The sequence below is a fragment of the Bactrocera tryoni genome, chromosome 3 (assembly GCF_016617805.1).
Source record: "Bactrocera tryoni isolate S06 chromosome 3, CSIRO_BtryS06_freeze2, whole genome shotgun sequence".
Lineage (NCBI taxonomy): Eukaryota > Metazoa > Arthropoda > Insecta > Diptera > Tephritidae > Bactrocera > Bactrocera tryoni.
Genome location: NC_052501.1, coordinates 31,566,034 through 31,638,122, shown reverse-complemented (window position 1 = coordinate 31,638,122; position 72,089 = coordinate 31,566,034). Strand labels below are relative to the sequence as shown.

General features: G+C 38.0%; 2 protein-coding genes and 1 pseudogene across 3 annotated transcripts in view; 2 read left to right on the top strand and 1 right to left on the bottom strand.

Moving 5' to 3' along the window:
• Window positions 1-7,136, top strand: part of LOC120772627 — a 9,571-nt gene extending 2,435 nt beyond the window's left edge. The window contains exon 2 of the mRNA XM_040101343.1: window positions 6,994-7,136. Coding sequence (XP_039957277.1) covers window positions 6,994-7,136 — 143 coding nt within the window. The remainder of the gene's footprint in view (window positions 1-6,993) is intronic.
• Window positions 7,137-17,094: 9,958 nt separating this feature from the next.
• On the top strand, window positions 17,095-54,572 carry LOC120772246 (CCR4-NOT transcription complex subunit 11). 2 transcript variants are annotated; one of them, XM_040100742.1, is made up of 5 exons: window positions 17,095-17,244; window positions 42,985-43,408; window positions 44,530-44,669; window positions 52,892-53,057; window positions 54,245-54,572. In XM_040100742.1, exons 2-5 carry the CDS (start codon window positions 42,998-43,000, stop codon window positions 54,413-54,415), a joined length of 888 nt encoding a protein of 295 aa, XP_039956676.1. In that variant the 5' UTR covers window positions 17,095-17,244; window positions 42,985-42,997; the 3' UTR covers window positions 54,416-54,572. The 2 variants fall into 2 exon arrangements, with proteins under 2 accessions (XP_039956676.1, XP_039956677.1); XM_040100743.1 differs by lacking the exon at window positions 42,985-43,408 and having other exon boundaries at window positions 17,098-17,244.
• An 11,430-nt stretch (window positions 54,573-66,002) lies between these two features.
• LOC120770579 overlaps window positions 66,003-72,089 on the bottom strand; it is a 129,797-nt pseudogene continuing 123,710 nt past the window's right edge.

The following is a 72,089-nucleotide window of genomic DNA, read 5'->3' as shown; positions in this document are numbered from 1 at the left end:
GAGAAAAGGAATAAAATAAGTTAACTAATAGCAAGATTACAAGAGCGTACAAAATATAATATACTAGCTGTTACCCAGTGCGTTTCGCTACACCTAAATCGATTAAAACTCTTAAGGGATTTTACTTTGTGTTTTATTTATTGTTGTAAAACTGTTACTTATTTATAGAACATTTATAAAACATATTGGTATACAACATTTTTGGTTTTTCCACCTGGCGCGTAAATGAATAAGCGCCTTGGTGTTGCCACTCTCGAGCATGCGACGAACAATTGGGCGTGGGAGAAGCACGGTTCTTCCAAGTTGACGCCGCACACTTGAAACGTTTGCCCTTGCGATTTATTGATGGTCATCGCAAAGGCAAGACGTACTGGGAACTGCAAGCGCTTAAATTCAAACGGCATGTCCGTTGGAATCATGGGAATGCGTGGTAAGAGTACAACTTCACCTGCTGGCTTGCCATTTAGTATTGTTGCTTCAATCAAATTTGGCCACAATTTTTTGACTGAAAGTCTTGTGCCATTACACAAAGTCGGTGGCTTCAGATTTCGTAGAAGTATAATGGGTGAACCGACTTTCAGGACCAAACGATGCGTTTACCCAGACCAGAGGGGGATCAAAGAATTCAAGAATTCAGTTGGATAATTGACTACTTCATCTTGATTTAAAACGCTATCAATCGATGTACATATATGTTTTAGCTTCTCCTGGCAGTTTTTCTTGAATGGCAAAATTGATTTCGTTGACGTGTACATTTTTCGGTGCCAATATTGCGCGTTCACTTAAATAATCGTGGCGTTGATAGTGTTGAACAATATTCGGAAATACACTTTCAATCAATTCTTCTTTCGATTGTAAGAGTGTACAAAAGTTGTTCGGCAATGTGATCAAACCGGTATCATCGATTGGCATTTTGCCTTCGCCAATGTCTAACAAGTGTTTCGAAAACGCCGCTGCGGATCGATCATTTTGCAATTGGACTCGCATGTTGATGGTAAGAGTCAGCCTTTGAACATGTCTCCACAAAACTGACGATTTTAAACATTCCCTTATTTCGTTGTCAGAAGTTGATCGAGGAATGACTGACAAAGTTTGCCGAAAATCGCCGGATAATAAGACTAATGCTCCGCCAAAAATTTGTTGCTTTTGGCGTAAATCTTGCATTGTTCTATTGAATGCTTTTAATGACTTTTTGTTAGCCATTGGTCACTCATCCCATAGAACTATTCCAGCTCCTCGCAAAACTTTTGCCATTGTTGAATTCCTCGATATGTTGCACGTTGGTGTTTCAACGACTTGGATGTTCAACGGTAGTTTCAACACAGAATGTGCTGTTCGGCCGCCATCAAGTAGAGTAGCAGCGATGCCTGACGAAGCAATTGCCAGCGCAATTTTCTGCTGTGACCGTATAGTAGCAAGAATCAAAGAGACCAGAAACGTTTTCCCTGTACCACCGAGCGCATCAAGAAAGTAGAATCCACCGGCGTTATTGTCAACCGCTCGTATAATCTTATCATAAGCAATTTTCTGCTGAATATTCAATTTGGTAATGTTAGCTTGTATGAAAGCACGCAATTCATTGCAATCGTATTGTTGTTCACGTTGAAGCTCATGGTCAATGACTGGTTGCGCTAATGCCTTATTCGCAATTGTAAGGCACAGATTTTCAACCAATATCAAAGCAGAATTATACATTTGTAACGTATATAGCAAGTCTGCGCCCGATGCTCGATTACGCGCCAAAATTAATAAGTCTTCGGTCATGCAGTCTTTGTACTTATTCTACAGTTATTGCGGATTTGACGGAAGGCATGTAGATATTATTATGGCGAATAGTACGCGTATTTGTTTTGGATGAGATGTGAGTGATACGTCATGAAGTGCGGTGTCCCAATGCATATCATCTTCTAACAAATGCAATCGCTGACATGCATCACGATACGTCGCACACAACTGACCGTCAAACGTTTTTAAATCATCAAATGATCTTGGTCCGCCCACGTTGACTAATAGCAGACGCAAATAAAAACATTCGGCGTTGTTCGGATGGATGGTGTAAATGCGTCTTATGGCATCGGTTTTACGGACATTTGGATAACCGTCAACACTCCCCGTTGTTTTCGTCGTTGAAATGTTTTCGATGATGGATTCCAAGTGAAATATTGTGGTATTTCGGAATATAGCAATGTTCTTGCAAATTCATCGTTTTCACACAACTCGAAAAAGGTAGTTAGTGTTGTCCCCGGTGGTCGTGCTAGAGTATGTATATTTGAAGTAAAAAATAAAAATGGAAAAATTAACCTAAAACTACATCTTAAACTATGTATTTTACCCACACACGCGTATGCAATAAGACCCACCAACAGTGTATTTGCGAACCGCATGGAAGCACTTACGAAACAATAACACTACTAACTTGCTTTGTGTGTGTTGCACGGTCAGCAGAAAAACACAAAATCGGTTCGAATAAATGTAGCAAATCGATGGAATTAAATCTGGAAAAAACACACAATGTTGAAACACTTTTTTTTACACACACCGCGCATTTTCAAGCGACAATCGAACCGCATAGCATCACATATGAAACAACAACAATACTCACTTGCTTTGTGTTGTACGCAGAATATTAATCACGTTGAAATCTGAGAAAAATACACACAATGCTGAAAAATTTTTTTGATACACTCAGTGCATTCGGAACTCTTACGTTCTGTATGTCTTCTTAGCTTGACAGTCATCCATAGAAAGAACGAATGACAGGCAAAAACGATCAACATGCGATGTCAATGTTTTTTATTAATTGTAAACATCCGCCAGTTGTTTTTTTTTTTTTTTTTTTTTGCAAAACGTGCAATGATACACACATTAACCCCAATCACCCCTGAAAATTTCATTGAAATCGGGCAAACCGTCTAGGAGGAGTATGCGAACAGGAAGTTTTGCCTCTTAATTTTATATATATAGATAAATAATATAAAATTGTACGCATTTCTACAATGCTCATATTGTTTTTAACCATTATCGTGCATATAGTATGCACCTTGTTTTGTATCGAACAGTTCGGAGAGATCTATCCTATATGTGATGTTGAGGAGGCTTATCCCACTGTAGTTGGCGTAGATTGTCTCCCTTTTTATGAATTGGGAAGAGAATACTCAAATTCCAATCGTCGGGCATACTTTCGTCCATAAATGCATGCTCCTTATCAGTTCTTAACCGCCGTTTTTGAATAGCTCGGTCGGCAATCCATCTGCCCCCACTGCTTTGTTCTTCTTCAGACACGTAATTGCTATTCCAACTTCTTCATGGTCGGGCAATGGAATGTCTGCTCTATCGTCATCGATTGGGGAATCGGGTTCGCTTTCTCCTGGCGTTGTACTTTCAGTGCCATTCAGCAGGCTGGAGAAGTGTTCCCTCCATAATTTTAGTATGTTCTGAGCATTGGTTACCAATTCACCTGCTGTTGGTTTTTCGAGCATAACCCTTGTGGGCCAGCTTCGAACTCTTCATACTCGCGCTTTTCGGTCTTTCTCTTTTTTCGTCTAAAAATGCGTCTCGCTATCCTCTTCAACTTTTGATATCTATCCCATCCCGCACGTGTTGTGGTCGATCGTAACGTTGCGAAGTGGACAGTCTGTTTTCTCTCCTCTGCAACACGGCATTCCTCGTCGCACCAGCTGTTCTTTTGCATTTTACAGTTGCAGCTATACGTAAGGAGCTTAAAATGCCGTCCCACAGTTCCCTTATATCGAGTTGTTGACGAGTGCTCTCTGAGAGCGGGAGTGCAAGTCGAATAGAAAATCGTTCGGCTGTCTGTTTTGATTGGAGCTGCTCCACGTCGAATCTTCCTTTTGTTTATTGGGGGCGGGTGCGAATCTTAGTTGCAATAAGATAGTGATCCGAGTCGATGTTAGGACCTCGGAGCGTAAGCACATTTAAAACACAGGAGACGTGTCTTCCGTCTATCACAACATGATCGATCTGGTTGGTGATTTTTCGATCCGGGGACGGCCAGGTAGCTTGATGAATGATGAATCTTATGCTGGAATCTAGTACCACAGATAACCATATTTCGGGCTCCGGCGAAGTCGATCAGCCTTAACCCATTTGGCGTTAAAGTCGCCAAGCACGATTTCGATATCGTGGCGGGGGCAGCTTTCATAGGTGCGCTCCAAGCGCTCTTAGAAGGCATCTTTCGTCCCATCGTCTTTCTCTCCCATCGGGGCATGGGCGAAAATCAGCGATATGTTGAAGAACCTCGCTTTGATGCAGATTGCGGGTAGACGTTCATTCACTGAGGTGAATAACAGTAATCGGCGACGGAGTCTCTCTCTCACCACGAATTCCACACTAAATATGCGCTCCTTTATATGGCCACTATAGTAAATGCCAGAAGGGCCTACTCGCCCCAGTCCTTGTCCCGTTCACTCTAACGAGGAAATCAACCACCTGGCCAGCGGCCCCTTCCCAATTAAGGGACCGGATGCATGCCCTGAAATCGTAGTCCTTATTTCGTTTGCCAGGGTCGTCATCAAAAGGGGGGTTTCTAATCCGAGGCTGGCTGTTATTTTTCATGGAGGGTGTTATTTACGTGGCGTATCTCGATCCCAGCGCACAACCCTATGTACGGAATGTTTCGCCTTCTCACTTTAGGTCGACTTCAAACGGATGTTCTTAGGCTACCCAGAGAATATTTGGCCAAAGACCGGAAGTCGTGAGCTTCTATATGTAATAGAATCGTTTCTGGCCACTCTCAAGTGAATGGCGATCAGAGGACTTTATTCACTTGCATGAACTTCTACGCAAGCAATTGCTTTGATGGGCTGTTTCAATTTTGTTAAGGTATAGTTAAATGGCGATATCAACATTTTTGTGTAGTTATACAATTTGTGTAGATATTGTGACAGTTCTAGTTGTTAGATTCACTTTTTATATTCCTATGATGGTTAATTGAATGTATTCCTTTTTTTAACAAAAATGTTAAACCTTTCAAAATGTAGAACTTTGCGTAGGTATCCATCGTTTACACTGAAATCTCCTCGTTTCAACTATTATCGCTTCAGTTTTGTTTCGCCTCTCGCTTTCACTCAATTGATGAATTAGTAGACATCCGTGTCATTTTCACGTTTTATTTGTAATCTTTTTGCTACTCACAGAAATTAAAAAAAATCAAAATTGTACCATGACTGATTGGAGCAAAGTCGTATAGAGAATGACGAAAAGGGCAAACAAGCAAACTTATGATTTAAAGTCGCATGAGCCTGGAAGGTGTTGGTAAATATTTGGTAGTCGAATTAAAAGGTAACTTAAATTTATAAGGAAAGAACTTTCGGACGTTATATGTATTTCCACACCGAAAAAAATCTCTGATTACACGTCAAAAATTGCAACGACGAAATGTGGAATCGCATACGTATATGTAGTTCTAGAGGACGGAATCTTGTAGAGGGAATCTTGTAGAGGGTATGTTCAGTTCTCTCTGTTGTTTTAGATAAAACACTAAGTATTAAAATCAGTTTGAATTAAAGTAAAGTTTGCTAAAAAAATAGTATGCATAAATTGTACATATGTATAGTATGTACATGAGTATAAAATAGTAGCAAATCTCAAAATAACATGTATTTTTCATATTTATCAATGAAAATATTCAGTAAAGGAGTCTTTGTGTTGAGATATTATTTATTTTAAAATTTTTCTTTATGACTGATATGTTTAAATCAACGCCATAAATTAATTTTAATATAATAAATTCCAACATTTAAAACCAAAATACATAGAGGGTTGTTTTCGATTTTGTTATTTGACTTAAACAAATTCGATATTATACAAGGTGAATTCCAAAGTAAACAGGACTTAAAAAAAACCAGAACAAATGGTTTTTTCGGCAAAATCAACTTATTTTATTCAAAATAGTCTCCTTCTGCTTCAATACAACTTTTTGCATGGTCCAAAAGCATGCCCAACGAGCGTTTTAGCTCGCGGGCCGAAAGGCCTCTACGTCTGCATAACGCTTCCTTTCATGGGCAAATGCATTTTTCCGAAAAGGAAGAAGTCGCACTGTGCCATACCAGTTGAATACGGGGAGTGGTTAATGGTTAAAATGTGATCTTTGTTCAAATAATCGTCCTTCGAATGTTCGATTCTGAGCAATTTTTGGTCGTCAGTCAATTTGTGCGGAACAAACCGTGCACACACCTTTCGTAAGCCCAAATGTTGGGTCAAAATGCGATAAATCGATGTTTTGGAGATACTCAATTCCATTTCTATGAATTTCAATGATGATTTGGCTGAGTTTGATGAATTCACGTACAGTTTCGATGGAATTTCCCGTGATCACGGATTTTGATTGGCCCACATGTTAATCGTCATTTATGTCCTCAAAACCACTTTGCAAACGTTGAAACTAATCGTGCACTCTGCTACTGGATAGGCAATCATCGTCATAAACTTGTTTCATCAATTGAAACGTTTCGGTAAAAGTTTTAGCAATTTTAAAACAAAATTTAATGTTGGCTCTTTGTTCGAAGCTCATTTTCGCACCGATCACACAAACATACTGACACTTAAAACGTAATAACTTCACTTCCAATCAATCAAATGTCATGAAAATCTCACTGAACAGTCGATAAAGATAGCAGATTCTAACGCACCAGTCGACATATAGATGGCGCCACCAGGGAGCGCTAAATTCAAAAAGTCCTGTCTACTTTGGAACGCACCTTGTAAGAGTGATACACAAATTTTTGATATGGTAGTAAACTTGAGCTCTTGGTTAGGGCACGTATAATGAAAATTTGCATTGTCATTATGGACCAGTTTATATACACATAATATATATATATAAAATATATGTATAAAATATCTGTTATACTTATTCTAAATTTACCGAAAGTATAAAAACGTTTGGAGTTTTTCGTATATAAAAGAGTAGCTATATATATTCCAATTTTGTTTAAAAAAATCTATAAAATAAATACATATTTTTCTTTTCAGCTGCTCTCCCGGAAGTTATTTTACGAAACTGTCGTAATTGTTCGCCACAACAAGCTCAAAATGCTCAAAAATTAACAAATTTTTTACAAGCTAGATATCCAGATGTTTGGGCAATGCTTCTAAAGAAATATCAAAATATATAAGGCATAATTGTTATAATCAAATATTACATTTATGGTATAACAAAATCTTTTTTGATGTAGCTGTATTTTTGCCGTTATAGCTATTTAAAACCCACATAAAATAAATTATCATGCTAAATAAGAATACATTCTTTGTTTAATTTTCACCTGAAAACATATTTTAAAAACATGTGTGAATTCGTAAAAAAAATAAACGTAAGGTACGTACATACAAATAATATCATCATCACTTCTGCTAAAACTCAAAGAACGCGCAATAAAGGTCTGAAAAGATATGGCACAAGTCAAAGTCCTAGCGCAAGCAGTTACGCTTGAATTTAGAGACCTAGCCAAGGAAACGACAGCCGAAGAAGTATGCACTACCACACTATAGAACGTAGTGCTATCAATTCCATGCGACGATTGAATGACGAAACACAAATTGCCCTTATTAGTTTCCTTTTGGCAATCTCAACCAAATTCCTCGGCGCAAATAAGATAATAAGAGGATGGGTTAATTGTAGGATCCGGGAACTTACAAGATCTGTGCGATGTATCAAATGCGTTGAGTTTGGCCATATAACGCGGAACTGTAAAAACAGCAGAGATCTCACCGGCCATTGCTATCGATGTGGAGAAAAGGGGCATGCCGCAAAAGAATGCAGTAAGAAACATAAAGCCATAGACAACAACAAAAACCTGCTATTGACCACCTTGTTTCAGAGTTAGAAAAAGACTCTTGGGGAAAAGCTTACTGTATTTTAATGAAAAAAATAGATAGATCAAGAAGCCCACCTATTATATAATATTAAACATGAATTTGCTCTGAATAAGCATTTTACTTTCGGGGTAGGGGTTTTTAATATCAATTAAACTTCTGCGAATGGTAGGCACCTTGCCGCGGTGCAGGGGCTTAGGCGCAAGGCATACTCGGCATCCTCCAACCGGTGTGGGTGGTGCTGACAGGCACTGCCCAGGCAGGATGTCGGGTGTCGCATGCGTGCGCCAACCAAGAGCTACCACCTCTTAATCCAGGGTGTTATGCCACTCCCGTGCCTATTGGATGATTTGCGTCCAGGAGGTAAATTCGGCTGTATTATAACGGAGCCTCCCCAACACCGGACCAAATTGGGGAGTAACTGTGGCCTTACCGCGTCAAGAGACTCTGGCGTGGCGGACCCTCTAGTTCCCCATTGAAATAATAGACCCAACAGCTCACCTTGTTGAGCCAAGGGTCGTAAGGATAAGATGAGCACACAAAATTTAAAGCAAAACAACCCGGAAACAAGGCAACAACCACGAAAACGGACTCGGACAAGGAAAAGGAAACCGATGCAGCAGCGAGCAAGGGAGGTCAAGGGGCTAGGCGGAAGTTTAGCTTCCTTGACGGTCTCTCGCCAGAGGAGCGGGCGCTGTTTGAGGAGCATGCCAGGCAGGATGATGACGACATGCCCTCATGCAGCGGCGCTCGCGTGGCGAAAGAACCTGATGCCGCGGAAGCAGCAACAAGCGCCGCCAAGACCCCCGGCAGAAGGCTTAGCGGGTCGGACTCGGTGGAGTCACATCAGGAAGAGCTCGTAGTGGACGAAGGAGGAGACGCAGAAGAGGTGGGTAACGCCCTTTCCCAGAAGCTGGTAAACCCGGCATATATAATGACCCGCACAGGAAAAGCATGAGTGGTGCCAGTATGAAGTGGTACCTGCGTTACCTCCGAGAAGGAAAGACTCCCGAGATAGCGCAGGCTATGGCCAGAAGCAGGAGCAAAGGGAGCAACATATCCCCAGATAAGGTGCGTGGCAAGACCGTGTCAGCTCAAGCGAAAAGCGGCGGAACCAGCAACTGTGGCCCGGTCAGTGCTACATTGTCCGCAAAGCGTGGCGCCCTCGGACACGTATGCTCAAGCTGCGAACCGGAAGAGCGGCCAAATCACGCCGCAGGAGCGCCCCAGCTCCAAACGGTTGAGGGGTAGCAACACAAGGGCAGCCGGAAGCCAACCTTCCGAACTGGCACCGCACAGGGTGGAGGAGGGGCGGCGCAGATATGCGAATGATGTTAAAGGCATCCGAGCTTCCGCCTGTTCTACAGGTTCAGCACGGTGGTCATGCGGCCCCACAAGCCTGCAGCCACTGGAAGCAGGGGGGCAGGAAGCGACAGAACAAAGCGGGGGTGTCGAAAAACAGGGAGAGACTGTGGCAGCCCTAGAGGCAGTAGCAATGCAGGTGGACGAGGTGGCGAATCAGCCCAGCGAAAGCAGGACTGGATAGGCAATGCCAGCGGCGACCATCGACGTCCCGGATGTTAGTTCCTGCGATCAGGGAGCAGAGCTACCCTCCATGCAGGAACTCCTCGAGGGGCTAGGAGACCCACTGGACGGCAGCGTGATTGACGGCGGAGAAGAGGATCTACCCTTCCTCAAACCATTATTATAGTGGCCGTCAATACGGAAATTGCCCAGGTGAACTGCATCACGCGGCGGCAGCTTCGGCTGTCATAGCGAACAGGTTCACAGCGGAGAAACTGGGCATACTGCTGATCCAAGAGCCTTGGGTCCATAGAGGAGAGGTTAAAGGTCTCAAAACAGAGCCAAATAAGGTAATCTGGGATCTCTCTAGCGGAGGTGGTGGAAAGGCTGGTGGAGCACATTGCAGAAGGCATATGCTTCCGCTTATTATTGGGTGCGACGCAAACGCCCACCATATGGAATGGGGCAGTACCAACTGCAACTTAAGAGATGAGTCTCTTTTAGAATACATAGTAGGAAGTAACTTAGTGATAGAGAATGCGGGGTGTGAACCCACATTGAGAGTCTCGTCGGAGCCCTCCTTGTCAGACCACAGGATTTTAAGGCTCATGCTAAAGGTAGTGGTCAGGAAACTCCCCCCCAGACGCAACCCTCGGAAGGCGAACTGGGATGCCTTCAGGGATATACTGAGTGAGGAATTAAGCAGGGGGGCAGACTGATAATAGCGTTTCAGGCCCAGGCTTTGAGATTAGGCTATCTAAGCTAAACGAGTCTGTTATTAACGCTTATCATGGCAGTTGCCCCTACAAGTGACCACTGACAGACGAAGCTGTCCCTGGTGGTCTAGGAAACTAGCAGACCTCCGGAAAAAGTACGCAGCCTATTCAACAAAGCGAAACGTACGGGGGTCTGGGAAGAGTATGGGAGCTATCTCACTTTATACAATACGGAGATTAGGTCTGCAAAGCAGGCTAGCTTCAGGAGATTCACCTCAACACCAGAGGCGGCCCGGCTGCATAAAGCTCAGGCTAGAGGTACAAATGACGCAGCAGTAGCAATCAAAAGAGGAGATGGGACATTTACGACCAGCGCAGAGGATAGAGCGATGGAGCTTCTGCGGGCGCACTTCCTGGAGACGGTTCGGGAAGACCAATGTTTACCCGTGATCGAACACAGGCCATCCCGCGAGGATTTGAGTATCGCCAAACAGCTATTTACGGCGGACTCGATCCGGTGGGCACTGGCCTCGTTTGAGAGATTCAAGTCTCCGGGAGTGGATGGCATCTTTCCAGCGCTGTTACAACAGAGGGAGCAGTATTTACTGCCTCACTTGGTTCGTCTGCTGAGGGAAAGCCTCGCAATGGCGTACATCCCCGGGCAGATCCACCAGTACTGCTCTGTACCAGATAACCTCTGAGATAGAGAGTTCACTGGAGCAAGGAGAGGTGATGCTTTCTTGGACATCGAAGGTGCCTTTGATAACACGTCTCATAAGAGTCCAGCTAAGGCACTGGGGAAAGGGAATGTGGCAGCACCGGTGCGTAGATGGACTGAAGCCGCACTGCGCACCAGATTTGCCGAGACCACAGTAGGTGATAAGAGGATTCGTCTCGGCACAACAAGAGGCTGCCCATAGGGAGATGTGTTATCACCCCTGCTATGGAGTCTGTTAGTACTACTAACGAACAATGGGATCCGCTGCCAAGGGTATGCGGACGAAATTGTAATTATAGCAAAAGGTAAAGACGAAGACACTCTCTGTGAGCTTATACAAAGAGGTCTAAACCTGGCGAAGAGGTGATGTATGGAGGTTGAATTGAATATCAACCCCTCCAAGACGACCTTAGTCCCGTTTACGAGACGCAGGTCCCTACCCGGTCTCATTAATCTCTCACTTGGGGGCAGAGGGATAGGGCTTTCAGGAAAGCCCTCAACCTCCCCTCTATCCCCGCCAGGGGCTTGCAGCATGTAAACCTGACCTTGGTCAAAGCAACAAAAGCTTTAATGGTGTGCAATCGGCTGGTAGGAAAGTCCTGGGGCTGTAAGCTGAGGCTCGTTAGGTGGTTGTATACCATGATAGTTCGACAAATAATCACATACGTGGCGGTGGCCTGGGCCTCAATAGCATCGCAGACTTCGGTAAAGACCAAACTATCGAAGCTGCAGCAGCTAGCCTGTGTCTGCATGACGGGCGCAATGCGCACTTATCCAACGGCGGCACTGAGGTTCTGCTGGAACTTACTCCGCTTCATTTGGTTATTGGTCAGGTAGCCAAGCACACAATTCTGCAAATAATGCCAGAGGGGGTTGGGGCAATGGCAGGGTAATCTCGTCCCAGAGGATGAAAAAGATAAGTGGCGATATACCAACAGCCCTCATCCCGAGGGACAGCTTGATAGTGCTGTTAACTTCAAGAAAAAGTTTAAGGTCACCCTCGGCAGCAAAGGGGAGTGAAATGACTCCAATCTCGAGCTGATGTTGAGGAATAGCATGCTGAGGTGGTACACCAATGGCTCGAAAATGTCGGGATCGCGGGCCCACGCACTAAGCTCTCCATACCCATGGGAGAGTTCTCAAGCATTTTCCAGGCAGAAGTTTTTGCCATAAGTCGGTGTATAGAAATAAACCTCCATCGCAACTATTGCAATGAGCAAATAGCCATTCTCAGCGATAGTCAAGCGGCGCCAGAAACGATCTCCTTTTACGAAATCAAATCGCAATTAGTACAGAAGTGCAGGGGAAGGCTGAACAGCCTTGCAGAACGTAACCAGGTACACCTAAATTGGGTGCCTGGTCATAGAGGTATAGCCGGTAATGAACCGGCGGACGAGCTAGCCCGCTCCACAGCCTCCACCAGAATGATGGGACCCGAACCCTTTATCGGGGTAGGTCCTCATACCATAAAGGAGCTACTCCGCAAGGAAGAAGGAGTGGGCAGGGAAGAGCATTGGCAGCAAACACGTGGTATGAGACATGCCAACTTGCTAATTGGAGGATACAACTTGAGTAGGTTCAAGGTTGTAATAAACCTCCTTAGGAACAAACTCAGGCTACTGGTCGTATGGTATACTGACCACTGCAAGTTGAATAGGCATTTGTACAACATGGGCCTATCATCTTGCGAAAACTGCCGGTTCTGCGACTTGGAGCCTGAAACCCCGGAACACCTGCCGATCGACTGCACAGCAGTCAGTAGACGCATGCTTAAGGCCCTTGGATCAATGTTTCCGGATAGGGATCGCATAGCCTCATTAGCGCCCGGAAGTCTATTGAACTTCATCAATGCGCTGGGGTTAGGTGAGTCTATGTGAGTTACGAGAGGGCACAATAGACCAAAGGTCGCGGTGCACTCCTCATATTCAATCAATCAATCAATCAGTATCAATTAGTATAAAAGAATTGAACCATTTCAACCGAACCGAACCGCGGTTAAGGAGTACTCACAAACTGGTTCTTGAACAGGCACATTTTTTTTCTCAGTGGCTTGAATCACCAAACCGAACTGCGTCGATTTTTGCAGCGGTTTGCAGCTCAGCACACTGGTCGATAAATAAACAAATAAAAGTTTGAAATATATCACTGTTTTTATCAAAGCTATTTCTTAAAAAAACAATAAAACTAACGGTAAATACATTTTCAAGCTCCTTGCGTACAGCTGCAACCGAAACCATTGGTTTTCGGAAAATGCAAAAGAACAGCTGATACGACGAGAAGTGCCGTGTTGCAGCGAAGAGAAAACAGACTGCCTACCTCGCAACGTTACGATTGAACACAACATGTGCGGGATGGGATAGACACCGTGAGTAGAGGAGAGAAACGAGACGCATTTGCAGAAAAGCAAAGAGCTTGGTAAGCTAGCCGACAAAGTAATGCTCGAAACTTCTACGAAAAACTGCGGCGGAGGGAACACTTCTTCAGCCTGCTGAATGGCAGTGAAAGTATAATGCCAGGAGAAGGCAAACCCTATTCCCTAATCTATGACGTTGGAGCAGACGTTCCATTGCGGGGGCCGATTGATTGCCGGCCGAGCTATTCAAACACGGCGGCGAAGAACTGATAAGCAGCATGCTTCAGCTTCTTTTGTATAATATGGTCGGACGAAAGCATGCCCAACGATTGAAATTTAAATGTGCTCTGCGTAATCTACAAAAATTGAGATCCCACAATCTGCGCCAATTACTGTGGGATAAGTCTCCTCAACATCGCGTACAAGGTTCTAGCGATCATATTTTGTGAAAGATTAAAGCCCACCGTCAACAAACTGATTGGACTTTATCAGTGTGGCTTTAGACCTGGCAAATCAACAACCGACCAGATATTCACCATTCGCCAAATCTTTTAAAAGACCGGTGAAAGAAGAATCGACACACACCACCTCTTGGTCGATTTCAAAGCTGCCTTTGACAGCACGATAAGAAGCTGCCTTTATGCCACGATGTCTGAGTTTGGTATCCTCGCAAAACTAATACAGCTGTGCAAACTGACGTTGAGCAACACCAAAAGCTCCGTCGGGATCGGGAAAGACCTCTCCGAGCCTTTCGATACCAAGGCGACTCTTTATCGTGCGACTTCTGCAATCTGCTGCAGGAGAAAATAATTCGAGCTCCTGAACTTAATCGATTAGGTACAATCTTTTAAAAGAGTGTACAACTGCTGGCGTATGCCGATGATATTGATATCTAATCTAATGATATTGATATCATCGGCATCAACACCCGCCCTGTTAGTTCTGCTCTCAAGGCTGAACAAGGAAGCAAAGCAAATGGGTCTGGCAGTGAACGAGGGCAAAACGAAATATCTCCTCTCATGAAACAATCAGGCGTCGCACTCGCGACTTAGCTCTCAAATCACTGTTGACAGTCATAACTTTGAAGTTGTAGATAGTTTATTTTCTTTCCGAAAATCTTTAAAAAGTGGTGCGCTATATCGTATATTCAGACGTTTCCGTTTAGGAGTTTAATATTGAAAGTAGGTGACTTGTTCGCCATTTTAGATTACAAAGCCTAGGGCCCATTAGCAGCATAAGTACCTAAAATAAATTTTAGTTATTTTCAATTTCGTATTTATGATTATATAGGGCACATTCTTTGAGCGCCACATTGAACATTTTGGTTGCTTTCATTCGTACTTACTTGTATATCCATTAAAGAGTCACAGCGGCAAACTTTTATCTTCTCAAATATTTCTTCAACTGAATCTATTTCATAATGGAAAGACTTACGCCTCAACAACGTTTACAAATCCTGAAAAGAAAGTGTATCGCGAGCTTCGCTCAAATTAATCGGCATAACGATATTGGATTAATATTCGACCAAATAGACCACGTCCAGCACGCAGTGAAGAAAACATAGCATCCGTAGATTAAAGTGTACAGAAGACAGTGCAGAGTCGATTCGGCGATGTTCGCTGCAACTTGGACTGACGTATGGAACGACTTGGCGCATTTTAAGTAGAGATCTTAAATCAAAAGCGTACAAAATACAACTTATGCCAGAACTGAAACCGCTCGACCTTTACCAGCTACATCGCTTATCTTTGTGGGCTCTTGAAAATTCCAGGAAGATTCAACGTTTTCGAGTCAAATTTTATTCAGTATTGGTAGTATCATCGGTACATATTTCTTTAAAAATGGTGCCGAAGTGAACATAACCGTCAATGGCCGCTATAACGCCGTGATAACCGACTATTTTATGCCTGAAATCTCGCAATTTCGGCGACAAGACGGCGGCACTTCCCACACATCGCATCAATCAAAGGATTTATTGATAAAACACTATGGTGAACAGATGATGTAACGTTTTGAGCCGGCTGATTGGCCACCAAGATCGTGTGATATCACACTGTTAGACTTTTTCCTGTGGAGATATGTAAAACCTAAAGTCTAGGCGGACAATCCCGTTTCGATTCTGGCCATGGATCAAATCGTCACGCATGTCATTCGCCAGTTACTAGTCGAAATGCTTGAACGGGTCATCGAAACTTGGGCTCAACGGATGGACCATCTGAGATGTAGCCGCGGTCAACATTTGAAGGACATAATCTTCAAAAAATAAATACCGAAGAATGTTCCTTAAAATTACAATAAAAAGTTCCCAATAAAATTTAAGTTTCTGTGTTTTTTCTTTAAAAAGTAGGAAACATTAGAATGGATCCCCATTTATAATAAAAATATGTTCATTAAGAAAATAAGTACTGGGCATATAATATTATTTTATTTTGTTTTATAAGATCAAAAGGCGTTTCTACGATTGACGAATGTAAGTACTTAAAATTTCCGTTGTCTTTAAGATTAATTAAATATAATACAGAGGGTGAGGGAGGGAGAGAGGGTGGGATTACAATGTATTACCACACGGTTGTATTATTTTGCATGCGTATTCTCACAGATCTGTTTGCGTGTAATTAACGGCGTACGCTATTCCTTGCAGCGTCTTAAGCCTCAGAAAAAAAGGCCAAAGTCTTAGGAATATCACTAAAACATTAGGCCGCTCATTGTATTTCGTACAGAATGCCCTAATTATTAAAAAGAATGTTGAAACTCGTGGTCGTTCAAAAAAGACATCAACAACAACGGACAACCGTATCGTTACTCTTGGTAAAAAGGACCCATTTATATCTTCAAGGATAATATCAGCCGATATTGGTCGCATAATATCTTCCCGAATGGCCCGACGAAGGCTACATTGAGCTAATTTACCTGGCAGGATAGCCAGAAGAATACCATAATTGCAAAAAAAAAATTTAAGATAAGATTACATTTCGCGAAAAATCATGCAAATTAGTCCGGCCCAAGTGTTGGGATATGTGGGCGCAAGATCTTGTGGAGTGACGAAACAAACATTAATTTGTTTCGACATGATGTTTGACGGAATGTTCGTCGTCCGAAAGGTAAAGAATTGCATTCACAGTCCACAAAAATGACCGTTAACCACGGTGGCGGCAACATAATGATATAGGGCTGCTTTTCGTGGTATGGTATAGGAACAATACTTCGTATTTAAGCTACCATGAATAGGTTCTAATATAAAGATATGTTGAAAAACACGATGCTGCCATATGCTGAGGAAAGTATGCAACTAATATGGAAATTTCAGCAGGATAATGATCCTGAGCATACTCCGAGGTTGATAAAAGATTGGTTTCAGGACAATAGTGTGAGGTCTCTTAAATGCCCATATCAATCTTCCGACGTGAACCAAATTGAAAACCGTTGGAGGGGGCTAAAGTAACGGATTGAGAAGCAATCGTTCCAAAATAAGGATCAGTTATGACACTTTTGTTGAAAAAACCTGGTATGAGATTCCAATTGATACGTGCCACAAACTTTTCTCCAGTATGTCAAAACGAATCTCAAAAGGAATTGAAAATAATGGCGGATATACTAAATACTGATGAAAGAAGTAAATAAAAATCAAACAGAAAACTCAAACTGATACATTTTTTCGTTCACTGATACCTGATGTACTTATTTTTTTGTCTTTTTTTAGACTTTTTTTTTTTATTTGCTAGAAATTTAAGCACCTACATATTACAAATATCTTTATTTTTGTTATTTAAGTTACATGAATAAAAAAGAATTTATTAGTCATTGAATGATACAGGGGCGTATGTATGTACTTATTACATTAGCCTTGTGTTGACTTGCCGCCATTACGTCAATTTATTGCCAGCAATAGTTGTAATGATAATTATTTAGTCAACACGGTGCCTGACAATCTTTTCAGCAATTCTTTTTTGTGGACAATTATAATTGCCTGTCCAGATGCTACGTTATTTTAACAATTTTTTGCGGAACTATTTCTAAGTAAACATTTTGCAGTCGGCTTTGTTAATATTAACAAATATAAAGTATTTTTAGTCAACATCTATTGCCAACCGAGTTACTACGTAAGTTTAGTTTAGTTTTATATTTGTATTTATATAAATTTTCAGTACCAAGTTATTATACTCTAAACGGAGTGCATTAGTTTACTTCGAAATTTGTATCACGGAGATCATACCAAGTATAGATATGTACATATATTGTATATAATTGATCATCGTGACAATCTGAGTCTGCCCGGCTGAATATAAGTATGTATACGAACCAGTCCCTCAATTTTTAATATAGTGCATCACAGAAATAAGTATGCGCTGTGTTTATCCGTTTTGTTTTGAGAAAAAAATGCCGCAGAACTAATAATATATCCTTTTTTCAGTTATTTCATATTTTAGTTAAAAGCAATAGTAAAAACGGCACAATTCCGATTTCTTTGGCGCCGCGATTTGAAAGTACTGTTGGAAAGAGGAAATCTTCCTGATTAAAAAATATATAGGGGTGTAGGTACCGCAAACGCTTAGTTTACGAGATATTCGACTTTAAAGTTCAAAAATTCCCAAAATTCGTACATTTCAACAAGCTATTTTACCACATTAAACACACTTTACTCACATTTTTCACTTCAAATTAATTAAATTAATCTATAAACTTTTAAATAAGTCCACATTTTAGCACTTTTATCAGTTTTTTACCGAAGAAATCTTTATTTTAAAAATTACATTTTACACTCGTAGTGAACATCATGTGTGTGCTAAAAATTTCGACGAAATGGAGCGGTGCCATGTGATAATAAGGGAATTCGCTGAAATTCTTTTTTTCCCAAAAATTCCTCTATCGGATGGATATGTTCTTTATTTAATTTAATAAACAAATAAGTAATATTAAATAGTAATATTATATAATAATATTATATATATTGTCACCTAATATACGAAACAACGTATTATCAAAAAGAAATGGAAAGCGCTGACCGATATAATAACCAAAATTTAACCATTTTATAACGAAAACTCAAATGTTGTTTCAATATCCGTGCAAGATAACCAAAAAATATAACCACTTTTTAACGAGACTCAATATATATTTTTTATTTTAACGCAGAAAGGAGTACAACGCAAAAGTACTTTAGTCACCCCGGGTATTCGCTCGACCAGGGTTATTTTTTAAAGCGCGGCCGAAGGCCGCTAACGCAGAGAGTAGTACTACGCGAAAATACTTCAGTTACATAAATCATATGTAGAAAATATTTTTTTTATAGTTAATATAGAAAAAAGAATCACGCAAAAAAGCAAATCAAGAAAAATTGTTAAAAATCCTACATATTTGGTGTTTAAGATGTGGCAAGGCTCGTTTTCTTCATAATTGTAAACAATCTAACCTTTTCAACGATGAGTGTGCTAAGTGATTTTTAAATTAATCAATTTAGGTAAAATATAACAAAATAAAAGTGAGATGTGAACTTATTTTAATGTTTAGAGTGTATATTTAAATATACAGAGTGAAAAACATGAAAAAAATTTAGTGAAACATAGAGAAATACCATATGTTATTAGTGCAAATTTTTGAACTTTTAATCGTGAATATTTTAAAAAATAAAAGTTATTTGTATATTATTTTTTGGATATTTCTTCTCTGGAGAAGCTCCTCTATCCGCACATACCCCATTTATACGGAAATTCGGTCTTTTTCTCCGCCAAAGTAATCGGAATCGTGCCAAAAACAGAAACTTAAATTAACAATTTTTCAAATTAGATAAAAAAAGGTTTAAATAGCTAAAAATTACATCACCAAAGTATGTATGCAGTAGTTATACGGAGGCTGCCATATATATTTCTGGCCTAGGCAACACTAAGTGTTGCTAGGTGCAATCTGACATTTCCATTGGAAAGTTTGACATTTTTTAGCATAACATCACTCAGAACGTTTTGTCATTCAATCGTGAATTGTTTTATTTACAGGGAATTAAAAAATTCATCTCGGCCATAAAATGGACTTAACTCGTGAAAAATTTCGTGCGATCATTTTTCACAACTGTCGACGTGGATTATCACGACTAGAGTGCATCGATGAACTAAAATCTTTGTATGACTATGAAGCACCATCCTATAGCACTGTGAAAAACTGGTACAACGAATTCAATCGTGGCCGACGCTCGCTCAAAGACGAATTCCGTGTAGGTAGTCCAAAAACAGCCGTTGTGCCCGAAAACATCGATGCCGTACGTGAACTGATAATACAAGACCGTCATGTAACATACCTTCAGATAGAGGCATGCCTATGCATTTCTTCCACCAGCATACATTCGATATTGCATGAACACCTGGCCGTAAAAAAGGTTTGTTCTCGTTGGATCCCGCACAAATTGACAATCGCACAAAAAAAGGATCGTGTGGATTGGTGTAAAGAAATGCTGAAAAAATACGATCGCGATGCTTCAAAAGACGTTTATAAGATCGTCACAGGTGACGAATCATGGATCTATGCGTATGAGCCCGAAACAAGACAGCAATCGACCGTGTGGGTGTTCCAAGACGAGCCAAATCCAACGAAAGTTGTTCGTGGAAGAAGCACTTCGAAGCAAATGGTCGCCTGTTTCTTCGGCAAAACTGGTCATGTGGCGACTGTACCGCTTGAGCAACGTAGGACCTTCAATTCTGAGTGGTACACCACCATTTGTTTACCTGAAGTCTTCGCAGAAATTCGAAAAACGAACAAGAGAAGACGAATCATTGTGCACCATGACAATGCGAGCTCTAACACATCGGCTCAAACCAGCGCCTTTTTGACCGGCCAAAACGTCGAATTGATGGGTCATCCGCCGTACAGACCTGACTTGGCACCCAATGACTTCTTTTTATTCCCACACATCAAGAAAATAATGCGTGGTCAACGATTTTCGTCGCCAGAAGATGCTGTTGAAGCATTCAAAAACCATGTTTTGGAGGTGTCTCAATCGGAGTGGAAAAAGTGCTTCGAAAATTGGTTTGAGCGCATGCAAAAGTGTATAAATCTTGATGGAGAATATTTTGAAAAACAATAAAACCATTTTCGTTGATAAATATTTCTATTTTCATTATTAGGCCAGAAATATATATAGCAGCCCTCGTATATTCCAAAGAAAAAGTTCCAACGGTTTTAATTTGAGCTTTGATGGACCGTTAATATTTTATTGGGTAGCTTTTGGATTTTTTTTATTGCATTCAATTCGGATGGCATGGACTTTACCAGTTTTTGGGTCACTGAAGGTGGAATCTTGCTCCATTCTTCGATTAAAGATTCAAAGATTCTTTGCGGGTTATTTGGTGTCTTCTGATTTTTCTCTCTATAAAATCCCACAAATGTTCGATAGGGTTCACATCAAGAGATTGGGCTGGGGCCCAATTCTGTATCTCGATTCGTAAATGTATTCTATTCGCAATTCGGATCTACTTTATCATTATGCGACAGTTGTACCGCCCTATGCCAGAACAAACACGTACAATTTTCGTTTTTGCTTTCTACAACTCAAAAGTTAACGAATATTTTATTCGAAAATTGGCTCGAAAATCGAGTTACAGAATATAAAAAATCCGAACTCGAGTAAATTATTTTTCGAATCCAGTTACATAATAGGCCCCCTGGTGTTGTTAATTATTTGGAAGTCTTGTATAGTAGCCATTCCTTAACAATGTGAGCGGTGTGTTTTGGATCATTGTCGTGTTGGAAGACAAATGATTCCCAATTTGGCCGCTTTATCTTTTAAATTTGATACTAATATATTAAGGTAATAATATTTGTTCATTGTATGCTCAATGAATACAAGATTCCCTATACCAGTTGCTGCCATACACCCCCAAACCATGAGCGACCCACCAACATGTTTTACCATGGCAGCAATATTCCGTGAATCAAGCTCTGTATTTACTTTTCTCCATACTTTTTCCTGTCCATCTGACCCAAAAATTTATACTTACTTTCATCTGAGAAAATAACAGAATTGCAGAAATATTCTCTATGTTTGCTTTCGTGCTTTCACAAAGTTTAATCTTTTTTATCTGTTAATGTTGCTTATAAATGTCTTTTTACGGACAATACGACCATAGGAACCAGCATCATACAGCACTCGACAATTAGTTTGGGGATGTCAGGTTTTACTGGTCTCAATTTTTATTTTCAGTACGCCCCTTTGGAACACTTTTCTTCAGATTAGCCTGTATCCTGTGTGTGATAATGTGCCGATCCTTGGAATCAAATATTTCTTGTAGTCCAGATCCTACCCTATTTTTTGTATTCCCCTCATTTTTTGTATTCTACTATTTTTTGAATATTAGAATTACTTGTATTTATTATTTTTCCAATTTGCCTCTGACTTTTGTTTTCTTTATATAGTTTTATAATATCATCTTTCAAAATTTTGTGATAGTTCCTTGAAGGGGGCTCCATGATCAAAATATTATTGCAATTACCGATGAAATTTAATGAAAACTTTGGAAAATTATTATTTTATAAAAAAAACTACTTATTGCTTCAAAAACGTATGAACACTGTATCAATGGAAACCCTACTGAAATGGTAAGTTGCATACTTATTTATGTGACGTGATTTTTGCTTTTTCCTGAGAAAATCATACGGTTCTTAATAACAGAATATGTCAATGATATCAATCTGTCATATTCGTGAAGGCAATATTATGAGTAGTTGTTTTTGTAAAAAACACGAAATATATATTTTTTATTTTGCAAATCATTTGACTTTTTTTACGCCAATATATAGTGCATACTTGTTTCAGTGATACACTGTATATCGACCAGACATTTGCCATACGACCATTGTTGGCACGGTTCCGATTACTTTGGCGGAGGGGTAAAAAAACGAGTTTCCGTACAAATAAGGTATGTGCGGATAGGGGAGCTTCTCCAGAGGTGGAATATGCAAAAATATTGTAAAAATAACTTATATTTTTTAAAATATTCCCATTGGGTAAATTTTAGTTTTAGAATAGCATACCCCGATTTCGGGGTTAAAATGGGTATGTACGGATAGAGGACATCCTCCAGATGAAGAAAATATATATACATATAGTTGCCGCTGACTTATTGTTTATGAGATATTTGCATTTAATGTTCAAAAAATCAACTATTTGAAATGCGTGTTTCCCCGATTTAGAATGCATTTTACACTAATATTTTTACCGGGCCGGGTGATTTGTTGGCCTTGAGCTTGCCAGTGGCTACTTGCAGCTCTTCAAGGGTGAACTGGGGGATTTGCGCAGTACTTAGAGTTTTTTCTGAATCACTGGCCTTTATTTCGCGTGTGGGGAATAGTGTGTTCACGATGTGATCCATTTTGGCAGCGGTTACGTCAAGTGGCTTTGCGCGAGCGCCGAGATTTTTCATCAATATTTTATACCCTAGCCCCCAGGGGTTTCTGTTTATATCCTCCCGTAGTTCCTCCCATTTTTTCTTTTTACTGTCGTCGATGGCGTGCTTCAGTTCCTTTTTTGCTGCTTTGTATTGCTCGGCTTCTTGGGGTGCGGCTCCTCTGCGCCTAGATCTCGTGTAGGATCTGCGAAGGCGGAGGCATGTGAGGAAACTGCTGCTTTACGTTTGCTGTGGGAAGCCTTGGGCATTGATTTTTCGCAGGCTTTGGTTTGGTGCTCGACTGTTTTTCTTGCTACAAGGGAGGGGTCGCTAGATGGGTTCTGCTCGTCTATTGCGGCGATTAATTTCGATATGTCTAGTTTCGAAATATTCCACTTTCGTGTTCTACTACTATTTTTTCTGAGCTGGTAAGCGTTTCTTCCAATGTCGATCATGAAAGAAACGTAGTGATGATCGCTGCCAATGTAATCTTCCAGGACTCTCAAAAAAAAATTGAGTCCGCCATGCGTTCTGTTGATAGGGTAATGTTCGGTGTGGTTGCATTTCCCATATTGAGCACTATTAGACCTAGCCGCGCAGCCATTTCTAGAAAGCGCTTTCCTCTCGAGTCCATATTTGGCAAACCCCATTCTGCGGCTCTGAAATTTAGGTCTCCGCCGATATTCAGTTGTCCTTCTATGGACCTGGCTGTGTCCTCTATATTGTCGGGCTTTTCTTGGAATCCCTGTATACTATCGCTTGGCGTCAAGTAGCAGCTAAGTACTGTAAAAAAGTCGCACTTGGCCCAGACGAAACCGTTGCCGTTCCCATTGCTTACAGTGGTGGCGTTACTCCCTGGTGGTAACCATATAGCGGCAGTTGAGCTGCTATCTTCTAGCCAGGTACCTCTCTCTTTCCTTTTGTATTGCTCGCTTGTAATGATGGCTACTTGCTCTCGTAGTCGCTCTCCATCACCATTTGCGAGAGTAGTACGTCAGCGGCCTTGCATCTATGCATGTTGGCTTGTGGGATCTTCATCTGTTTCGGTAGTTCCTATATACCGTACATTTTGCGTAGCCCGGAATGTGATCGAATTTTTCGAGTTTAGCCTCTTCGCAAAGGCAGCATGAAGGAGGCTTTGTGCACTCTTTCAATTTGTGCCCTGGTTGGCCGCAATTTATGCAAACAATTTGTCCTCTTCTATCGGGCCCTTTGCAGTCCCAGGTTAAGTGCCCTGGTCCAAAGCAGCGGAAGCACCTTTTGGGAGTTTCTTTTAGCCGCAGTCTGCAATTAACCCAGCCAATATTGATGCGTGCCTGTCGCATCAGTGTGTCTGGCCTATCCTGGTGCAGCGTTATGTATGCCCTTACCTGCTCTCTCTTAGGAGCTGTTATATTAATTGATGTCTTCAGTGGGGTCCTGTAGCGCTTCTTTGACAGCCACTGCTACTTTCTCTTTTGTTGTGAGCGAGTCGAGGTCTCTGATCTCCATGGTAGCCTTAGTTTTAAGGTCGGCCCCGGTTGCAGGTGGACTTAAGTGTCTCACAGAAGCTGTCCCTTTTCTATCTCTAGTAATAGGGCCCGGTCTTGTTTTGCGGATCCCCTTGATCTTGACCTCGGCTTCTTTAAGATTTAGCTTACTACGGATATTCTTGAGGACTTCGGCGTAGCTATTTCGGTCTGCTGGATTTATTATAACGGCCTCTGTTTGTCGTTTAAGCCTATTATCTCCTTTCTGACTTGTGTCCAGATCGAACAAAATAAGAATTTTTGGGCATTTAATATAAAATGTCCAATTGCACTTTCCACACCATCCAGGAAGTATGCAAAACAGCGCTTTACCGAAGCTAGTTTTGGGTGCTCTGTTTCCCTTTTGGCCTAAATCACCCATTAAAAAATTTATTTACATTAAAAATATAGATCAACAAAACGATAACAATTCATGGCACGAGTCCGATTACTTTGGCGGTCGGGTAAAAAACGAAGCTCGGTATAAATGGGGTATGTGCGAATAGGGGAGCTTCGTCAGAGGAGGAATATGCAAAAATAATGGTGCTAACACTTGTATTTTATAAAATATTACCGATTAAAAATTCAAAAATTGCGTAAATTTTAAAATAGCATCCCCCTATTTTGGGTTTAAAATGGTTATGTACGGATAGAGGAAATCCTCCAGATCAAGAAAATATATACATATAGTTGCCGCTTAGTTATGGTTTTTGAGATATTTGCATTTAAAGTTCAAAAATTGAATTTAAACTGCGTGTTTCTCCGATTTATAATTAATTTAAACTTATATTTTAAACCTTTATATCCACTAACACTTCTCTAATTCGTTTATAACTATTTATATTATATTAAATAGCGCAAAAATAACTTTTATTCAATATTTAACGTTTGTTCAATTATTTTTGTTCTCAAAATAACAAATATTACCCCTAATGTGTTATGGTTTTCGCATAGAATTCCTTTGTGCACCAGGCCGCTGAACTCCTTTCTGCATTGGCGGCCTTGGGCGTCGCTTGAAAAAAATAACCCTGATTGGACCAACACCTGAGTGTGATCACAAATTTCACTTTTACTTCATGTGCTTCCTGCAAGAAATCCAGTATACTCTGGATTTCATTTTCGCTCCACTTTTTATTCGGCTTTTCGTGTTTTAGCCTTATTTTATTCAAACCGGTTTACTCCATTTCATCTCCTTGTTTACAATGTTTTTACTTTTGACAGCAGCTGATAATTTGCAAACCAGTGTTGAAAATAATACAATGGCGTTTTAGTGTTGCTAATTTGCAATTGCAAGGATGCAAGACCATTTGCACCAGATTCTGAATACCCCTAATGCTTCACTAAATTTTTTCACATTTTTTACATTCTATATTTAAATATACATTCTAAACAGTGAATCAAGTTTACATTTCTATCTTATTTACTTATATTTTAGCTAAATTTATTAATTTAAAATCACTTAGCACACTCATCGTGAAAAGGTTAGATTGTTGACAATTATGAGGAAAACGAGCGTTGCCACATCTTAAACATGAAATATGAAGGATTTCAACGATTTTTCTTTATTTGTATTCTGGCGTAATTCTTTTTTCTATATTAACTATAATAAAAAATACTTTCCAACATTTTTCACGCTATCATTGAGGTGTGAACACTTTTTCGATATATGTATGCACATACATATGTATAATATATGATTTATATTTCAACACAAATAAGTAAAACTCTATGATAATATTATAAAATCATCTCGGGGTGAAGTATGTACTTTCGCGCAGTACTCCTTTCAATGTTAGCAGCCTTCGGCCGCGCTTTAAACAAATAACCTTAGTCAAGCCAATACTCAGGGTGACTGAAGTACTTTGGCGTTGTACTCCTTTCTGCGTTGGCAGACTTCGGCTGCGCTTTAAAAAAAATAACCCTGGTCGTGCCAATACTCGTATCTAGGGTGACTGAGGTAGTTTCAAAAATAACCCTGGTCGATCCAATACCTGGGGTGCCTGAAGTACTCCTTTAAAAAAATAATCTTGATGGAGCCAATACCCGGGGTAACCTAAGTATTTTATTTCTTAATATTATTATTTAATATTAGGGGAAGGTGGGGAATCCCGAGCGCGATATTGTTTTTCCCTAGTATAGGTTGACAGCTGCAACCAACTGTCATCGGCTCGTCTCATACTAAGCTCAGTTTCTATATAGCACTCGAGCTGTGAACACATGTTATAACCTCTCTGCGACAACAAAAAGAAATTCGACACTCCGAAAGTTTTTTTCAACTCTGTGTACAGTTGATTTTTTTCACATTTTCCAATAAATTCATCCAGGTAAATATGTTTATAATATTAGTTGAGCCTTTAGCCTTCGACATACAAAAGAAATTTTGCACGAATTTACATTGTGTTCATTATCCACCGCCATTTTGCAAATATGAGCGTTTGGGAATCTCGAATTATTACGGGGAATATCGGGCCACATAGTTTTTTACATTTGACATGCTAACTTCATATATTTGACGTGTATAAGTGATTTTTCGTGCAGAATTTCAACAACACAATAGTTTTTCATTTCCTGATAGTTTCGTGCTCCGAAAAATTTTTTTTTTGTCATTATGCCGCGGTACTATCCCAAACAAGAGAAAATTGTTGATTTCGACAACATTTTGGATCAAGTCGGTGAAAATACATCACAACAGCGTTCGACAATCTGCGACTGCACACAAAATTCCGAGGACCAACCTGATGCGTTATATTGCAGCATTTGATGGTGCGAGCATCGACGTTACTACTGCCAATGCCGATGTAATGAAGAATTTGCTGGCTGAAAGCACGACGATGGGCACAAAAACAGTGAGTTCTGCTGGTTTCTTTCTTTTTCTTTCATCGAATAATAAATAATTTTTTTTTTATTTCAGATCTTCAACATCGAACAAGAGAAGGCGCTGATAAGCTACATTCTCCAGGCCAGCGACATCAACTATGGAATTAGTTTGATGGAGTTTCGTAAGCTCGCGTATGAATTTGCTCGGAAAGTTGGCGCGTCGTAAGGCAAGACAATGGAGTCAACGATTTTGACATCGCCTGAGGTTGTCGCAGATCTGCGTGACAAGGCCGAAAAAAGCGACAAAAATTGACGAAGGCAGCCGATGAACAAGCAGCCAAGAAGCAAAAAGGCCGTGGCAAATCGAAGACGCCACGGAAGAGAAGCCCGTCTCCGACCAAAACCGACATCGAAGAGGACTTCGATTTTTGCACGATTTGCAAGAAAAAGATGCCGAAGCACGAGAATCGTCAAAACACGGCCCATTGCATCGTTTGTGATCGAGGGGTTCACTTGAAATGTGCCGGACCGAACCAGAACACTTACACCTGCATCCACTGCGAGTCGGAATAATTTTTTTCACCAATTCCTATTTTTCTTATTATTTATGAATCTCTCTTTCATTTCCATTGATAAATAAACGATTTTCATCGGTAACAATCATGTTTTAATCGATATACTGGCCCGACATTCCCCACCTTTTTTCGAAATCGCATAATCAGGTTTTTTGCGCCAATGGCTATAACTTTTAAATTTTTGTAGAATTTTATCAAACCAATGTTATCAAAAGGAAGGTTACGACTCGCACTACAAATCCGTGCTTTGGAATTTTCACAAAAAATGACTTTTATGTGACTTTTTAACCGAAATCAAAACGTGGCCCAACATTCCCCACCTTCCCCTACTTAGTTGTTTATTAAATTTCAATAAGAAAAGATCCATATGCATGGTAAGATTGTTTATACTCATTTTAATTTGAAATATAATTTATACACATTTTTTCATTAGAACTAAGATTGCTAAATAAAGAAAGAGGAATTTTGTCGAAAGCAGCTCTCCATTTCCTTACAATTGTTAGCACATAAATGATGCTCACTACGAGTGTAAAAAGTGATTTTTAAAATATAAGATTTTTGCTTATAAAACCTACAAAAAGTGTAAATTGTGAATTTGCTTAAATGATTACAGTTCAATTACATTAATTTGAAGTGAAAAATGTGCATAAAGTGTGAAATAGCTTGTTGAAATGTTTTTGGGAATTTTTGAACTTTAAAGTCGAATGTCTCGTAAACTAAGCGTCTGTGGTACCTATAACCCTATATTTTTTAATCAGGAGGACTTCCTCTTTCCAACGGTATCTTCAGGTCGCGGCACCATAAAAATCAGAAATGTGCCCAATTCATTAATATATACGGGGTATTCCATACCAAATCGACCACTTTTGAACCCGACCCCTTTAGATTTTGCTGAAACTACACGTAAATTAAGTCTATAAATTGAGAATATTATACTGTAAAATCGTTAAATTATATTTTTTATATGATAGAAATAAAGTTTACGGAAAAATTTTTTTTCATTTTTTTTAAATAAATAAAAAAAATATAAAACAAAATCGGCCCACTCCGGGATTAGCAGAAATAGTTGCCAAATTAATTAAAGTTTTTTTTTGAGAAAAAAAAAACTGGCGAACCTCCAAAAAAAAATTTTGATTTTACTCCAAAAAAACCGATTATTTTATATAATTGATCGTGTTAAATTGTTTTCGTGTATTTTTTCGAAAAATTCATTCAAAACCAAAAATTTAAAAAAAAGGTCCCCAAAAGTCAATTTCTACAAAAATTATGGCTATTTGAAAATAAAAATGCCATTTTTTTGAAAAATTCATAACTTTTTTGAAGTTGGACAAAAATTTTTTAAAAAATTCCCAAAAATGTTTTTCAAAGGGTAGAAAAGGATGGATAAGTTTCAGAAAATCTAAAGGGGTCGGGTTCAAAAGTGGTCGATTTGGTATGGAATACCCCATACACATAACGAAAAAAAAAATGGCAATTCATGTAAAAAAATATATAAAAATATCGCAGAATAAATATTTACATATATACAAATGCCTACATTTAAATCCAAATCGTAATTTTACTTAAAAAATTGCTCTCTAATTTTAGTGCCTCTTTAGCCTACCTGGTTGAAAATTTTTGATTTTTATACCCTGAACACTGTTGATTAAGTGAAGTGACCATTCCAAATCAAAAAGTTTACAATGAATCCACCATATTCTACACCGCAAGATGAAGCAGCTACATCAACAACTATCGAAAACCCAATGAGTCATATACCCAAGCATGATGTTACTGTTTTGGGTGTGTCTACTGATTTGACTGATCTTAATTTACCAACCCATCTGGATATCTTGAGATATTATTTTTACTTAAGCGAACGTGCTAAAACAGAACAAAAAAGTTTTCCCATAAATCATTCACTGTTCAAGTACAAGATAAGTTGATTGGAATTTGGGAAAAACTTGGTATGGAAATAATGCTGAAAAAAAGTGTATGTAATAAAATGAATAAATTGCTTGACAAGTATCAAGAGCCAATCAAGAGAAGAAACAACACCCAACAATTATCTATAATTATTTTATCAGTATGTAAAATCTCTGGAAACAATTTTTTACATTGGAACATGTAAATGCGATTTGAAGGCAGCTCCATGTGCATGCGCCTGGGTTCCCGAACGCCTCAAAGAGTTCATGCACGATCAACATAATCAGAGAAGACTAACAATGAATGCATTTATGATGGAAACTGAAGAGCAAGGAGCGACGTCTATGTCATCAATGCCAACTTAATAAGATCCCGATGATTCAACATACGCACCGCCACCGGTTCAAGAAGATATGGATAGAAGCACAAGTTCACAATACACAGAGAGATACGATTGTTTTAACTTTGCCTTGGTATGTGACAGATTTGGTGTGCCTGACAGAGTAGCATCAGCATTGGGAACCGCTCTTTTGCAAGATTTTAAAATTAAAGATAAGCATGAAAAACCTCTCATCATGGAAAAATCCAAACGGGTTATACGGGTTATACCGGAAAATGTATGATTGTATGGGGAACCCCTCAGGGGAGTTCCAGGGGGTGTGCCACTGGCATGGGTGGATCGGCCGTCCAAAGTTAGTGGGGATCGGTCAGACATTTGGACGCGATTGGAGCACTCTAAATGGGTCAAAGTGGGATTTTTCAAAGTTTGTCCCTACCCAAAGGTTCGACCCAAACTGGGGGACATCAAAATTCGTTTTAGAGGTATGGTTCCTTCGGCAAAGTATCTTATTTTGATCCCTAGAATATGATTTTCATAGAGCAATGGGCGATTTTTAAATCGACCCGCCCCAATCTTCACCAAATTTGGTATAGATTATTTTCTAAGGCAACAATGTTATCTCTGCAGAAATTGTTCAGATCGGTTAACTATAGCATATAGCTATCATACAAACTGAACGATCGGAATCAAGTTCTTGTATGGAAAACTTTCACATTTGACAATGTAACTTCACCAAATTTGGTATAGATTATTTTCTAAGGCAACAATGTTATCTCTGAAGAAATTGTTCAGATCGGTTAACTATAGCATATAGGTACCATACAAACTGAGCGATCGGAATCAAGTTCTTGAATGGAAAACTTTCACATTTGAAAATGCATCTTCACCAAATTTGGTATAGATTATTTTCTAAAGCAACAATGTAATCTCCAAAGAAATTGGTCAGATCGATTAACTATAGCATATATAGCTTCCATACAAACTGAACACATAGTTACTAAAAGAAATGCACCGGTGAAGGGTATATTAGTTTCGATGCAGCCGAAGTTAACGTTTTTTCTTGTTTTTACTTTCTATTGGAAGTTTAAGTTCTCTTATTGTAACCACTTAAAAATAAAAAAAGGGAAACTTTAGTATGTCGTACCAGGATTTCGGGAATAAAATGGGTATGGTCGGATAGAGGAGGTTCTCCAGATAAAGCCGCAGGAAACTTGAAGTTTTCGAGATTTTTTTAAAGTTGAAAATCACCACTATTTTAATTACATATTTTTTCGATTTAAAATTAATTTAACTCTTATATTTTTCATTTTTATGTTCACTAATACTTCAATAAATCGTTTGTACACATTTTTTTTACATTATATAGTGCAAAACAGAAGTCAAATCTATTTATTTGACAACAACTAAAGGGTTACAGTCTGTCAAATAATCAGTGTTACCTTATCGACATCTTTTGTAAATGAGCTAAAAGAAATAAAGAAGATAGATTATACACAAAAAAGGATTTTTCTTTTTATTAGCCGCCAATGGGGTGTGTCAGGTTTTTTTCGCCTAAAACTCCTCTGTACGTTGGCGGCCTTCGGAGCAATTCAAAAAAATAACCCTAGTCGGTCCAATACCAGGGTGTGTCAAGTTTTTTTCGGCGTAAAACTCCTTTTTGTTAATCTTTCTTTCTATTGTATTTTTTGTTAGTTTGTTAAAATATATTAGTATGGTAACACTGATTATTGGACAGTTTGTAGCTCTTTCATTATTGTTAAGTAAATAGATTTGAACAATAAGTTAGATATTGAATTAAAACTAATTTTGCACTATATGTATAATGTAAAATAAATGTTTACAAACCAATTAGTGAAGTTCTAGTGGAAATATAAGTGTAATAATAATTTTAAATCCAAAAAATACGTAATTTAAATAGTGGTAATTATCAGCTATAAACGCAAATATTTCGAAAACTATAGGTTTATGCGGCTATACCTATATAGTATATTCTTGATCTGGAGAACATCCACTATCCGATCATGCCCATTTTACTCCAGAAATCCTGGGACGGTATTCTATCTCATGACGATTGCTGTCGAATTCTTCCAAAAATTTTGTTTCCAAACATTTTCGCAAATTCAAGAAAATCCTCTGGCGGCTTCATTAAGTTGCATTTGTCTATTTGATTTTGATACATGAAGATGAATTCGTCCGAAGGAATTTCATCTCCTAAATATGGTAAAGGCAGAGAGCATGTGTGCAATTTGAAAATTTTTATATAAAAAAGCCGCAAAAGTAGCTAAGCGCATTTTCATTAAAAAAACTAATTTCTAAACTACTACTCCTATCCTAACTACTATCCTCGGGATAACTGAGGGGGAACTTTGCTACAAACTAATGAAAGACGGTCTGACTGTTCCCTAAATGAGCTATTCCTTAACTGTTCCCTACATCTTTCTAACTTTAACTGGACCTTTAAACTTCTATTCTCTCTGTTCTATCTAACTTTATTTTCAAAACCCTATTCTCTTCCCTCAATTTCTTTTTCCTCTCTGTACCTTCTGTCAGACTCCTACACCGTTCTCAAAAAATGGAAGAGGCTCTAAAACTCCAACTTCATTTTCCTTTTCAATAATTGGAAAAAGCTGCCTCGGTGCACTTTGTGCATTTGAGACTGCTTCATCAAATTGGGGAGCAAAATCTTCGAAACCCAATGAAATTCAGAATTTGGGACGTCAAATGTAGGCTCAACTTTTACATTAATATCGGGAACGGCCCTCGAATGCAATCGCTTTTCAAGGCGCATTATTGCCTAAAAATATCGCTCACAAGCAAAAATATGTTTAAGTATTTCATCGGAAACATTAAAACACCTAAACTGTTGAGCCAAAATTTACGTCTATTTAAAAGAAAAAATTATAAAAAAAAAAAACATAAAATAACCACATATGTATATTATATATAGTGCAAAAATACCCAAACATACTATAACCTTATCTATTCAAATTAACCGGTATAAAATATTAAATTAAATAAATACCCATTAAATTTTAAAATATCGAAATTTATCGAAATTGTTTTTTACACTTTTTTATCCAGCTTAGTTGATTTTAATTATTTAAATTATGCAATTAAATATTATTTAAATATTACTATCAATTCCATATTGAAAATATTTAAATGAACTCGTGATAACGCTACATTTATATATTTAAGAAATTTAATTTCAAAATATCGAAATGTATCGATATTTTTTTACACTTTCCTGTTTCTTAAAAAAATTGTAACACCGGATTTTTATTATTTCTTATTTATTCACTTTTCGCACTATTGCACTCAATTTAAATTACTTGCCGTTCCTCCGTTTGGAAATCTAAAAATCGTATTTCCCTAGCTGCAGCCCACAATTCTTTTTTGTTAACATCAGAGTTTTCGGCAATTTTGCTGTAAATTAAAATGTGTTCTATATATAATTATGTATGCAAATTACTTTAAGGCTACTTACGTTTATATTCGCTACTTTATCCTTTTATTTTCAGTGATATATTCACTGCACAAATTTTGTCCATACTTAAGTTGTGCTTAAGATAAAACAGGAAAATAATGTTTTACTGTTCATACTTAAGGTAGTAGTCTTGTAACTTGGGTTCAAATCGAAAAAATTTTAGAACTTAAAACTTTAAACGCGTTTCTCTCAAAACATTGTTTTTCTGGTCGGCCCGGGTCCTAACCTTTTTCCTACTAAACCGATTGCTTAAGGCCAGGTTCCTCCAAACAATTTTGAAAAAATCCAATTTTTTTTTCATAAATTGCTACTGTATACTTGTAAAAATAGTATAGAATTAGTCCCGAAGGTCAGCAAGTCCGAGAAGCAGGTATAAAAGAGTGAGGAGCGCAGCGGGAAATCCGGCCGCTCGAACGCCTTCGGTAGCGGCAGCTACTGCGTGCCTTTGGTTTAAACTGATTTTTCTCCGAACCACGCATGTATGACACTCGCATTTCAAAACTATTGCACTTATCGATATGAACCAAAGGCATTTTACTCTTTAGATGTCTGGCTATGGCCTCAAGCAGAACCAGAAATATTCATTATTATTTAAAAAAGTTATAAACAATTAAAAGTGGAAAAGGGCTAAAAAAATTCAAAAGTCCGCCATTTTTTTTTTCATTGAAAATGTTTCATTCTGCTTGAGGCCGTAGGTAATTCGATACAGAACATGAAACCGTTTTGTTTTTTGCTTTCAGATAATTCTTTTCCAAGAAATGATGTCATCCATCTACGAACCAGATGAGTTTCAGCAGCCATTTTCAGGACCGCCATTTTGAAAAAAAAAAATTTTTTTTCAAGTAATTTAATATATGTAAAAATTGATTACTCAACATGTTTTGTAATAAAAATAAAAAGTATCAAAAAAAATTACGTTTTTTAGAGGAACTTGGCCTTAAATTTTAAACAGGCTGTTCTACACACTTATAGTTCTCGTCGGTACTAATGAGAATTTTTTTCACCCCTAACTTTTTATTTTATAACCTTTTCTTTGCTAAAATAAAAGGATTTTTTTTTTCAAAGTACGCCATTTTGTTATTTACCCTTGAAATCACTTCAGTAGTTCCGACCAGAATGACATGTCTATAGATTAAGAATAATCAAAAATATTTGATTTCAGATAACTTCAAGAGCCAAAATCGCCCGGGCCACCCACGTGCATTCGAGTGACAATAATAATAGTAATAAAGTATTAAATTTATTCAAATAATTTTTTTTTATATTTTCAATATCCAAATAAAAACACTCTAAATATTCAAGATAATTAATTTATATTTTCCTATAAAAAACCACCCTCCAAAGAAGTCATGAAAACAGGCATAAGTTACCAGACCACTACCTTAAGTTATGCTTAAGTACTGAAAATGGGAGACTTAAGCAGTGCTTAAGTAACAGCTGATTTTTGTTTTGAATTTTCAGTTATTTGTCAAAAGCATAATAATAAAAATTATTTTTTGTGAAAAAATATGAAATCGGATTGGGATTTCCACCAGTCCAAAAGGTGCTCCGACTCGGTAGCGGTGAAATTCGGCGTTCTTTTGTTCTCAATCATTTTCGATACAATTTTCCTCGCAAATTTATGTATTGTCTTTTATAAATTACATTTGTGAAACATATATGTTGCCATATATCACAATAAAATTTTATAGAAATTAAGCATTGACTATGAAACGCAAACGACTCAGTCTGCAACAATGCTAAATTAGCAATTAGCTAGCATTTTATTTGGGCACAACTTAAGTATGGACTGTGAAACCGGGCGTAAGTAATATTATATAATAATATTCTTCTTCTTCTTTATTGACGTAGACACCGCTTACGCGATTATAGCCGAGTTAACAACAGCGCGCCAGTCGTTTCTTCTTTTCGCCACGTGGGGTCAATTGGATATTCCAAACGAAGCCAGGTCCTTCTCCACTTGGTCCTTCCAACGAAGTGGAGGTCTTCCTCTTCCTCTGCTTCCACCGGCGGGTACTGCGTCGAATACTTTCAGAGCTGGAGTGTTTCCGTCCATTCGGACAACATGACCTAGCCAGCGTAGCCGCTGTCTTTTAATTCGATATTCGCCGTAACCAACGCGCAAAGGACCATAAATCTTTCGCAGAACTTTTCTCTCGAAAACTCGCAACGTCGACTCATCAGTTGTCATCGTCCTAGCCTCTGCACCATATAGCAGGACGGGAATTATGAGTGACTTGTAAAGTTTGGTTTTTGTTCGTCGAGAGAGGACTTTGCTTCTCAATTGCCTACTCAGTCCGAGGTAGCACCTGTTGGCAAGAGTTATCCTGCGTTGGATTTCTAGGTTGACATTGTTGGTGGTGTTTACGCTGGTTCCAAGATAGACGAAATTATCCACGACTTCAAAGTTATGACTGTTAACAGTGACGTGAGAGCCAAGTCGCGAGAGCGACGACTCTGTGTTTGATGACAGGAGATATTTCGTCTTGCCCTCGTTCACTGCCAGACCCATTTTCTGTGCTTCCTTGTCCAGTCTGGAGAAAGCAGAACTAACGGTGCCGGTGTTGAGGCCGATGATATCAATATCATCGGCATACGCCAGCAGCTGTACACTCTTATAAAAGATTGTACCTGCTCGATTAAGTTCTGCAGCTCCAATCATTTTCTCCAGCAGCAGGTTGAAGAAGTCGCACGATAGTTATCTGAAACCTTGTTTTGTATCGAACGGCTCAGGGAGGTCCTTCCCGATCCTGACGGAGCTTTTCGTGTTGCTCAACGTCAGTTTACACAGCCATATTAGTTTTGCGGGGATACCAAATTCAGACATCGCGGCATAAAGGCAGCTCCTTTTAGTGCTGTCGAAAGTAGCTTTGAAATCGACGAAGAGGTGGTGTGTGTCGCTTCTCCTTTCACGGGTCTTTTCCAAGATTATGCCCATGGTGAATATCTGGTCGGTTGTTGTTTTGCCAGATCTGAAGCCACACTGATAAGGTCCAATCAGTTTGTTGACGGTGGGCTTTAATCTTTCACACAATACGCTCGATAGAACCTTATATGCGATGTTGAGTTGGCGCTAGTCGGCGCAAATTGTGAGGTCTCCTTTTTTATGTATTGGGCAGAGCACACTTAAATTCCAATCGTTGAGCATGCTTTTGTCCGACCATATTTTACAAAGAAGCTGATGCATGCTCCTTATCAGTTCTTAACCGCCGTGTTTGAATAGCTCGGCCGGCAATCCATGGCCCCGCCGCTTTGTTGTTCTTCAGGCGGGTAATTGCTATTCGAACTTCTTCATGGTCGGGCAATGGAACGTCTGCTCCATTGTCATTGATGAAGGAATCGGGTTCGTCTTCTCCTGGTGTTGTACGTTCACTGCCATTCAGCAGGCTGGAGAAGTGTTACCTCTATAATTTATGTATGCTCTGGGCATCGGTGACTAGATCACCTTTGGGGGTTCTACAGGCTCGCTTCCCTCTTAAACTCTCGGTATCTATCACATCCCGCACGTGTTGTAGTCGATCGTAACGTTGCGAGGTAGGCAGTCTGTTTTCTCTCCGCTGCGACACGGCACTCCTCGTCGTATCAGCTGTTCTTTTGCATTTTCCGAAAACCAATGGTTTCGGTTGCAGCTGTACGTAAGGAGTTTGAAATGCCGTGCCACAGTTCCCTTATACCGAGTTGTTGACTAGTGCTCTCAGAGAGCAGGAGTGCAAGCCGAGTAGAAAATCGTTCGGCTGTCTGTTGTGATTGCAGCTTCTCGACGTCGAACCTTCCTTGTGTTTGTTGACGTGCGTTTTTTGCTGCACAGAGGCGGGTGCGAATCTTGGCTGCAACAAGATAGTAGTCCGAGTCGACGTTAGGACCTCGGAGCGTACGCAAGTTTAGAACACTGGAGACGTGTCTTCCTTCTATCACAACGTGATCGATCTGGTTGGTGGCTTTTCGATCCGGAGACAGCCAGGTAGCTTGATGCATTTTCTTGTGCTGTAATCTAGTACTACAGATAACCATATTTCGGACCCCGGCGAAGTCGATCGACCTCAATCCATTTGGGGATGTTTCGTCGTGGAGGTTTAATTTACCGACCGTAGTGCCAAATTTACCTTATTTGCCCACGCGTTAAAGTCGCCAAGCACGATTCTGACATCGTGGCAACGGCAGCTCTGACAGGTGCGCTCCAAGCGCTCATAGAAGGCTTCTTTGGTCACATCGTCCTTCTCTTCCGTCGGGGCGTGGGCGCAAATAAGCGATATGTTGAAGAACCTCGGTTCGATGCAGATTGCGGGTAGACGTTCATCCGCCGAGGTGAATGACAGTAATCGGCGACGGAGTCTCTCTCCCACCACGAATCCCACACCAAACTTGCGCTACTTTATATGGCCACTGTAGTAAATGCCACAAGGACCTACTCGTCTCTGTCCTTGTCCCGTCCATCGCATTTTTTGGACGGCGGTGATGTCAGCCTTTATTTTCACGAGGTGCATGCCCTTATTTCGTAGTCCTTATTTCGTTTGCCATTGTCGTCATCTGAAGGGGGGTCTCTCATCCGAGGCTTATTGCTTCCTTTCATTGGGGGGTGTTTTTTTTACGTGGTGGGTCCCAAACCCAACGCACAACCCTGCGGAGGGGATGTTTCGCCTTCTCACTTTAGCTCGCCTTCAAACGGATGTTCTTAGGCTACCCAGAGGATACTTGGTCAAAGACCTGAAGTCGAGAGCTGAATGACGATCAGAGAACTTTCCTCACTTGCGTGAACTTCTACACATGACTCCATCCTCCTTACTTATATTACTTAATGTAATAAGAAAAGACTTAGGTTACCCGGGTGTTGGCTCGATCAGGGCTATTTGTTTAGAGCGTGGACGAAGGCCAACGACGAAGATAAGAGCACTAGCTTATAGTAATTTTACGCTTACATATATTTTGCACTTTCATATCTACTAACGCTTCACTAATTCATTTGTACATTATAACAAGTAATCAGTGCTACCTTATATACATACATATTTTTCAAGGAATCAAAAGACAACAAACAACACCCCGTAGTCAAGAAATTAATAAACTTTCTTTTTGCGTTGGTTGTTGTTGTGATGGGTACCTAATGTACCATTCACAGCGCTTCAGAGAAACAAAAACAAGTCCGGTAGGTCAGGCGGTTAATTGCCCAATCATTGTCGGGCAATGTAACTTCTATTCCATCGTTATCGATTGGGCGGTTCGCCATTTCTAGGTGTTACACATTCACTGCCGTTCAGCAACCTGCAGAAGTATTTCCTCCCTTCAGCATGCGCTGAACATCAGCCACTAGATCACCACTTTGGGACCTACAAGAATACGTTGCAGTCTTGCAACCTTCCGTTAGTCACCGCATATTTTCGTAAAAATTTTCGAGCATTACCCCTGTCGGCCAGAATCTCAAGCTATTCATACTCACGTATTTAGGTCTCTTTCTTTTTGTCTACATATGCATTTCGCTTCCGTCTTTAAATCTCGATATCTCTCCTCATGTTGTGGTCGACCGGTACATTGCCAGATAGGCTATCTGATTTCTTTCCACTGCGACACGACAGTTCTCATTGTACCGTCTGTTCTTTCAACCTTTACGAAAACCAATGGTTTCATTTGCAGTTGTACGTAGGGAGCTTGAAATGTCGTCTCATAGTTCCCTTATATCGAGTTGCTGATAAGTGCTCTCACAAAGCAGGAGTGCAATTGGAGTGGAAAACCGTTTCGCTAACAGTTATTATTAGCTTTTCGACGTCGTACCTTCCCTGTGTTTGTATCTTCGCTACAACAAGATAGTGGTCCCAGTCAATGTTAGGTCCTCGGAGCGTACCCACGGCAAGAACACTGGATGAGTGTCGTTAATATTTCAAGAGTTAGCCAAGTAGCTTTATGAATTTTCTGGTTCTGGAATTTAGTACTACAGACAACTATATTTCAGGCTCCTGTGAAGTCGATCAGCTTCAACCCATTTAGAGAGGTTTCGCCTTGTAGGCTGAATGTTCCGACAGTTGAGCAAAAGATGACATCGTTGAGTTCAAATCGTCAAGCACAAATTTTTCATCGTGGCGGGGGCAGTTGTCATAAGCGCGTTCTGGCCGTTTATAAAAAGGCTTCTTTGGTCATATCGGACTTCTCTTCCGCCGGAGCGTGGACGTAAATCAGTATTATGTTGAAAAATTTGGCTCTGAGGCGGGTTGTGGCTCAACCACCGGAGTGAATGCCGACTGAATCTTTCTCCCACCACGAATCCCACGTCGAATTTGCGCTCTTTTATATGACCGCTGTAGTAATTGTCAAAAGCGTAGCCTCTATGGCTGTGCAACCTGCGCCTAGTTCGCGGCCTACGCCGCCACTCTACCTGAGTGGCCAACAAAGGATCCCCACGGTCCGTAGGAGATCTAATAGGCAACGTGATTCCCATTCTGATCAGAATGTTAGGGTGTAGCTATCCGGTCAGGTGATGTCGGGCTCTAAATATTCAATATATACATTCAGTTACATATTGTCTTACAGGATATCACCCGATTAGAGGTGCGCTACTTCGTGGTGAAAGCCGTTTGGTACTAGGCGACTTTAACACGCACCACGATGTTTGGCATTCCTGCCAGCCGTAGTGGGATGGAGATAGACGATTCGTCATTCATCATAATGAAGGCGAAGCCCCACTAGAATTATGGGCACCAGTAATAGCTCGCCCGAGATTACCATTGCTAGCGGTGATCTGATAAATAGGTTATCCTGGCTCCATATGCTAACGCTCGCAATAGACCATCTGCCAATGATTATCTCAATCAGGTAACCTCCCGACTTCATTTCTGTGGACAACCGCAAATTTGTTACCTTAACAAAGCTAACTGAGTCGGCTCCACATAATTTACTAAGAGCGCCTTCACCGCTTTATCCACTCCTACGGACGTAATCGTGGGCGAACATCAATTCCGCAAGGTAATCACAGCAGCAGCCGCTTGCTTCATCCCGGCAGGAAGAATCGCGGAACTCCGCCGAAGACGCTGTTTTAGCTAGCGAGAGCGACACGTTACGCAATTCAAATCCCTGTGATCCCCGGACAAGGAATCTAAATTTGGAGATTGGGCAAATGGTAAGCCAATAAAGCGGATGATGTGGATAGAGCACTTGAAATCCTGTAACCTCTCCACCGGTGTAAGTAAGCTTTGGACTACTGTCAGGGCTTTGTCTAATCCAAAAATATATGATGACACAGTTGAAATTTAATTCAATTGCCATGCCTCTTCGGACCCGAAGAAGTGCGCGAGCTATTTAAGCCGGTAATTTACACTACACCATTAGACAAAGCCAAACGATGTGTTACCCGATGGCTTCGCAAAATGCCAACACCGCAATAAAATCCTCACGTCGCTAGTCGGCAGCACATTGGGAAAGGACAAAGAAACGTTGTTGGCAACTTAAAAGGCAACAGGCCGGCCCACAGTTCAATACAAGCTAGGGGGACAAAAATATTTCAGTTTAAAATTTAATTGTTTTGGTCGTGTTGATTAATTATTTTAAGTTTCATATAAAAAATTAATATATTTTCTTAGATTTGCGAATAGAAAACAAAAATTTGTGTAAGAAATATATTTAATTATTATTTTTTTTTATATTTCAGAACATACGATAACATTTACTTGAACGTATAAAATAGAGAAAATTACAATAACAATAATAGTGCGTTCGTAGAAAATCCTTTACTAATCATCGCGTTTTTCATTGGTTGAAAATCATAGAAATCTGTTTGTAAGTCCATTACAATTGGCATAAAATATTTTGACAGAGTACTTTTGACTGGCATCGTCACCCAACCTCAATGGAACAATAGCAGAAACAAACAGCTACTCATCAGTAGCATCGCAGTTCTCAAATTTCTGTTTATAAGCGCTATGACCGGAGCTCCCGTCACATCCCCATTTGCTGATTAGTGTGAATGACGAATCAGAAGATATATTGTCTTTGAAAACTTTAGTTTGCGCTTCAATTAAACGTTTAGCGTTTTTATCCAAAATGGCTTGAAGTTTAATTTCGGTGCGTGTTTCTGTTACCAAAATATGCTTATCTGCAGGGTAACACAAATTTTTAGACTTACGTAAACTAAAATAGGATGGAAAAACTTTATGTCCCGTCTTCAAAGACCATTTTCGCGTCTGTTTATAATAAGCTAATGTCTCATCACTTGTCAATTGCCTGCCTTCGCATGTAGTATTACCAGACTTATTATTTTCTGAAGATTTCAAACTTTCTCTAATCGAAGGAGCTATGCCTACCTTGAGTTGCATACGTTAAAAACTTGAAAATAAAAATAATACAAAAATTTTTATATGAGTTTTCAAAACCCCGTACAACGTATTAGCTAAACATAAACCAAGTATTAAATTGCATAAAATATACATACATACATACCTTCTAAAGTAAAGTCCATTTCATCAACAGTCATGTTTTTCTCTGCCAACCTTGTTAAAACACTATTTATATTGTATTTATTATTTAAATTGGAGACATAAAAATGATAACACCGTATCACTGCGATTTAACTTGTTGTAGTTTACTGTATTAGAATATTTTGCGCGATTCTTACTTGAAATTGTAACATATCAAGGGTTGTTATAATCAGAGTACTGTCAATTATTTGATTGTTTACATTGACTTTTGTCCGCCTACCATGATCCAGGCGATTCACTGTGCGGCCGGTCCTTAACTACGCCGCACTAATATGGTCGCCGGGATGCAGTGAAACACAGACGAGGAAGCTCCAGACTTGTCAGAACACTGCACTCCGGACTACGACAGAATGCCACTTGATGACTCCTATCAAATACCTGCATAGTGAGGCCCATATGCTCTCGGTTAAGGAGCATAATGAACTACTCTCTAAGCAGTGCTTTCCAAAAACCACTAACTTCCGACAAGCACTGACGGCCATTTATAATGGAGCCGTCAACACATTCACCGACTCCCTTTCAGTAAATGGCGTACTTGGAGTCAAACCACTACCCACGAAGGATACTTTAGCAGATTAAACTCCTAACTATCTAGAATAAACCCCTTCTTCTTCTTCTTAATTGGCGTAGACCCCGCTTACGCGATTATAGCCGAGTTAACAACAGCGCGCAATGTCGTTTCTTCTTTTCGCTACGTGGCGCCAATTGGATATTCCAAGCGTAGCCAGGTCCTTCTCCACCTGGTCCTTCCAACGGAGTGGAGGTCTTCCTCTTCCTCTGCTTCCCCCGGCGGGTACAGCGTCGAATACTTTCAGAGCTGGAGTGTTTTCGTCCATTCGGACAACATGACCTAGCCAGGGCAGCCGCTGTATTTTAATTCGCTGAACTATGTTCCATCGAATGCGATATTCGCCGTGGCCAACCCGCAAAGGACCATAAATCTTTAGATTTAGAATAAACCCCTACATATCAATATATGTTCTGCGTGCAATGAGTCTCCGCATGACACTGGCCACCACTTTGCTTGCCCCACTAACCCCACCCATCTGACACCTCTCTCCCTTTAGTCCGATCCCGTCGAAACCGCACGTTTCTTGAGCCTACCGTTGGATGACGTCAACGACATCTTACCAACCCTTGCCATCGTTACAACAACAGGACACAAGAGTAGGAATTGGGTACAGGCCTACGACTGTAACTGCTTACTCTGTGGCATGACTATACCCCATTACACCCCACTACTACTACTACTATAAGTTGATTATGTATCCAAAGACACCTAATCTGCTCCTACTTATGTTTTTCTTACTAAATATATATGTACATATATAGCTTAAAATGCTAATTTTCATATATAATTATTGCGGTTTATTTTTAGGCTCTTAACCACCATGAAAAGAGTAGACTTCGATGATACCAACGACCTTCCTATTAACGTAATGTCGAGTGTTATAAGCTGCGTAACACCATCAACTAATTTTCATTGGCTACCGGCAAGAACAGATAATTTATCCACAATAACTGGTCGAACTCTGTGCAGTAAAAAAACAATTACTCCTGAAGTTTTGTCTTTGGCTCCACCGCTTATGGATTTCGAAGATGAACTTATTTGGTTTGAAAATAGAGGGGACAGTAATGAGATTGTATCATATGATAACTCGAACTGCATTGATGCATACTCCAAACACCTTTTAACTCTTGCTTTTTGCCAGCCTTTAACACCTCATGAACAAAAAACATTATTGGAAGATGTTATGAAGCATACAAACTTTATTTATCAAATAGGATTAACTCCATCTAAGGTATTGTGTGTTTGCATTATTATATAATTAATGAAATATTACAAAAATTACACATTAAGTAACTTAGAATTAGCAGATTAATACTTTTGTATCGTCTTCTTTATATTGATGAGCGATATTTCACTACCGGTGATTTTTTCACTGAGATTGAAAAAGCCGCATATCGCAACTTTCACTTTCTGTAAATAGCAGTTCTGCGAATTCTGTGAAATGCCACAGCAATTCCATTCTGTGAATTGTGATAGCAGCTTGATTTTGTGAATAGCGATTGCAATAGTAGCTTACAAAAAACATTTGAAATTGCGATTTTTTTTAACAATAAAATTTGACTTAGTCTTTCCGCTCCCTTGGAATATCCTGTCATATCTTCTGGTAATTTTATTTCACACTGGAAATTGACATTCATTGCATCTATCCTTAAAGGTGGTAGAAAGGATGCAGTCTCCAATACAATTACTCCTATTTCTAAGCTCTCTACCATTTCCGAAATTGTTGAGTTACTCTATTTTTTGCAGTTAAATCAATCATTAACGTCAATCAGCATGGGCTTGCACCTGGTCGCTCTACTGTGTCAAATTTAGCGGCTTTTAGTGATTATTGAATGTCTGCCTTCTTTGTTGGATTTCAAGTGGATTGTGTTTACATAAATTTTTCTAAAGCCTTTGATAAAGTTTCGCCCAATATTGTAATTAAAAAATTATTCTCTTTTGGTTTTCACTCTGCCTCTTGCAGTGGATTAAGTCATATTTGCACAATAGTCGTTGTGTTGTTATTGTCGATGGGATGCCATCCGATTCATTCATTGCGTCATCGGGGGTGATACAAGGAAACGTTTAAGGCCCTCTTCTCTTTGTGCTGTTTATCAACGACACTTCCTGTTTCCTTCATTAACACCCTAAATTCTGTTATTTAGTTTACGTTATCTATTTGTTTAATTATAATTTTATTATTTGCTTCTAATTCAGATCATAATTTTCTAATAGTCTGAAACAATTAATGTTCATAGACTTATGTAAGTAAATAAATAAATAAACTAAAAGCAGTAAATTTGAACAAAAATTTCGTAAGAGTGCGTAAAAATGATATTCAATAAATATGTACACTGTTGCTTTATTTTTCAGTTGCCCCAATTAGTAGAAAATAATCCACTTATATCAATAGAAATTTTGCTGAGGCTTATGAAAACGGTCGAAATAACGGAATATTTTAATGTTTTGGTACAAATGGACATAACACTGCACTCAATGGAGGTTGTTAACAGGTAAAAAATATTTCAACTGAACCACTTTCGGTTGTATAAAACTGATATATAAAACATATTGTTGTTTGTTTATTAATTTTTGAATATTAAAAAAATATAGAATATCAAGTATAGAAAACAACTATTTAGGTATATAGTACAATGAAAGATGTGTATTGTAATAGGAAACTGCGTCACATTCTGAAATATTATTTAATCAAATTCGAGTTGGTCTGAGCTGATGTTTTTTATCATTCTCTTCTACGAAAAGGGACCTAATTGTTTCGGAAAACTATTCAGGTAAAAAGATATATTAGTTTGTCAAAAAAGTCTTGCGGTATTTTCGCTAGTTGGCGCTGAAAGCGCGTAGTTCTAGTTTTATTCGTCGCATCGGGTCATGCTATACCTTTTTGGAAAGCTCATTTCACGCGCTAACACGTGTTTGATTGATTGTCGTTTCTTTTAAGTCGTTCGTGAGTTATAGCGTCGCAAACATGAAGCAAAATAAAGAGAAAATACGGCATATTTTACAGTACTACTACGATAAAGGCAAAAATGCATCTCAAGCCGCCAATAAAATTTGTGCAGTTTATGGACCCGATACAGTTTCCATTTCCACCGCACAACGATGGTTTCAACGTTTTCGTTCTGGTGTAGAGGTGGTCGAAGATGCGCCACGCTCCGGAAGGCCTGTCGTCGAAAATTGCGATAAAATCGATGAATTGGTCGAAAGAGACCGGCATAGTAGCAGCCGTAGCATCGGTCAAGAGCTGGGCATGAGTCATCAAAAATTCATTTCAATTTCAATAAAAAAAAAATCATTAAAAATACCGCAAGATTTTTTTGACAAACTATTACATATGTACGTGTCTCATGTATAGAGGTTAAAATGGGGGGTATTATGGCATGCAGTAATTCTTGCAGTAAAACTAATCGAGAAAGATGTAGAGTTAAGCATACCTACATATGTACATTAGAGAGATATAAAGATTTATGTAAAATATGGGTGCGTTGAGCAGTACATTAGCACTTGACGCTTCTTCGATACTGATACTCTACTGATGGGCAGACAAAAAATGAAGTGTTGTCCGATTATTTGTGTAAATTGCGCGCACAAGTGCTGCCAGAAATTCACACAAAACGTAATATCAGAGAACGTACATCCTAGAGAGGGTTCACAGTGGAATCATTATCAAAATATTTCATTTTTCGGAGGAGTACCTACTGTTTTGAATGAGCGTTAATATCAGGCGACGCGCAAATAACATAATTGAGCATTTTCATTGTTAAATGAGAAAAAGAATGCTAATTCCAATGTATACTTACATATTCGTTTATTACCTAATTATTTAATTAATATAGGTTTTATAAATAAAATATTTAAATATTTATTTGCTTTGGCCATAAAAAGGTTTTTGTTAACATCTGAAAAGACCATGCGGACAACGGACAACTAAAAAATCTGTCGAAGGACTGACGCGACGACAAAGCATCATAACATTGTGTTTGTTGTTCGTAGAAAATCCGAGCTGTGCCGAACATCTTTGCCTATAAATCATCGTAAATATGGATAATTATGTATGTAAGAGCAGGAATTTAGTACGTATCGGCGCAGACTTCTGTGAGCCGCGGAAAAATATTTTGAAAATGTTTGTAGCTTAGTTTCCGTGAGCCAATCCTTAGTTTTTGTTATGGTCGCATTGCAGATGTTTTAAATTTGGGAAAGTTATTTTGCCTTCTTATTTGGGTATTTTTTTGGGAACGGTAGGCGTAACATTCCATCGTATAATACATTCCATAGTCCTGCGGTTCCCCAACTATCACTACGTAGCCTGTGGAGCTGCATCGATATCGTATGTCGCATATAAGTATGTAGGTTTGTGTATTTATTTGTATGGTAATGTCATACGCACATATACTTTAAGACAAAAAAGGACCCAAAAATTGTAATTAAATTTTCCGGGTTAATAATAATTAAAAAAAATGTTGTTTGCCAAGTTGGTTGGATGGTCGTTAATCACTACGGCAAATTTTTTTTGTTTATATTATTTTATTTATTGGTGCTTTATTTTAAGCTTAAGAATAAGTTATAAAACCTTAAATCTATTTAAAAACTAGACAAGCTCAAGCAAGTGATTGAGCTGTTTTGGCGATACGTTGCTCTTTTTAGTACGCAGGCATATCTCTTCTTTTAAACCTACCAAAGCATTAGCCAAAGGGTTTGGGTGATCTCGGAATTTAGATATAAATTTAATACTGCTGTCTTCTACTTCTTTCTTTACCATAGGAATACAAAGGTCTTATGAATATTTTCATTACGCATGTATCATGGTGAACACGTAATTGTTCGAAACATTTTCGATTGGAACCTTTGTATTAGATCAATATCTGTTGCGTCTAATTTCCTTCAATCGCGCAAATAAGTTTCGACTTTGATCAATTTCATAGTGGTAATTTTTTCATTAGCCTTTTTTTTGACAGATCACACGTGAGTCGTGTCAAGCTGTTCTGTAATTTTTGTTCTGTGTTGTTTGGCATTTATCCCTTTCACAGTTATTAGAAAGAAATTATTTCTCAATTTCATTAAGTTGCGGTATAAAGTTCACCCTCAAAATTTAACAGTTATAAATTGTTTCCATCATAAGCGACACTCCGCGAAGAAAAAGACTTTGAGTTGCAAATACAAAATTATATAGTCATTCGCCAGTTACCAGTCAAATTGCTCGAACGAGTCCAGTTATCGAACATAGGACTCAACGAAAGGACTATCTGAAAAAACGCAGATAAATAAATGCCAAAGAATGCTCTTTTGAATAATAATAAACATTGCCCATAAATTTAAAGTTTCTGTGTTTTTTCTTTAAAAAAGTAAGAGACCTCGAAATGAATGTGCTTTAATTATATTAAGTATATGTGGGCTTATACTAAGTTCGGACCGATATTGGGAAAAAAAATTTGTGGACTGTGTAATCAAAGTCGTTCTGACCGACATTATAAGTTGTAGATGCGTTTTCGATAACAAATCACAATTTTTTTGTTTGTTTACATTTAGAGCAACGAGAAACTCGGTTAATTGAACAATGCGTTCAATTACAGAAATGCCACTTAATTTGACCACTTAATCAATAAAAAGTATACCTACATGTAAATAAATATTTATTTTTCAGTAATGCTATTTGAACAACATTTTTAACCTTAAACGAAAAAAACATAAGGAACAAAAACAAGATAGTGCACCTATATTTATATTTTAGAATTGTTAAAAACCAAAAAAAAAGTGGAAGATTTTTTTTCGTTTTAAAATGTATCTTACATTTGTATTGTTTCCTTTTATACAATCTAACCCTTCACTAATTTGTTTGTACACATCGATTTCACGTAATATAGTGCACAAATAACTTTAATTCAATATTTAACTTATTCTTCAATTATATTTATTCACACAAACATAACAAACGGTTGCAAACTGACAAATAACCAGTGTTACCATTACTAATTTTGCAAATGACCAAAAAGAAAGACAGGAACCATAATCGGTGATGGACAATAACAAAATCACTATTTACCTTCTTTTGCGATATACCGTTGTTGATCCGACTAAGGTAAGCTTTTTGTTTTTGAAGCGCGGCCAAAGTCCGCCAAAGCAAAAAGGCGTCCTACTTATGTAAAAAAAGTGAGAACACCCCGGTGTTGGTCCGACAAGGGCAATTTTTTTTAAGCGCGTCCTGTTGCCGTCAACGCAAAAAGGAGTTCTACGCGAAAAAAAATTGCGAACACCCCGCTGTTGGTCCAACCAAGGTTATCCGCCAAAGGATTTCCATGCGAAAAATATACGTTTTATTTATTTCCTGTCATTGGGGTATAATCTGTTTGCTTTATTTCCTTCGGTTCATTTGCAAAAGATTTCAACAAAGTAACGCTAGCTATTTGTCAGTTTTCAACCGTTTTGTTAATGTAGAAAGAAATAGAAATGAAAAAAAATTAAATATAGAATAGTAAGAGTAGCTATTTTTGTTATTTTTGTACTATATAATGTGCATTAAATGTATACAAAAGAATTTCTGAAGTGTTAAAGTATATAAAAGGCAAATACATTTTACATTTATATTCTGAATCTGGAGAACCACCTCTATCCGCCCATACCTATTTTACCTTGAAAATTAGGGGACGGTATTCTAAAGTTTTTCCGGATAATTTTTTTTTCTATTGTTCCTGAACATCAGCTTCTTCCAAAATATATTCATCAATAGACATATGTACATACATATGTTTCAAATGATTATGCCAGAAATTATTTTTTTAGCTTCTTCAATTAACCGGGGGGAATTAAAGGTATTTTTTTATTAACACATATTTATAACTAAATATGCGGGGAACCCAATTAACCGGCTTCAGTTCAACGTCAGGTTATTCAATTAAGCAGGGGAGATCAATTAAGCAGGGTCATATTTAGAGGTACTGTGTTTGTATACGGAATGTAAACAAATAACAAGTGATAACTTAGATATGGCAAAATATGTCTCCCAATCACATGGACTAAAGCAATGTAGGCACAGATTAGAATGAACGAAATGTTGTTGTTTTCAAGCGGTTTTCAATGTGATTTCGACATATTTTACACGGATGTGTAAGTAAGCTTTGGGGCGAAAACCAATTTGTCCTACGAAAACAGGTTTTGATAGCGGTCCGAACATAGCATAGGGGAAGTATTGACCCGATAAAAAAAATCAAAAATATTCTCCCCGAATTTCAATACTAATCCTCACAGATTGTCCGATATTTTCAGTAAAAATCATCTTTTTGCACTAGACTCCACATATTTCTTGTATAGGTTATTGAAAAATTTTGGTCGGTTTCGACAATTTTGGGATACCTATTTGTGTTTGTCTTGTTCGGATAATATCATTGCCGTTTTATTTTTATGTTGTAAAACCAAAGCAGGAATTGTGTTTAAAAATTGTTTATATGGTTATAATCCGATTTCGCAAATTGACAAAGTGTTAAATAGAATTCTGTGTGAAACTTCCCACGGTCAAGTAGTTTCCTTTTTGCACTCGAACATAGAAGACATTGCCATCTTGGTTGTAAATTTTGATACTACATTTACTCAGTGAGTTATCGCATGTTATATGGGAAATGGATTATCTGATGTTACCCATAAGCTAAAAGAGGCTTCTTCTCCTACAAGTTTGGTTGATGTCTCGCAATATGGAAGAAATGTACATATGTACATTAAACCAAATAAGGGCAGAAAAATTTAAAAAAAATTTAGTCCACAGGTGTCCCTCCCTACTGCGACCCACTGTACAAAATTACAGTTTTTTTGTCTAAATTTAGTGTTATTTATAAGAATTCGTTTAATGACGTTTTGGTGGCGTGTCAGTGGTCCGATTACATCTGCAATGCCAACCTTCCTTGGGTGGCAAGAAACATAAGTAAGCAAGTTTTACCGAGATATCTAAATATTTACTCAAATCATCGTTTAAATTTGGGTTTAAAATCATCTAATCACCCTGATCATTTATATATCCATAACTTTATATCCATCTTGAAAAGTTTCAGGTGAACAGACTAAGACTAATACCGACACTTTTCGATCTGGCCTTGCTATATGCATTGTAATAATTTACAAGATGATTAAGTATGTGTTATTTCAATGAAATACATATGTACATATGTGGGTATGTGGTTCATAAACATGTGGTTTAGCGCTGAGTATGAAAAAAATCGGACTGAAGAGTGGCCACAATACCTTATCCATAATATGTGACCTGGTCTACGGAAAGGGGGCTTAGGTGTCAAAAAACGAGAGACTGACGAAATTTATTTTTTTCCCAGAAAACTAGTTTCCGCACGTTAGTTCCCTTTTCGTAGACCAAGTCACATATAATGAATTCAATTTCACTGGTTGATTGTTCTCTTATGGGGGTATTCTGAGTCTAGAAGCATGAATTTCAGGTAATTTTTAAAGTGTCCTAAAAAAAAAGGCAATTCCATATTTTCACTATCCATTTTTTTTATTAGTTATTTGCTAATTTTAGAAGAGTACAGAAAAAAATTAAAAACTAAAAAAAGTAAAAAATTTCAAAAATTATGAGCTGACGAAGTGGGGGTCTCTAAAAATTTCCACGTGACCATACCCATGATTTCAACCCTCCTAGTTATCTGAAACCAAAAAAAAAAAGATTATTAATCTAGAATAATGTCGCAATGGCCGGAACTACGGAAAAGTGGGAAATTTTTTTTTTCACAAAATGGCGACTGCCTGAAAAAAAAGTTTTTTTGGATCACTTTTTCTGACTATTTCGAATTTTTTAAAAATAATAAAAATAAAAATTTGGGGATGGGGCTAGTTCCAACCATAGACAAGCCTATAAAGAAGACTCTATAAAAATTTCAAGTAAATCGGTCCAGTAGAACCCGAGAAATCGTTTGTATCGTTCCGAAAAAGTCAGTTTTGAGAAAAACGCGTTTAAGTTTCGCGTAAACTCTTTTGTTCGATTAGTTCCGGCCAAACCAGTTTGGATGCCGGGTCAGAAAAATGCCGAAAATCTCCGAAAATAATTTGAGTTTCGAAAAATCCTTTTTACACATATTCTTGAATAGTTAAACTTTGAAAATATAAAAAAAATTCGATTTTTATTAATTTCTAGACTAGAATACACCCTTATATGTCTGTACGTAATATGTATATTAAATTTGGTTGAGTTTATATAACATATACAGCATTTGAGTTAACTAGGTTGATTTTAATATACAAGGGGCGTTCCAAAGTAAACAAGACTTACAAAAAAAACAGAACAAATGGATTTTTCTACAAACTCAATTTATTTTATTCAAAATAGTCTCCTTCTGCCTAAATACAGCTTACTGCACGGTCCTAAAGCATGTCGAACGAGTGTTTTAGCTCGTTGGCCGGTATGGCCGCCAGTATGCCAGTGCAAGCCTTTTGAATGGCCTCTACGTCTGCATGACGCTTTCCTTTCATGTCGCACGGTACCATATCTGGTGAATACGGGGAGTGGTTAATGGTTAAAATGTGATTTTTGGTCAAATAATCGTCCTTCGAATGTTGGATTCTGAGCAATTTTCGGTCTTCAGTCAATTTGTGCTGAACAACCGTGAAAACACCTTTCGTAAGCCCAAATGTTCGGTCAAAATGCGATAAATCGATGTTTTGGAGATGTTCAATTCCATTTCCACGAATTTCAATGATGATTTTGGCTGAGTTTTGATGAATTCACGTACAGTTTCGATGGAATTTCCGGTGATCACGGATTTTGATTGGCCCACATGTTGATCGTCATTTATGTCCTCACGACCACTTTGAAAACGTTGAAACCACTCGTGCACTCTGCTACGGGATAGGCAATCATCGCCATAAACTTGTTTCGGTAAAAGTTTTACCAATTTTAAAACAAAATTTAATGTTGACTCTTTGTTCGAAGCTCATTTTCGACGCCGATAACACAAACATACTGACACTTAAAAAGCAATAACTTCATCTATGAAATGTCATGGACTCACTGGACTACTGGTATCGATAAAGATAGCAGATTCTAACGCACCAGTCGACATGTAGATGGCGCCACCAGGGGGCGCTGTTTATTTTGGAACGCCAGTTGTAAATATCGCGGATATAAAAATAAATATAGCAAAAAGGCTACGACAAAAAGTATAAGTTTATGAATTCCAAACATCATTGTGATCACTTCACTACTTCTTTGAATAATAAAAGTTAATTTCTTACCTAACAGTTTTTAAAATAAAAAATTTGCAACACCTGAAAATGCGTAATAAAAAAATTAAATATTATGCGCCGGTTTAACAGGGTTATAACTAAATATTAAGGCTAGGGGACGAAATTAGACGTCTTATATATATAATGTATGATTTATATTACGAGTATAGAGATGATTATTTGTAGATATATTGTTTTGTTGTTAAGTCTTATCGGTTTAGTAATGTTGAAATCTCTTGCTGGAGAATTCGAAAATGAGTATCTTATTGATTACGATTCACTACTTCAAATTACATTCATAATATGACATTTGTCCAACATTTTCAGGTTCTGCGCTCAAATATAAACCAGTTTTAACCAATATTAAATTTTTTTTTCACTCTTGTTCCATTTTATTTCGTGTTTCATTCACGCAACTGTAAATTTTCGAAAATGTTGTTACGTTATTTTGCATTTTAGGTGACGATATATATTACCTTTTTGCTTATTTTTAAATTTTCAGGCTTACTACTTCAGTGAATTTACCTACAGAGTTTATACATTTATATATCAGCAATTGCATCTCTACATGTGAGACTGTTAAGGACAAATATATGCAGTCCCGTCTGGTGCGTTTAGTTTGTGTTTTCTTGCAGTCACTTATAAGGAACAAAATAATTAATGTCAAGGTAAGTTTCCGCAAATATATTTCTTTTAAATTTCATAAATTCTCATTATAGCTATATATCCGTATGTATGTATATTGATATATCTGACGAAAAAGTGGTCTAGAATATAAGTGCGTCGACTTTGGTATAAATATCATTGACAGAATAAATTTTTGACTCACAGACATGACATTATTAAGAAGGGTTTACGTTTTCAATAAAATACTTCAGACGTTTACCGATATTTATGGGAAAAGTTAACAATAGTTATGGGTTCACTTAGTCGGTATCTGGGAACTTGAGTTTTACAATTTTTGGTCATAAGAAAGAACTCCTTAAAAGCACATTAGTTCATGATTTATAAACTGCAAGATGAAAGTCGGAAAAAAGGAATTTAAAGTTGTATTATACAGGAAGTAGGCGTGGTTGTCGTTCGTAATATAAGAATGTAAAGATACTGTTATATGCCAAATTTGGTTAAAATCGCCCGAGCAGATCTTGAGATTGGGATAAAGGTGGGCAGTGAGAATGGTTCAATTCCACCCATCTGCAATACCTACCTTCCTATGGTACACATCCAAGTTTTATCAAAATATCTCAGTTGCCCAGACGTAAAGACAGACACAAGGTCATCCGGATTTCAATCGTTTTTGTGATCATATAGGTTTAGGTGTGGCAATGAACCGTTAGATGAATGAGTCGATTGAACTGGTGGAGCCATCCTTTAATGAAGTGTGAAAATACCGATTTAAAATTATAGTATCGATGGCTGTATAATTCATCTCACCTCTGTAGCAGTATGCAATCTTATAATACCTACTTAGGTTATTAAAAAAATGGCCACTTATTTTAGGTTAACAGCACAAAAGCGTTTATCACACTTACAATTTGGATTAGGTACGATATTAGTTAAAATCTTATAGATTCCTTTATGTTTCTTGTGGAAGGAAGAATTTATTGCTATACTACTAATCTTTATAAGTCTTAATTAGTCGTTGCGGTTTGTCAAGGATGGCGTAGCTTGATTATTAATCCAATATTTCCAACATGCGTTGGAAAGCTACTGTCCTGGCACGATTTTTTCAGTTTACATACATATGTGTTTCATTTTAAGCGCAAACGACAACAATCCCAAATAAAATTTTAGAAATATATGAATACATTAATTTCAAATACGTTCAATATATTTTTTTTTATTCTCTTTGCAGGAATTATTAATTGAAATCGAAGCTTTCTGCGTTGGTTTCAGCCGAATAAAAGAAGCTGTAGGTTTATATAGGCTTCTAAAGAATTTGGAACTTGGAGAACATGGCTCTAGTACCAACAACGGAAGTTTAACGTATTCTACGAACAAAAATGAAACTATATCTCCAAAATAGTTTTATTAATATTTTACGAGTAAAGTAAATTGTTTTGAGATGCTATAGAAGTAAATAAAATAAAATAGGATTTTCTTTGCATATATGTACATATGGTAGATAGTATGCAGTGCACAAAACAAAAAAAACTTCTACAGGAAGATGGTTTGACTTTGAACTGACTTATCTCCTAAACTATAAGAACTTTTTAGTTTCATTGAAGAGTGTGTAAAAGTCGCTTCATTTATTTTTATAAAGGAATTGAAATTTATTTTTGAAAATCCAGTGTGCTTAAAAACTTAAAAAAAAACAATATAAATAGCATTTTCGAAGACCAAATAAACTTGTAGTTTTCATAAAACGAAATCCTTTCAGGAAAATTACTACTTTGTATGTGCAGTAGACGCTATTGAAATGAAATTGTTATTTATCGCTCAGCGGTTAGGCTTCTTTACGTCAAATAAATCGACGACCATCAGATTAAATTAAATTTGGAGTCTTCTGTAAAAAGTATTACTCTTTCGAATGTAATAAAGGTTTTACAATATGTCTCTTCGACAAATGTCTTTAATTTTAGCTTAGGGCGCGCAACATTGTTTTTGGGCCTCTACTCTACTTCATCTAGCCTTTCAAACAACGAACACCTCCATCAGCCCTGGAACGTACTGTTGTCACTCGACCCCGACACCAGTGGGTTGAAGGCAGGTTCTCTCGTTTGACTAGGACGATATCATTCACCCTTGTATTTCTCATGCTCCGAAGGCATTTGTTTTACTCTGCAGGATGGTAATATACTCCTCACTCAATCGCTCCCACAATCCTTGCATTTAACGTATCCATTGCATTTGCTTTAGTCGGTTGCTAGGAATATGTTTGATATCTGCTTAAGGGACCGTCAGTAGTGGCGGCCCAATGAGGAAATCCCCAGATGCTAATGCAAGTTTTTCCTCAGGATCGTCGTGAAGTGGTATTATAAAACGAGAATTAACTACGTCATGACCTGCGCATCTACGCAGCATGTCAAATAGTGCTTAGCCTTGGTAACCATACAAAAGAAAATTACGAAATACGTTCGAGAGCGTTTCGTTTCGAATCGTAGTGCGAAATATTCACAGTAATCGACACCAGATGAGATGAAAGGCCTGGCGGCACTAATCCTCTGCACGGATAAGGAAGCCATTTGCTGCTTCAGCACTTTCCCTCATAACGTCGAGAGTCAACACAGTTATGAGGAAACTTTTGACGGCTTGCCTGGAACTCAAAATCCAGGGCCCGAATCGCGGCAGTCGTGAGCGAGCAAGTAATCGAATCGAGTGAAATTTCGTAACGTGCCGAGTGTGCGGATCGTCGCACTCGATGCAAAACGAATAGAAATCTTATGAAATAACTTCCCTGGTGTAGCTCTAAATGACATTTTCGAATAACAAAAAAAAAGAAGTATTTGAATTGGAATTGAACGTAAATATTCAAATTTATTATACGTTTATATACATACATACTTACATATTAATTTACAATAAAATTAACCCTAACGTGTTTTTCTATTCAAGTTCATCTGATTCAGATGAAGAACATCACCAAATGAACATAAGGTCCAGGATTCGTGATAAAAGTAATCCCATGGCTTTACCTGAAGCAGCGTTGGAACATTTTTAATTATACCGTTTAACTTGGTATAGATCTTATTATTTTAAATCATTTACAGATTCAGGAAACGGTTTAGACTGATCAAAGACGCATTTACTTTCATCCTATCGGAAATAGAATTTAACGCGCATTTATCAACCGCAGTACCACCAATTCTTCGATTAGCAGCGACTTTGTCCCTTTTGGCGAGTGGAGGCTATCAACACTCAGTTCGAAACGACTTTTTAATTGGAATGTGTCGGCTCTCGATATCTATCTTGTGATGTAGGCACTCTGTTGTCTCTTGGCTGCGACACGGCACTCCTCGTCGTACCAGCTGTTCTTTTGCATTTCTCGAAAACCAATGATTTCGGTTGCAGCTGTACGTAAGGAGATTGAAATACCGTCCTACAGTTCCTTATACCGAGTTGTTGACGAGTGATCTCAGAGAGCAGGAGACTCAACACATAATACGCTAATGGCCGAATTGTTATCGAGAAAACAATAGGCTTATTAAAATCAGTATTTCGTTTTTTGTAAAATTTTAATTCAAATGAAAACATAATACAACCTGGATGCAACTGAAAATGCATATTCCAACGAAGATGAGAAAGATACAGACGATATGTCTACAAATGAAGCAAATAGAGTTAGAGATTGTTTTTTAGAATTCTTTAATACAAGTTCATAGTCCATTTGCTTCCATTTGCTGGTCAGACGATAAAAAATATATTTCATTTTGTATTTGGGACTGGAAAGATATGTCTTTTCTTATTTGTACTAGGGAAGTCATCTGAAATGTATGCTGATGTTTGTATACCTTTCAATGCCTCCAGTGATGTTTTAAGGGAAATCATACCGCTGACTTCCTCTTCGGGGAAACTTAAATTTACTTGATTGTACGGCCCACCTCCTGTTCCACAAGTTTGCTTTGAATTTTTAACCATTTTCATTTTAACTGCAATTAAAATCAATCCAAACCTATAAATTAACCAATATTAACCGATAATATAAACGCGTGATGTTTTTGATGTGAAACATCTACATATAGGCGTGGGTAAACATGATTGTCGCCGTGGCGATACAGGAGGTGGTTACGATCACCACGCTTTATTTTTGTTATTATGGAATATATGGGTGATACGCAGTCTATATGTAGCAGAGAACTTAAAATAATATAGAATGTTCACGATTAGGGATATTTCACTTATGTACTATATTTAGTTCCTGTCATAATCTGTACTTTTTAACCTATTACTTGTATAAAATAATTGCGATGTTTCACATCTGCCAACTCTCAACTGACAGCTCACTTTTTTTATACCTTTCCCCAACCAGTCTTGTCCTTGACTGGAGGGCCCATAGCGTTTAACTTTTACCGCGATTATCGCCAAGGTACAGAGCCGCAACAAAATCCTCAAGGCGCCAGCCGTCAGCACATGGGGAAAAGACAGAGAAACGTTCTGGGCAATATACAAGGCAATTGGCCGGCCGGTCCTCAATTCGCAGCACCAATTTGGTCGCCTAGATGCGTGCCACAGATGAGGAAACTCCAGACTTGTCAGAATACTGCACTCCGGACCACGACGGGATGCTTCTTGTCTCCCATCGAACACCTACATAGTGAGACGCTTATGCTCCAAGTTAAGGAGCATAATGAACTCCTCTCCAAGCAGTTCCTGCTGGGATGTTTTCGTAGAAACACCTTCACCGACTCCCTTCCCGTGAATGGCGTTGTTGCAGTCAAACCACCACCCATCGCAGACGAAGAGCTCGAGTTGCCGCAAGGGACGCGAGTAACCCTAGCGTTCTGGATATTGTAGCAGGTTAAACTCCTACTTAACCAGAATAGACCCTGACATACCCAATTTATGTCCAGCATGCAACGAATCTCCGTATGACACTGACCACCTTTTTGCATGCCCTACCAACCCTACTCATCTAACACCCTTTTCCCTTTGGTCCGACCCCGTCGAAACAGCACGTTTCCTGGGCCTCCCGAGACGTCGACGACAACTCAGATAACCCTTACCATCCTAACGGTGATTGAGAAACCGTTAAAACAACAACAAGTAAGAATGAAGAACGTGATGTAGGCACAGATACAAAAGAAAAAAAGGTTTTTGAATAATAGCTTTGACGGCGAAAGTGTCATTGAAAACCCAACGGAAAATATAAGTACAACGCCTGCTTACAAGTAAAAACGACAAACACAGAATAAAACTACTACTGAACTACTAAGTATGAAACTCAGATACAGAAAGAAATATGTGCTAACTTAAGTAAAAGTCTACAAATACGGAGTGAACACTACAGAGAAGTAAAGAAAGAATTAAGCAATTTAAAAGAAGACATTACAAATTTTCTAAGAAATCAAGATAATTTACTAACAGAAACAAAACGTCACAATGCAGAGATTGAACTAGAACTTATAAAGGTACAAATCGAAGTTCATAAAATAAAATTATTGGTTGCAAGGAGAAGCTATGTTGTTTTATAAAGGAAACCTCTTCGTTCTTTTCAAATTTTTCTTTTTTTGTTAATGAAATTAATGAACAATATTTACTTTTTTAACACATTTTATTTAAATTTATTGAAATTAAATGTTAATAAAATTTGTGAATAAAATTAAGTATATTTATTTTAAAGAAAGAACAATATTTTATTTTAAAAGTACAATAAAAATGGTTTATATTTAAATTAATAAAGCATGTTTTTAAATTTATAATGAATTCCCAATAAAAGCTCTAGCACGTCTAGCCTATAGATATTGATATAGGAGTAGGTGGATTCAGTTTCATCAAACTGGGGTCGAATCGTTACATCCGTGCACGGATCGGCAAACATACGAAAGAAAATTACGTGATACGTCAATCGTATGCGGTGACTGGCATTAAAAATTGCGATTCTTATCACACACAAGAAATGGACAACGGGGCAGTGAACCGCTTCACCGCAATCGACTAAATAAATATTTTTAATTCAAAAATGTATATATCCTTAACCTGGTAAATAATTTAATTTTTATTGTCAACTAAAATACAAAAATTTTGTTCATATAAATAATTTTTTTTTTTAAATTTTTAATGAGATATTCCATGCCCTGGTTCTTGTTTATGTTTTTTATTCCTAAAAATGATAAAAAAAACTCAAAATTTAAAAAAATTTTGCTCACATTTCCATAAATTTGTCTATTACGATTGGTAGTTTGCGTTCGAACGAACGGATACGTTTATATACTCGTTCACGTATGTCATCATGCCAGGTTACGATAGAAGCGTAAATACGAAATACAGACTTTTACGTGACGAGTGATACGTTCACGGATGTAACGATTCGACCCCTGTATTGCTTCAAAAACTTCAGCCTGGGGAGATTCATTTGTAATAAAATGTGTCATCACATCGGCTGATTGCCGAAGTTCACAATAGTTTAATCGAAATTCGAACACGGGATTTGATTGATACCGAGGGTTGATGAGGGAAGCGAGACGCATTTGTAAACATAAAAGAGAGAGGCCGACATGCGTATGAAGAGGTTGCCAAGCTGGCCGCCAGGGTAATTCTCGAAAATTCTACGAAAAGATGCGGCGACTAACAGAAGGTTTCAAGACCGGAGCGTACTCTTGCAGAAACCCTAGAGTTGATCCAATAACCGATGCCCAGAGCTTACGAAAATTATGGCGGGAACATTTCTCCAGCCTGATGAATGGCAGTGAAGGCACAACATCAGGAGATGGCGAATCCCAATTCCGATTCCCAATCGATGACGATTCCATTGCCCGACCATGAAGTAGTCGATAGTAATTATCCGTCCAAAGAACAACAAAGCGAGCCATTCACACACGGCGGTTAAGAACTGACAAGGAGCATGCATCAGCTTCTTTGTACAATATGGTCGGACGAAAGCATGGCCGACGCTTGGAATTTAATTGTGCTTTCCCCAATCCACAAAAAGGGAGACCCCACAATCAGCGCCAACTACCGTGTGATAAGCCTCCTCAACATCGCATAAATCGAACGTAGGATAATTCTTGCCAACAGGTGCTACTTCGGACTGAGTAGGCAATTGAGAAGGAAAGTCCTCTCTCGACGAACAAATACCAAACTTTATAAGTCATTTATTACTCCCGTTCTGCTTTATGGTGCAGAGGCTTGGACGATGACATCAACTGATGAGTTGACGTTGCGAGTTTTCGAGAGAAAAGTTCTGCGAAAGATTTATGGCCCTTTGCGCGTTGGCCACGGCGAATATCGCATTCGATGGAACGATGAGCTGTATGAGATATATGACGATATGGACATACATAGTTCATCGAATTAAAAGACAGCGGCTACGCTGGCTAGGTCATGTTGTTCGAATGGATGAAAACGTTCCAGCTCTGAAAGTATTCGACGCAGTACCCGCTGGGGCAAGCAGAGGAAGAGGAAGACCTCCACTCCGTTGGAAGGACCAAGAGGAGAAGGACCTGGCTTCGCTTGGAATATCCAATTGGCGCCAAGTAGCGAAAAGAAGAAACGACTGGCGCGCTGTTTTTAACTCGGCTATAATCGCGTAAGCGGTGTCTACGTCAGTAAAGAAAAAGAAGAGTATTAAAGGTTTACAAATACACAAAGGGTTTTACCAGAGCTGGATGAGTTGCATCAATGCATCCTATGACCTATGGGTTTCCAAATAGTTGCTAAAGAGAAGTTTACTATTTTTTAGAATACAATTTTAGAGAGCAATATCGGTATCCTTTGAAACTGAATATTGTTACGAACCTTCAGCGGCAGCAGGGTAAGACTTGCTGCCAATTTTATTAAACTAAATGTGGATGTTTCTCTTTACATACTCACATTACAGATTGAAAAAACCTTCCAGTACGACAAGTAGAAATGTTTTAGCAAAACACACGTACAACTCGTGCAGACAAGAAAGCCGTATGAAATCTCAAATGCCGTCTTCCGATTCTACCTTTCACGTTCGTTTAACACGTAAGCGGACATAAATAAGATTGGGTGCGTTCGAGTTGGCAATCACGACGGAAGTGTTCCAAATTTGTCAAGTGTCACGTTCGGGTTAAATTTTTGGCAACACTTTCAACTGCGGCAGTGTTGCTTTTAATGCGAAAGCATCACGTTCTATGCGAAAATTCGAGTAACAGTGCCGAGGTAACACGTTCAGTCAGTAAATTGTTGCGCATCACTTGCGTAACAAACGCATCATAAACATTTTGAATGCGCGATAAGATTGAGAAGGAATTGTAAGTGAATTGTTTATTAAATATCAATTTTATGTTTGATTGAATATATTAACGTAACAAAAGATGTTATCAGGGAATAATTCAATAATTTTGAAAAGTCTTTGACTTTTATCACTGTTCTTTTTTGCAGTATCCATTAAAAAAGAAACGATTTTAGCTACGTTTTCTTTTCTTAACAGTTTTTATAAAAATGTCCCATCCATTTTTCAAGATGTCAGCAATTATATAAGTTAAAATTTCAATATTTGCAAGCAACACGTTCTGCGCGAAATAATTACTGCAGTATGGGGATGTTCGAGTCTCAATCACTGCGGCAATATTGCAAAGCATCATGTTCGACGCAAAAATGTAGCGACTTTTGCAAATGTCAAACGTTCGAAAATTTCGGTCATAAAATTGATTCAAAATTCAGTTTTAAGACTTCTTAAACTTCACTTCTTCAATGCACCTGCACACCGCGCAAAATATTTGTAAAATATTTGTTTAAGTATCAGCTGAGTATCTGCAAAAAAACGTCAGGGTTGCAATATTGCCGCAGTTATTTGCTTGCTCGAACATCCCCTATTACAGCAAAGTATTTGCTGAGCATCCGCAACAGAGTATCAAGTTAGCAACAGGGTTGCAGTACTGCGGTAAATATCAAGCAGTTCGAACACTGCCAGCATCACGTTCTACAGCCACTTTTTAGGCGCAATTTATGCAAAAAATCGGCAACTCTGAATTTTTCTTATGTTTTCAAAAAGATCATGAGGACATAAATGAAAGGGCCAAAATTAAATTTTGTTTTAAAATTGAGCTTCAAAAACTTTTACCGAAACGTTTCAATTGATGAAAACAGTTTATGGTGATGATTGCCTATCCCGTAGCAGAATGAACGAGTGGTTTCAATGTTTTCAAAGTGGTCGTGAGGACATAAATGACGATCAACATGTGAGCCAATCAAAATACGTGATCACCGGAAATTCTATCGAAACTGTGCTTGAATTCATCCAAAATCAGCCGAAATCATCATTGAAATTCATGGAAATGGAATAGAACATCTCCAAAACATCGATTTATCGAATTTTGACCGAACATTTGGGCTTACGAAAGGTTTGTGCACCGTTTGTTCCGCACAAATCGACTGACGACAAAAAATTGCTCAGAATCCAACATTCGAAGGACTATTATTTTACCGAAAATCACATTTTAACCATTAACCACTCGACGTATTCACCTGATATGGCACCGTGCGACTTCTTCCTTTTCGGAGAAATGCATTTGCCCATGAAAGGAAACGTTATGTAGACGTAGAGGCCATTCAAAAAGCTTGCACCAACCAACGAGCTAAAACACTCGTTCGACATGCTACGGTACGGTAAAAATTGACAGCCAAAACATAAATGTTTCCGGATCATATGCTATTCTACTGCAATTTCACATTGTGGATAGAATTCCAAACATACTCATTTAATGAAAAATTTAGCAGCAATTTTACAACCGCATAAACCAACGTTTTAAGAAGAAGAAATTTTAATTTTGAGGATCTTCATCTAAAGAATACACATTATTTGGAAACAGTAAAAATAACCCACATTACAGCTTTAATTACCAATTTTTCGCTCATAATCATCTGCATGATGCGCATAATTGCAATTATCATCATTTTGATTCTAAAAAATAAATGTGAAGTAAATATAACAGAGTCATCAAATCACCACGAATGTCATACGGACCTTAAAAAATTAAAAACATATTTTTGTTTTTTTTGAGCTGAAGCAAAAAGCCCGATAACTTGTATGCCCTTTGTGAATTTTGACCATTTGTAGTCGCCGCGGCATTGAATTTGCCAACTTTTTGAGCGTTGTTATATCAATTTTGCCCCGTTCTTTAACAATGTCCTATTTCAGCTGTTTTAAAAAATCTTACTGTTTCGTAGTTCCAAAAAAGCCTTTCGAAAAGAGCTTTTATGTACTTTGGTACAAGTATCGGAGCGTTGTCATGTTGAGATATTCAGTTTTAGCCATTAAGCCCTTCACCGAATGGAATAAGCTCACTTTCCAATATGTTAACATAGTTTTTAGCGTTCATACAAGTAGGTACAAAGCATATCTCGGACTTTTATTAAGCACCTGTGGCAAGACTGGCGAGTATTGCTCCAATTTTTGTGGTGACCATCAGGACCGTCCAAAATTAATTTTTTTCATCGTTAAAAAGAACGGAATTGAATTCTTCTTCCCAAAATTTGTACTTATCATAAAAAGCGGCTTTGGTATTTCAGTTTCATATTTCAGCAATATTTTCGCAATATTTGGTGAATTCGTTAGCGAATAACTAATAGTTCTAGTTCAGCTATAATTTGTTAGCAACTCAGTGTCAAGTTGTGTAATGTGCCGTTTTGTCAGTTCGCTTGTTGTGAGTACAGTACTATTCTATTGTTACAATTCTTGGATCCTTTAAAAAGTTAGTGATTGTATTTCGAAGTATTGGCACACTGAGTAAATTATAAAGCGAAAACACACACACACACAATTACGCTATTAAATTAATATTTGGTGGGTACACCATTGTTGTCAGCTTCCAGACCCCTTGGCATGGAATAAACTAATTTTTGGGTCGTTTGCTGCGTTATTTGTGCCATTCCACAAAATATTCTTCAACTCTAGTTGGATAGCAAACGGCCCGCTTTCTCATCCGCCTTTCCAACTCCTACACACAAATGCTCAATTGGGTCGAGTTCAGGCGATTGTGGAGGATGGGACAAAGCGTATGCGGTGTTATAGGTTAACCACATTCTTACAATATGGGCCGAATCTTTCGGGGTATTGGCTTGCTGATCATGCACATTTCAGCAAGACAATGGCTCGGATTGGTAAATTTAGTTTTTGGGCACTTTTTTCAAATTATCTTATTTAAATAAATCGTTTTGTCTGATGGACAAATACCAGCTCACCCGCACATGCAGCAGCCATGCATATCCACACCATTACGAGACCACCGCCGTATTTCACTGCTGGAGCATGATTTTGTTTTTCAAATTCAGTGTTTGGCTTTTCCACGACAAAGTACGACCAACGCCCAGAAAGCTTTTGTACTTACACACATCTGAGAAAAATACTTGGTCCCAGAATGAGTTTGGTTTTTTGATATACTCGTACGCGTAGTTTAAGTGCTTTTTCTGGTTACGTGAAGATATCAACGGATGTTTCGATGACGCGAATCATAGCCAGCCGCATGTAGTACATTTCTAACGGTCTTGACATGAATAACATTTCCAAATTAATTTTTCACCTCAGCAGAAATTTGGGTAGATGATATTTTCGTATCTATTTTGACTTTCAGCTTTTTGCGATGGCTTAAAACTCGAGGTTGACTGCTACGGTCAGCACCTTTTAAAAATGGTGCTTCTTTAAACCGCCTTATGATGTTGCGAATTGTGAACCGGCTTCTGTCAATCATTTGACCTATTATGCAAAGTAATTTTACGCTGAGATTTAGTGGTTTCTTTTTGTTTTGAAGACATTTTTATAAGAAAAATTAGTTTTTCGCGTTATTGAACACAAAAATGAATTTCACAAGGCCAAAATGATTCACAATTTGAATAACTGTTAATAAATAATAATTAATAAATAGAAAATTATTCGAAATATTGCTCATCGCTGGTCACAACTTTCTCCATCTTTCTGGCAAGCACAAATACCATTACGGTAAAACTTTTCAACTTTGAAATGGCTTGGCGGGTGACTCCCAATGCTTGTTCTTTTTGCGTTTGACACGGATCCTCGATCATCATCGAACAACGTCTACAATTCACCATCTTTGAAGCGACGAAACCCTTCACGTTGTTTCAAGTAGGACAGCACATACGATTTCTATGACTGAAAGCATCTAGAATCGCAGTCTATTTTACAAATGTCTATGTTAAGTTTTGGATACATAAAACTCGATCACCCCTATATGCTGGAGCCATCTGTTGACAAACAGCGGGAACTTACTTGCGCACTATAGTTTATGTATTATTCTAATTCTATGTATGTATGTATATCTGTTTAAGTTGTTAAAATTTGTTTAGCCCTTAAGTTGGGTAAAATTCTGGCATTGGGATGCACCACGAAAAATGTCGAAACTTAACTTTCATCTGTAAGAACTGGGCCGTTTTGGCGGCCAAGAACGAATTAAGCCTTGTTTTTGATACCCGTTGCATTGATCGGAACAAAATGTGGTAAGAAGGGGCAAGATGTGTACAATGAAGCGAGTGATGCTAAAAATCCACAGCCACTGTTTTCGAAATAGTTTTTAACCGGCTTTGCAACATTAGGCCGGTCGCGAATTTCGTGTCCTTCGGAATTGTCGTTGATTCTAGTTGCGGTTAAACGTTTTGAAATGTCTGCTTGAGTGACTTCCAAAAATTCTTCAACAATCTTTATGGAGTACTTCCAGTTCCTCACATTCAAAACTTTTAATTGGGTTCCTCGTTTTCCAAGCCAAAATCACCGCTTTTAAATCGTGCGAACAACTTTTGATAAGTTCGCACAGTTAGAGCATGTTCACTATATCTATACTTGCACCAAAATATGATGGCCTTCGGTAGTGGTTTTCTTAAACAATTAATGATCAAGTTACGCCATGCTCCTCCAATCCCCACGAATACGGACTCAATAATAAATGAGTTCAATAGCGCCTCCGATAATTAAAATAAAAGGATACAGATACGCACCTAGAAGGATTACCGAAAGATCCGAACTTCAAAACGGTTAATTATAATAATTGTATGTTTTAATTTTTCGTAATTATAGCCGAAATTACAGCCGTAATATTTGTATGATTTTTTAGTGCTATATCTAATAACCGTAAGATTAACAAATCTACATAATTCTGAATATTGGGCTCGGTAATGAAAATGCGTGGATAGTATTAGAATATTAACAAAAAATTCAAAATATACAAGTGACTCTATTTAATAACCTTAAGCCGCTCTATAAACAACATTCAGTTTCTAATTTCATATAAGTAAAATAATAAATATTTAAAATAAGTGTATAGAAAATTCACTTGTCCGAAACAGCAGAAATATGGTCTGGGAGTTCATTGGCTGCAAACCGATCCCACATTAGTTTAAAAACCATTTCTAAGCCCCTAGCATATTGGGCGCAATCAAACAATGGACTTTCCACTCGTGCTTTCCACACTTTTGCTCGCATCCCTTTCAGATACTCCCTTTCAGTACCCAAACGAATCGCAATGTCTTCGTATTCTTGTCTTGTGTGTGCTATAAGTTCCGGACATCCCAATGTAGCTAATTGCGATGCAGCAACTCTGTAAATAAAATAATATTATAAAATAGTACGCTTCTTATATACGTAATAAACAAAATCTTCAATTTAATTTCTCATACAAAAGTGTATAGGCATGTATTTATGTTTTCCTATGTTTAAACTTCTTGCTGCTTTAGGAATATACACATATATGAACATACGTATATACTTGTATAAAATAGAAATATTGCAAATGACTCATAAGTACCCAAACGCTAATGAAGAAGTGGATTACTCGAGACTTCAAACCACATCGCTCAAGTATTAAAATACACACATTGTTATGGACAGCTGCACGACTACACGACAGCAGGCTCTCGGTTGTCGCTCTCGCTAAATTAAAATTATTTCTAATTTTGCTAACGACAGTAGAGAGGAGTGATGTCACTAATATGTTAAAATATTCAAAGCTCTAACAAACCTAACGTTATTTTACAAAGAGAAGCATAAGATAGCTCCATTATATCATTTGTAATAACAATTGATAATTTAAAGCAAATAAATTTAACCATTTACTTATTTTTTGCATAAAAAATTTCACGTTGAACAAAATATGTATTAAAATTTCATTGAAATGAAAGGTATTAGTATGGCAACAACGAAATTGTGTACATACAAAATGGACAGCTGTGTTGTTTCGTGTTGTGTTTGTGTTTGATATGTCGCTGCCGACAAATATCCATGTAGCAGGCTTCACGACACCATTTACAGTTCACTGTCGTGCACTCATGTCGTGTCGCTCTCTATGTGCTCAGCACATAACTGAAGATTGCAAGTTACTCTCACAAAGAGCAAATAACGAAAAAGAAACGAAAAACTAGCTGAAACTAGCAAGAAAATATGGAAATGTTATTTTTTACAATCATTTCATATCAACACTCGAAAATTAAACAATGAAAATAAACAAAATCGAAGCAAATGATTGAAATATATAATATAATATGCTGTTAATTGCACTAACGGAAACTTGCAGGTTTCTCAATTTTTTAAGCTTACAACATGTGCACTCTTTTGCTAGTTTCTGCTGTTTTTATAGGTTCAGAAACGATTTTCCTGCAGAACTTTTGCTGGCTAGTAATAGTTAGCAGATAAGAAACAATATTTGTATACATTTTATAATTGTCATTGTCATTTGAAGTTTTCGAATTTGTGTCTCCGAAAGTTTCATCATCGTTGGAATCGATTAAAAGACCTTGAATTCGGTTTTCTGTAAAAGTGATAACTCATATTCAGGGGTGTTGTGAAATCTGATAGTTGTCGGAATCACAATTGAAACCGATCAAAAAAAGTGGTAGTGACTATAGATTATATTTCAAATTAAAATTTGTACAAACTAAATCCATGCATATGCATATTTTCTTATTTAAATTTAATAAAAAAAGTTATATTTTATAATCATATTACGTAATAAAATGTAAACTATGTATAGAGTATAAACACCCTTTCCATGCATATGGACTTTTTCTTATTTAAATTTATTAACCACGGTTACTTTTTTAGAGCGCGGCTGACAGTCGCCAACACTGAAAGAAATAATTCACACACTGGATTGTAGCTTGAAAAATGTTGGAAAGAATCTTTTCATAGTTAACGAAGAAATAATCACTCGAAAGTACAAACAAAGAAAACGGAATCGTGCCATGTTCTCGCATCCATAATCGTCACAATATAAAGCAATTGATAGTTGCGAATCAATTTTGTATGAATATGTTTAGTAAAATGCACATTTATATGGCGAGTGTAGGGTTGTGGAAAAATATATGAAAACTTGCTGTAGTGTATTATTGGCTAACTGTATTGCCTCTGGAGTTGTAAATTAATATAGTAATAAAGACAAAGAGAAGTTGAGAGTACAATTCTTTGAAGCTGGGATGATATAAATACATATAATATATGCGGATAATCTTTATCCGATTCAAGTAGTTGGTCATCCTGTGTTTCAGTGTTAATGTGGCGGGCCTTGCGTTTACTTGGTGTTGACATCGCCAGTAAGTCCTTATTTAGTCGCCTACACCAAGGCTATGGGACGTACCGCACATTATATCATCATTAAATAACGAATTTACACACAAGTAGATAGTAGTTTGTGATATACATGAAAACCGCACGGTGGGTTTAAAATAGCAGAACGGACTATGATTTCGCCATAGGTTCTTTCCGATCCAAGTTGAATTTGGTTTGAGTTTATTATGAACACAAAGCAGAAACTTTTCAGCATAGATTGGTACATTGCAGAACAACACTTTTTTTGCTGGGTATTCCTCTAATGATGGCTTACCTACATACCTACTAAGCAGAGTTATGTAGTTCGCCCTCTGCTAGATATTTGCAAATTAATATCTATAATTTGTGGACACAAAAACGGAGTGACTATTTTGAGATTCAAGTCGCATATATTTGTTGTTAAGTCCAGAAAGATGTAGATGCACTTTTAATATGATGTTGAAATGATGAATGTTTGGCTCAAATATTCAGCGTTACTAACAAACCAAGAAGAAAAACATTTGCGACTTCCACATACATATATACATGTAAAAGTGAATCTTCACTGTTGTCGTCAACTAACGTAAAGAAAATTGGACAACTACGAACAACATAAAATAGGTTTTAAGTGTTTTTCATTAAACATTTTTAAAGTTGATCCCGCATTCGTAAATTAAACTCGAAGATATATACTGTGCCCAAAAAATAAGGTGACATTGTATTTATTTTGAAATTTCTTTATTTATTCTTCCAAATCAATTTCATCCCCTTCAAAGTAATCCCTCCTGATGCAATGCACTTATGCCAACGGATTTTCCAATCTTCGAAACACTGGTTATAGTCACTTTCCGGGATGACCTTCAGTTCCGTCTTCGCTGCGGCTTGAATCTCCTCTATCGTATAAAAACGGATCGGTGTCCCCGGAGCGGTTTTTGAGCTTGGTGAACAGCCAGAAATCGCACGGCGCCAGATCAGGTGAAAACGGTGGTTGCGGAACGATATGGGTTGAGTTTTTGGCGAAATGATCACGAATTACGAGGGCAGTATGGGATGGTGCATTATCGGGGTGTAAAAACCAAGAATTGTCTTTCCACAATTCCGGCCTTTTTAGGCGGATAGCGTTACGCAAACGACGCATAATGTTCAAATAATATTCCTTGTTGACTGTTTGACCGGTTGGAAGGAATTCATAATGCACAACACCACGATAATCGAAGAAACAGTCAACATGACCTTGATTTTTGAGCGACTTTGGCGCGATTTTTTTGGTCTCGGCTCTCTTTTGGCACGATATTCGCTCGATTGGTCGGTTGTTTTTGGGATCATAAGCCTAGATCCAAGTCTCATCGCCAGTTATAATGCGTTTCATGACACCCTGGTAGTCGCAAAGCATCGTTTCACACACTTCAACGCGCCGCCTTTTTTCCAAAAAATTCAATGTTTACGGTACCAGTCGAGATTTGACGTGCTTGAGGCTCAAAACATCCTTCAAATGGTATTGGCTGAGCCTTTCGATATGCCAACTTGATCACCAAGGTCTCTAATTGTTAATCGACGGATTTTCAACACCAAATCTTTGATTTGTTGAACGTGAGCTTCGTTGGTTGAGGTTGATGGCCGCCCTGGACGCTCTTCGTCTTCGACACGTTCACGGCCGGCTTGGAACTCACTTTACCACTTGTAAACATTTTTTGTAGACATAGCCTCATCACCAAAGGCTTTCTGCACCATCCAGCAGCATAAAATTGATTCCGTAAACAAAATTTAATGCAAATTCTTTGCTCAACAAATTTCGACATCGCAAAAAACGAAAAGCTCACTTTTAGCAGCTCACAAAACGACACGTATCTCAAACACTAATGAATATTTTGACATGAAATTTTTTATAAATATGACTGACAGTACTACCAACCTAAAAAAAAAAATTCTCCAAATCCTTTGACGCGCGCAGTTTAAATTCAAATATCACCTTATTTTTTGGGCACAATAGTGGGATTTTCTCCAATCCAACAAATGATCCAAAGAATCACAAGCTTTACCCATGTATTAAATTTCTTTCATATATCCCATAACGAAGAAATTTTTATAATATCAAAAAATTAAACTTGACTTAAAATCCGCTGGCTCGAAACCGGTTTTAGACTTAGGCAAAGTTGTTCCTGATGAACCGTAGAACATTTCCCACAAACGCGAATTTAATGAACACAAATTGACCCGTCTTAGTGTATACAAGTATATGTAGGTTATATACTTTTGAGATTTTTAAAAAATGAGGATTTAAAGCAGATCTGCTATATCTCTTGCGCTGAAGATTTTAGCAAAAATTCCAGAATCTGCTCCAATCATTTTAAAGTATATGAATTCGAAAAAAAAAACACTTCAAATGGTGTGGGGTTTACATACATACATATTTGTGTTGAAGTCTATCCTTATGTGTCTTATAGTTCTTAGACTAAATTAGTCTCATAATATTTCATTATATTAGAACCATCCTCAAATAAGACATATCTGACCTAAACTCAATCACAGTGGCTTAATTTAATATATTGAGAAGATGTACAAAACGTCTACCAAAGGATTTGGATTTATTACATTAGGGATATGAAGCTTAGTCTAAGGTCTAAATCAATTTCATTCATATTAAACGCTAAACCAATTCCATTCTTATTAAGCGCTAAACCACCATAAGAAAGTTTATCCACTTAATTTCATTAAAACATCACACATGTTGACCAACCTACACGGTTAAAAGGCAGGTGGGAACTCGGATAACACTACCTAAGATATATTGAGAGCAGGTCGGAGCCTATTGCACAAGCTTCTGAAATTACCTAGGTATACCCAAGAACATATTTTCCAGCAATTTTATAAATATGTAACTCATACACGGACGGACATATTCGGCATAAAGTTTGTTTGAATAAAGAAAATCATTATATATACATATATTATACGGGAGTTTGGCTAATTCGAGAACCAATTTCACATAATTTCGGATAAGATATCTTACATATTGACTAATATATACGGTATAAAGCCAAACCTTATATTAGGTATATGGGAGATATCTTTTTTTGGCATTACTACATATTACTAACAGAAAAAGATGATATTTGAGTTCCATTAAGATTCCTTATATACCATCACCAATATATAAGGAGTAATATGGAGTCAACTAGATCTTCGTAAAGCCTGATTTTAGTTATATTAGGGTTAGGGCACGTTTTCACCGTTATTAGAAAAACAAACTCACTTAATTTTATAAAGATGGCTCATATATTGGGCGACATATGCGTTATAAAGTCAACCGGATCTATTTGGTATATGGAGATTCGACTCAATTTATTTTTGACATACTACAGCATACATTCCTGGTAATAGGAAAAACTTTGCTCAAAATGTGAGTAAAGGTGGTCGGCCGGGAAACGTAGACCCCATTTTCCTTTAAGTTTCAAATTACTCGTTGTACTGAGGAATGTGTCGGTGTCAGTCGCTCTTAATTCTCAGGAAGTTTTTCCTACTTTATAATGATTTTTCTCTATCCAAT

What these genes read in the sequence shown, in the direction of transcription:
- LOC120772246 (XM_040100742.1), top strand. Translation starts at nt 42,998, where the DNA reads ATGAAAAGAGTAGACTTCGATGATACCAACGACCTTCCTATTAACGTA. An exon ending in TAGGATTAACTCCATCTAAG is followed by an intron (nt 43,409 to 44,529) that starts GTATTGTGTGTT and finishes TTTATTTTTCAG; the next exon opens with TTGCCCCAATTAGTAGAAAA. An exon ending in ACAAAATAATTAATGTCAAG is followed by an intron (nt 53,058 to 54,244) that starts GTAAGTTTCCGC and finishes TTCTCTTTGCAG; the next exon opens with GAATTATTAATTGAAATCGA.